Below are 72,089 nucleotides of genomic sequence, written 5' to 3'. Positions count from 1 at the left end.
ATCTTCCCCCAAGTATTTTGTCTGATAGTATTCATTTGGGAACCACAGATGTGCTAAGAAAAAATGAGAAAACAATGACCTGTAGACAAAACACTGGACTGTATGACATCTCATTGAGAGTACAAGGTATTATAAAACTCAGAAGTCTCAAAAAACAGCATCCTATTGAGTGTTTGGGCAAACTTCCCTATGGACATAGAGGAAAAAAAAGTAGTCTGAAGAAAGCAGTAGCCCTTACATACACCACTAATAAAACACATAGACCATGTCCTTTTCATCTTTTTGGCCTCCACAATCCATTCGTGCTGGAGATGTTTCAGCTCGGTAATAACACATGACATAAGTAATAGAAATAAATAATAGAAATAATAAATAATTAGAAATAGGATGTTTTGTAGCAGCATTCTTTGTTCTTACACTTTTATCTAGGGGATGTCTTACAACATAACACTGAAAGAAGGTTTTTATTTCCTTTTTCTTGATAGTAATCTGTACACATTCGACATTCAGGTATACATTTTGTCAGATCTCCTGACAAAGTAAATATCTTTTAACTGGTGGTGGAAGGGTGGTGTTTAATTTTTGCCAATTACTTTTAGGTAGTGTGTTTTAAAACTTCCTTTAAAAAATAAGCAAATAAGCCTACCTAGATAATATTCTATTATTACTGAGGGGAAACTGAATGAAAAACCACACTGACCTTCCACAAGCAATACGCCACATGCTCGAGAGTTCATCATTTAACCAAAACAAGGTCAGATCAAGATGAAAAGAACCCAGGTTCATAATCAGTGGCTCAGGCTCTATTTGGAGGCCTGCCCCTAGTGGTGCCTCCCACCCATAGTGGGCCCAGTCTTGTTTAATTTATCCATCAGTGACTTGGACGAAGGGGCAGAGGTCTCCTCAGCGATTTCACTGACACAAAGCTGGGAGGAGTGGCCGATAGCCCAGAGGGCTGTGCAGCCCTTCAGGAGGACCTCAGCAGCCTGGAGAGATGGGCACAGAGGAACCTTCTGAAATTCAGCAAAGGCAAGTGCAGGGTCCTGCAGCTGGGGAGGAACAACCCCAGGCACCAGCACAGCCAGGGGGTGACCTGCTGGGAAGCAGCTCTGCGGAGAAGGAGCTGGGGGTCCTGGTGGACAGCAAGCTCTCTTGGTGACCAAGGCCCATGGCATCATGGGCTACATTCAGAAGAGCATTGCCAGCAATCCGAGGAAGGTGATCCTGCCCCCAGATATGCCATTGTGAGGCATATCTGGAAGACAGACGAGGAGATCCTGGAGCAGGTCCAGTGGAAGGCAGTGGAGACAAAAAGACCAAAGAGAAGAAAAGCTAAGTATTTATAATGATGTCCTGAATATTAATATTTATTAATATGTCCTGAAAATATGATAAAAGATGAGATAGAAGCCAGACAGTCATAGTAAATAGCCGACAGAACATTTCAAATTTCAGGAGAGGAGAAAAAAGCCCCTGCTACACAATAGGTCTAATTCTGGTGATTTAATGCTTCACATGTCTAAATGGCTCTCATGGTCTCTTTACTGGTAAATTAAGTAAGAAACAACTGGGACATGGTGTTTATTATTATTGTTGTTCTATTTATAATCTATTGTAAAGGCAGCCTAAACAAATCAAAATTCTAACTAAGCTAAGAGGAAAAATAGTACAAGGATTGATATTCAGAAAAATATTGTATGCCTTCTGCGATGAAACTGCCCTGGAAATAAATTCATTCTAACTTAGATCAGTGGCAATGAATGAGGCAAATCTTACTTCAAGCTGTTAGGTTCTGTTGATATAAATATGGTGACTAGCAGGTTCTGGGACAAGTGAAGGAAGGAGAACCTGAAAAACCTGGCACTTGGTAGAAATAAGACAAATACTGTGACAGATATGTCAAGTGCAGATATTGTCACAATGAACTAAAGTACAATTAAATTAAAAATGGAAATGAGACACTATTTAAGTGAAATCGCAAGGAGAAAGAGAAAACCTGGTATGATGCCAAATGCAGCTTTCAGTTTTAGGAGAAACATTCATCAGATTCAGTAAGGACAAGGTCAAATATATACAAGCAGTTTCCACAACAATGAAAAAAAAATTTCATATAGTAGTAAGTGTCAACATGAGCTTCAACTGTATCACTAGCTCTGTGGATACATATAGTCTTATGGCAAGAGAGCAACATTACATTTAAGGTTGTACTGGAGTTTTCATTTTATCAGGTTAATGTATAATTATAGATTGAAATTATTTTACTATGTGCATACGTACAAACGTAAATTAAATTACAGCTCATACTCATATTCATACTGAAATTTTTTGAAGCATCTCTGTAAAATGCTTTTTATTTGCATGTGCCATTGCACAAAATGACATTAATTAATACATCTACAGCTAAAGTAGGGGGAGAGGGAGGGAAGATCAGAGAATGAAAAAGCAGAGAAAATACATCTGAATAAATGGAAGTTAGAACAGGGCTACCATAAGACTGGAAACATGGCAATGCAGCAACAGTCTGGGCAAACTGTGAGATTAAATTTCCTTCATTAAGAAGGCTTTGTTCCTTTTGCTCTGCTTACTCATCCATTCCAGACCGGATGAAGTACTCATCATAGAAGAAAACAGGAACATTTGGGCTGGCTGAAGCAGAAAAATATCTTCAGATACATGACGAGGTTTTCCTAGAGCAAATTTTACATCTTTTAAACGATCTAAAACATAACACAAAGTCCAGACAGCAGTCTCTTGAATCACATCATCAGGAAATAGTTGGTCCAGGAATTCTTCCAGTTTTCTATGCTTTGATTTGTAAGAAGACTGTTTGGGAGGTACATACATCAGGGACCTGCACAAGGGACAATCCTTAGTCCTCTCTCCCAAAACACTCAACCCCATACAACCCAACAAATACAAACAAAACCAAACAAAACCAAACAAAACAAAAACCAAACCAACAAGGAACAAAAACCAAACCATACACACACACACACATACGCACACTAAAAAAAACCCTGTCAAACTAACTCATTTGGAAAATATTTCAGCAAGTTTCTGCATTTTCCTCCATTCCAAGACTTCCTAGTGTTTCCCATGAGGGGTTGCCTGCACACATAATTTTTTTCCTTTGAAGGTAACAAATACAGTCTGAATTTTTCTAGTGTTTTAGTTTCAACCTGAACTCACACTTATAAAATACATTAAAAATACACACTTATCTGACTTCAAAAATAGAAACAGTGCATACTCTTTCTAGCAAATCAAAGGACAACCTTTGTAATTACACAATTAGAAACAAGATTACAGAGAGAAACAAGAAAAAACAAAATATGTCTTCAGATTATTCCTAAAATTTCAAAGTAATTTCTTGTGACATACTTGAAGAAGTAAAAATATATTAATTTTATAGAAGCCAATTAAATAAGATTCTGGTGTCCTCCTTACAGGCAAATCTGACAGGTATCGGACATCTGAGTTCATATCCTCTTCTCAGTTAGCACTTCAAGAACAAATCCTTCTCCTCTTTTAACCACTTTTAATTTTAAACTTTATTTCTGGTTCTTTCATCAGTGGACTAGTATTTAGTAAGCAGAAATGTGTCTGAACATATCTTCAACTCCCTCACTTCACTGTAAACAAATAGAATGCAGGAAAACCACAGCCCTTCCCAGAGCTTTTCAAGATGTCTGTCTTACTTTGGCTTTCTTTAATTGGGTTGTCTCTTCTATTTCAAATAGCTTTCTTGCTTGTCAAAACATTTATATTGCTGTCATAATATTTTTATAAGTGTTATGTGACAAAGAATATTGACTGAATGTACAACTTTATCAAAACTGCAGATTTTGATTTGGACAGATGCCCTGATTATTTAATCTATACCTTATGTTTTTAGAGTTAGATGCCATTTCAGTGGAGAGAATCCCTCACACAGCCCCCAGCCCAGATGTGCAAGCACAAACACACATATACTTATCGAATTTTATGGCCCTATATGGTCATGCTGTGGAATAAAAGAGCTCTATTTGCAGATACCCAAGGAAAAACTTTGACCAAACAACCTCTTTATCAAATATGGCAGAAAAGTGAAGGGAAAAAATTAGAGAAAAAGAGAGAAAGAAATTTGTGTTTGAAAGTTGTGAAGCTTCTGTAATACAAAAATATCAGAAGAGTAAAGAGATGTGATTGTTTTCTTTCCCATATGAGGGGAGCTATACAGCTTAGGGTGTTCACATGAGTCAGTAGGAATCTTCATATCTGTGTGTACATATAAATAGGCATGTAAATATATAACAACAGTAAATTAGAAATCAGGAAGTTAGACAAAATATAAAATCATTTTCTGTAGTTTAGGGTTCTGCAATTTTTTTTTGTCATGGTAAATTTCAAGAATTCATGGAGGCAAAATATGCTTTGCAGTTTTGTAAAAACTTATAGCTGTTACCTGTACTAGGAAACACAACATCTCCGTAGTATAAGAAAACATCATTATCTTAATTGCCTGAATGCTGGGGGAAAAGTACTGACAGCACAGATACCTTGAATACATGTGAACAACATTGCCCAATGAAGAATTTGTGGAGTGGCTTTTTTGCTTGAGCGGTGGGAATCTCAAAGGCATTGTTTGGCATAGAGCAACTTCATGCCACTTTTTCTGATCACTCGTTTATTGCAGGAAGAAACTAAACTGGGTAGCATGTGTACCCTTGATAAATGCAACATGGAAAGACATTTTATGTATCAAACCTACATGCAGAATGGAAAAATTAATTTGAAATTATATTCAGGGCCACAAGGAGAACTAAGACGGCAATTGGCAAAAAGGAGAACAATCTAAAATAAATTCTTTTTTATCCTTAAAGTTCTTTTTCCACTTTAAATGAAGTTATGTTTTCTTAATGAGATAAGAATGGCTGATAAGCCATTGCATCTAAACACTTATTTTTTACTGCAGTAATTAGTTTTCTAAAAAAAATCAATTCTCTCAGTGTAATTTTGACATTTGCCAGTAATTGTTCTTTCTGCTCATTGAAAAGAAAAAGGTACAGAACTATCAGTGGTCATTCTTCTGTGTATTGCAAAAAAACCAAACCATTTTTTCTGTAGATTAATACTCATTTTGGAAAGATGATTCATATGCCATGCTGAAAAAAATCCTATCTTCCTGTAGTATGATGACAACATGTGATAAAACCATTTCTCCATAGATCTCCAGGTGCTTCACAGAACGCCATGAGCAGGAGACAGACTGAAGATAACTACATTAGGTCATGAGGTCATAGTGAAAAATTCAGAAAGAAAAGTTGGATCTCCTGTGCTCCAAGTGCAAGGTCACTCTATGTGTTCACCTGCTCTTCACAAGTAACTGTAAACCAACTCTGTTCCCACCATTCAGCCAGGGTGTAAGAGAAGAAAAAACTTCTCTTGTTCATCTCTTCCATACAGCAGAAATAACCTGACATAAGCCAGGGAGTAACAATTTTTCATTAATTTTGTCATTGTAGTCACTCCAGTACAGGTTCTTCACAAAAATATAGTGCTATCAAAAGAGTCATAATAAAAGAATTAAGTTGGCAACACAGAGAAACTGAAAATGTGTCATAAACTATAAAACCATGCCTGAAAAAATAGTTATTATGACATTTACTTCACTGCAGGTAAGGAAGAGTTACCTAGCCCTTACACATCCAAGTAGGAATGAACAGAGCAGTAAAACTTAAGGTATAGGTATAATGGTTATGAGCTCATCCAGCTTCTTATTCCCAGGAATTGAGATATAGAAGAAACAACCAACCCTGTAGCAATTACCTTCTGAAAATTAAGGAGCAAATTTACTTTCTTGAACAAGTCTCCCAAATACCACTGCCAGGACAGAGAGACAGAGCTGGGGATGTCTCAGCACTGATCCCATTTGGGCAGAAGTGCTAAGTCAAAGGTGTTTTATAGAATTTAACTTTATTTACCAGTCTCAATATTCAATTACCATATGTTCAGAGAAAATATCATATTTTCAACTAGTAAATATTCTGTATTTGATAACCACATGCAAAATGATTCTGCAGTTTAATTTGGTGGACAAAAAGATTATATTCTGTTGCCTTTTTGTTGACAGAATTATGTGAGTAAAATTACACTCTATTGGCAATTTTTTACTAAACTTTTTTGCAGAATACTTTGCAAAATTAATATATAAATAAATATATTCACAGAAGAAGAGGAGTGGCAGTTACTGAAAGCATCTCTTGAAAGCAAGATACTTTAACTCATGGATGACTTCCACTAAGCTCACTAACTCCCTTGATTCAGAATATATTTTTGGTAAGAAAATTTAGTAGCAGTCTTTGTATTGGTTAAGGAGAAAGTAAATTTAAGCCTGGCCATGGCAATACAATTTTAGGCTTTGGCAATGAAATTTCAAAGTATAGTCAGGCTTCCATTCCTCAGTTCAAATATGTGTGAGGAGGATGGTGGAAATAGTAAATGGAAATATGGTGGAAATAATATCAGTTATTTCATACTTAAACAAAAGGAAAAGGTGAGTCTTTTGCTCTAGCTCCTTGCAAATGCCATTGTAGCACACATCAGGTACACAAGTAGCTGGACCCAGGCATCTGAAACTTCTGTCTTTAATTTATAAGGTTATTCAGTGACACTGGTAATGCACATATTAGCACCCTATTTTAAAGCCCTCCAGTTTAATGCACTGTGGCAGAATTAACTCTCTTTTATGCCAAATACATTTCCACTATTTCATTCAGTTCTGGTGCAAGTCTGTTCCACTTTGCTCACTTGGCAAGTTTTACACACTAAATTCAAGGTACAGAACAGATTAAAAATTAGAAATATTTCTTTGAAATGGAGCCTCAGTCCTGTAGCATACCCTTAGACTTCTGAAATAATAGATATTTTGCCTGAGTGAAAAGTGCCAAATAAAGGCCTTACAAAATGAATATAAATTGGGTAACCTCTCTAGGTTTGTTACGCAGGTGTTTTTGTAGACACAGGTATGGATGAGGTTCTCACTAAAGAGGATACAAGAAAACTGGGGGAGGGAAGGAAAATGAAACATCTCCTTAAAAGCCTCTGTATAAACAGAAGATGGTTGCAGCTTCTGGTAGAAAATCTGCAGCCAGGTAACATTTTTTATTATAAGCTGCTAAATTCATTGTGACCACTTGAGACACTGTGACACAACTATTGACAAAAGAAATTTGGGTCCGACTCCAGTGATCCACTCCTAGAAGCATCCCAGACTAACTCTGTTTGCCCTAAGCAGCCATGGGAGTTTGATAGCCACATGTTACACCCAGGAGAAGAGACAGGATTAAAAGATTTTAAAGATTTAATTTAAAAGATTAAATTTAGCCTTTTCCTCTGGTAAAAGCAACACAGTGTACCTATCTTGGTGCACTTTTAGGGGTTTGTTACTGGATAATTTAATAATATTCTTTGGAAATCATAATATATGCATATGTTTGGCCAATGGCTCACTGTGTATGAAACTTTGAATTTGAATTTGTATTTGAATAGAATAGACCCAGGAAACTGTTTAAATTAGATATGACAATTAGATATAATATTTACAAGAACAGACATGCTTTGCACATTTTCAACAACTACATGGCCAAAAAGAGAAATGTATATCTGTATGTATGTACATGTGGTTTTATATTCATACAGCATTATGTTGTCGAGTTAGAATTTAAAAGACTAAAAAATGAAATTAGTAATACCACATCTGAGATTTTTTGACATTTTTCTCTCACAGTGTAAAAATGTATATATACAGTGCAGGTAACTCATATTTTCATAGAAAAGAGTTACTCAGCCTTCATGAGTTAACCGAAACCTTTTCTTTGCACCTTTTCTCTCTTCCAGAGATATTGTACCTATTGTCTAAATTATTTCCTAGTCTCATCTGACTGTTATGAGGAATTATTTTCTGTCTTCAGTGATCTGCAGTGAAGCCCAGAGGGGTGTCTGCTGTTTAGGAGGGACAGACCAGGAGGGCACAGTGGTGGAGTTGTTCTCTGTGTGAGGCAACGCTTGATAAGTGTGAAGCTCTGTTGTGGAGTGGATTATGAGCAAGTCAACAGCTTATGGAGCAGGATAAAAGGGCAGACTAGTGAAGGGCGACTCCTGTCATGCTCCTGTCATGCTTCCTCCAGGAGGAGGAAGTGAACAAAATAATCTACAAGCTGCTTGAAGCAGTCTCAAAGTCACAGGCACCAGTTCTGTTGGGTGACTTTAACTAGCCAGACTTCTGGAGAGGCAATGCAGGGAAGCACAATCAGTCCAGGAAGTTCCTGGAAATCCTGGGTCACAACTTCCTAGTTCAGGTCGTAGAGGATCCCGCAACGAATGATGTGCTACTCGACCTCACACAGAACAATAGGGAAGGCCTCACTGCAGATTTGAAGGCTGGGAGCAGCTTTGCTGTAGCTACCATGACTTTGTAGAGTTCAGTTTTAGGTGATGACAAAGCAGGACAGAAATTAGGGTTGTAACAGGTATCTTCTTGGAAGAATCCCATGGAAACAGGCCTACTGAGAAGAGTAGTCCAAGGGTAGTACAAGAAAGCTGGCTTATATACAATGATCACTTCCTTCAGGCTCAAAAACAATGCATCCCAATGAGCAAAATATCAGGAAAAGAGGGCAAGAGAGCTGCACGGATTAATAAGGAACAGTCAAACATAAGAATGAAAAAGATGGGAGATGGAAAGAGAGTCAGGCCTTTGCATGACTCTAAAGAGGTTGTCAGATGAAGTAGAAAGTATTCCAGGCCATCTGGAATTAAATCTGGATACAGATGTCCAGAAGAACAAGATGAGCTTCTTAAATACACCAACTACAAAAGCAAAAGGAAGAATAATGTGGGCCCTTTAGCAAATGGAGACTGGACTGTGCTAACTGAAAATGCAGAAAGGCAGAGTTAGACAACACCACCTTTGCACTGGCCTTCACTGACAAGACTTTCTTTCAACTAGGTTCCAAAAAATTAAAGACAACACAGATACATTAAACAGTACTGATAAAATAATACTATTTTTGTGATAGCTGCAGACACCCTCGAGCTGACTGAATGACCTTTCAAATAAGTTTTACTTTATAGTATCCCTGATGTGTTTTGGTGACACAAAGGTTATGCTAAGCCTTACATTGTTTTGGGTTTTTTTGTGGAAATAAATACAAGGTTTGTGTAAATTACAAATTCATATGAAGCTTCTAAAAACAGTTGGGACTTTGTTACTGTCATAAGAAGTACAGATTAGAGATAATTTGACAAACTTCAATAAATAAGTGACCACTGTTGACAACTGGATAAACAGAGAGAAAAAATAAATGAAAGAGCAACAAGAATCAATGCTTCAAAGAGACTGCATAAAAGCTTAAAACGAGGGAATAAAAGAAAAGGATTGAGAATACTGTGATTAAAATGAATTAAAAATAAAACATAAGGTGAAATGATAAATAATAAATGATTTTGCAAACATAAAAATTAAGAAGTTGGCAACGGAAGCTGTGGATTCTTTGTAGGAAGGTGAAAAAATAAAACATCAGAAAGTGTAAATATTGCTGGAAAATGTAATGCTAGAATGAGAGAAAGATTGTCAAGGTGGAATAAAAAAACAACTAAAAATGGAGCTAAAGGGAGTACCAGAAAAAAAAAAACAACCATAAAATTAAGAAAGGTATTGTATTAAATTATGTAATATTTATAATGCACTAGAATAGAATAGAATAGAATAGAATAGAATAGAATAGAATTAGAATAAGAATATTTGGTAAAACTGAAAATGCAACCTGTCTCAGTAACCATGAGACAGATCATCCCAAAAATTCAAAGCAAAGACCAAGTAGGAAAAAAAATCTCCTCAAACTGCTCAAGACAGGAATTCCTGACTTTGTGCATATTTACTCCCATAAAAGGTAATGTCCTACTCCATAGGTATGAATGGATCAGCAGTGATTTAAATTAATACAATCATATTACATACATAATACAAATAATACAACACGTTAATACAATCATATTAAAGATGATTCAAAGGACGTAAAACAAGAAATGAGAAGATTGAATTTGATTGGTTTAAACTGGAGCAACTATGATCTGCTACTCTATTCTGATTTATTTGGAGTCTGAAGTCCTTCCTGCTATTTTAAGAATTTGGTTCTAAGAATCTGCATTGTCCCTCTGATTTCCTACATTCCGGAAACTTAATATTTCACCTTCATATTTTAAAAATGAAAACAAGAATAATAGAAATAATGACCAAAGGTTCTCAGTTGTTTCTAACATCACACAAAGCCTACTGCATGATGAGGATTTCTATTTTGATGAGAGTTGACAAGAAACACCAACCAAGCATTGTTTCAGACAGCTGATCTATGATTAGCTGAAGGAGTCTTACAAACTTTTTTCTACCATTTGGACTATATATTCTCTCCCTCAGATGTATGCAGACCTTGTTATAGTTCCTTCACCTGAGGCACCTTAATTAACTGTTCTGATGCTGTTAATCAAATTTGCATTACTACTGAGACCTTCTATTTCGGAGTCCTTAGTTTTGGCCCTTATAAGAGCCTTAGTGAACAGTAATTTCAGAATTAAGGTTTGTTCTATCACCAGAAACTTCAGTAGTGATGCACCCAATTGTGTCTTCTGTAGTTTTTGTTGAGGATTAAAACTACCTCTTACTTTGAAAAGGGGTTATGAAGTAATCTCAAGGACACCACATTATTTATTTTACTTTCACATACACCTAGGATTGTTGTAGTTAAAAAAAAAAACAACAAACTACAGCGATAGTAAACCACAATAGAGACAAATATTTTGCATTTTGGCAGCAAAATTGAACTACTATTTTGAAGCCAGTTGACCTAGTTCCTTATTAGTCTACATATTATTCTAGGAAATAAACAAAGAGAGGTGCCTGCCTAGAAGAAATTAATGTTGCACTATGTATTATATCACTTATCATGATAGAAGAGACATCAATTCTGTAATTCTCACAGGAGTATTATGAATTCTTTTGAGAGTTGTTTTCTTCCTTTCACCAACAGGAGAGTAATCGTAGGAAGTAATCATCTTACAAGGATGTCATAGCTTTTTAGCACTAATATATGAAAAGACAGGTTTTATAACAGTGCACATTTACATTTTGACTTCAAGCATAGAAAACTTCCACAAACCTGTAAATGACCTTCTTACACTCACCATCATCAATTATAGTTCCATGAAAAATGTGTGCAGATATTTAGCATTTTTCTCTTAAAATAATTGAATCTGGATGTAAAAACTACACTATTGCTGTCTATTGCATGGACTACCAGCAGTCTGAGCAGGTTGCAACTCTTTTTCATTTTATGCTATTACCTTTCAAATGCAAAACTTTAAGATAAGTATCTCACCTCACAGAATAATAAAGGAGATTTAAATCAATGAATGAATGAATCAACCAATCAAGCAACCTACCTACCTACCAAGTTAGAGTTACAGTACTTGAGCTAAATGCCTCTATCTCATTTTAAAAGTAAGATGGATGACATTTTCAGAAAATTCAAAGCAAGTTTGAAGGAAATTTTTCAATTATTTTTACTTTTTCTTAAATATTTAATTTCCAAGATTCAATTATAAATTCTACCCAGCTTTCAAAGTGGAAAAGTTTGAAGATTATAACAAAAGGAGAGAGGGAAATAAATATCTTTGCTATCCAAGAGTCTCAAGCAGTCTCTTAATACAATTAACTAATTAATCAAAATAATTAATTAGTTTGATTAGGAAGTGTAACAGTCCTCTGAATGTGTCCACTACTTTAGAGAGGTTCCTTTTTAAAAGCTAGGAAAACATTACATGAGCAGTATCCCAGTACATTATCCCATCCCCAAAGTTATGTAATGATAGATCTGTTCAATCAGAGAGCAGCTGAAAAATTAATATTTTTCAGAAGAAAATGAGACTTTTCACAAGGTTCATGTGACTTCACAGAAATCTAGGATTTTTTTAAAAACCTGAATTGTATGATTTCTTCAGCATGTTGGGGTATAAATAGCAGGGGTTGAAAAAGATTTTTAAAGTACTGGTACAACATATTGTTTTAAAATTATGGTCTACTAGAGGAACGGACTCAAATAACTACTCATACTGTGGAAAAAAACACATTTTAATTCATTATCTCAGTGCTGAAGATATGTGCTGTAGTACACAGCCTTCCTTTTTTGAGATTATAATGTATTAAGTTAATTTCAATGTAGAATTTAAAAGGTTTATTTTCTTAAAAAGAAATCCTTTCATTTTCAGATTATCTTATTAATATAATTAAAATTAGACTCTTGTGTCATGCCATACATTCTTTTTTTGGGTTTTTTTGGGGTTTTTTTTGTTAAAGTTGAATTTTAACCTAAATCAGGCCAGGATTTTAAAGTATTCACATTAATTCAGGTTCAATCATTGTTCGCAGTGGCAAAGGAATTTTACAGTACTCCATAGTGCCATTGTAGACAAGGTGGTGTAATAACTTAGTTTCCCATTTTTTGGAAGGCTGTAACACCCCTAGAAGGCTGGTTTTGGGGTTTTTTTTAATGCTTTGTGATTGGGAAAGCCCCATGTAAATGCCTTTCTCTCACTGTGTAGTCCATATATATTTTATGTCTTTAACCATGTTTTAATCTGGGATGATGAGTTAAAAACTCAGGTGTTTGAAGGGCAAGAGAAGGAGCACTTCTGCTGCAGAGGCAGTCAGCAATGTGGCAAACACAGAGCCTCCAAGGCTTATGGGCTCAAGAGCCTTCATACTTCACACATCCTCTTCTAGAGTTCTTAATATTTCAGAGCACAAAGAGTTCAAGAAAATTTGCATGTCCTTTTATGAGAACATAGGGCATTTTCACTGAGCTTTAAATTTGCCTCTTATAATACTGACTTTCACTACAGTTTTCTGTCATCGTGTTTCCCATGAAAATATCTTTCACTTCTCTTCCCTGCTCCTCTTCCAAGAGTGATACAGCGCTTAAGTCTTCATGTTTATTATAACATGAAGTACTTTAGCAAGGAGCTGGAATGCTCAGAAGTGCTACAATTGAAGATAACTGTGATTTTTACACTGGTCCTGGTCGTGAGACATTTCTTGCTGCATACTTTGGTGGAATTACTCAAAAATCAGCTTGAAAGGGCAATGATGTAACCTAGGAATTAAACTAGAGGGTTGCATTTATATCTGAGAGAAGTGATACATATGCTCAGTGAAATGCAGATAGTCAAAGACATTGTCTTCTAACGTTTTTAAGATTTGCCATACTAGACTCTTAGTAAAGACAGAGTAAGAAGATGCCCTGGCAAATGTTGGGTTTAGAAGCTTTTGCCTTTAAGTTATTCTGAGCTTAATGTAACACTGTGTGGTTTTTATCCTTTTTTTTTCTTTTTCTATGTGAATAGATACCAAAATACAGATGTAATCCAGGAAGCCAGGAACAGAAGACCTTGTCTCAGTCCATTCATAGGCTTCTTCCAGTTTCTGCTCACCTCTGCTCACCCTGAAATTTCTAATTTTTCTGGGACAAAGAAGAGCTGAACATCAACAATGAGTGCTACGTTTTTTATGTCTGACCTGTGCTATGGCCCTTGAGATAGCAACACTTCAAAATTATCAATTCCACCAGGTATGATTATTCAGTTTCTGATTTTAATACTAAATTTAAAGCCTGTCACATACATACTCTGGTATTTTTATTCTTCTGCTGAATGGATCTAAAGTTTATAATGAAAAAATAATTACTAATTTCATCAAAATCAAATCACAGTGTTCAGGAAGCTTATATATAAGCTTTTTCTAAAAGCTTATATATAATGTTGCATAACCAGATATATGCCAAATTGAGTTACTCCAAATTTTCATAGAAAACATAGAAAACAGAGCTTGAAGGAATCCAAAAAATACATACTTCTGTTCCGAGACAGAATTAGACATGACTAAAATAATCTTTCACAATCAGTTCTGCCATCTGAGTCATTTTCACTTTAAGAATGCCTCATATTTGCTTTTCCTTTCTGGTCTTTAAAAATAAATAAATAATTGAAGAGAGACAGAAACCATAGGAAGAAAATTATTTTCCATTTATGGTAGAGAATGGAGAGAAGATAATAGATATTTGATGTGAATATTCCCTGCCTATTTTCCTTTCCATAAAATAAAACAGACTTTGTGAAATCCAAATTACCTACATAAGGAGAATTCTCTAGAGAATCAATCAGCTATAAAAATCTTAGGTATTTAAAAGAAATACAGGTAGAATATCATAAATGGCTTACATAGCAAATGTACCATTTTCTCTTCCATGTAGTCATTAGTTCTTTTATCCAGATAATCAAATATAGTAGAATCCATTTTAAAGGCTTATTTGTGCAAGAGAGGTGAATATTTAAAGAAGGATAACTACAGGAGAATAAATCAAGATTATTTAATAATTTTTAAGGAATATTTGGCTAAAAAAGATATACCTTCAGAAGAAAAAATAATCAGAGATTACTTAAAATATAGCTACTATTCTTGAACAATGATGAAACACAAGGAAAAAAAAAGGCATAAATACAGGCCTTGCTTCAGAATACTGCAATACAAGTTAAGCTACATCTAGTGACATTATACAGAAGGAAAAAGAGAGGGAAGAAATCTATGAAACTGCTGAGATATGGGATGTTTAATTTGTATATATATACATATGTGTATAGGGATATATATACACATCTACATATGCACATGTGCATAAAAATAAAACATACAGATAACATAAAGACTGAAAAAGAATCCATCTATTTTAAAAGAGACAACTATACTGCAGAACATAGTAGAATTTACAGCTGGGGTAATTTCAAGCAAGAATTTACTTTCTTAAGTGCTCTTTAAAGAAACCCTGTCTGAAGTACTATTTTTGTTAGAGCCACTGCAAGTTGTGCAGAAGAGATGCATGCAGACTTTCTTTGTAATATAGAATTTTTTACTTGCTCTTGCTTCTATTTTCTCAGCCATTCAGTAGATTCTTGGTGTGAAAAAGCAAAGTCCACGGCCTTCATCTATCCCTACTCTTCACCTACAAATTCCCCACGGACACTGAAGGTAAGAGCAGCTTTCCAGCTCTCCTAGATGTCTGCTGGCACCCTCACCACAACTGGCAACAAACACAGATGCAAGGGCAATTCCAGGTCCTGGCCACATCAGAGAGGAACTGGGCTCTACAGGTGTTCCTAATTTCTCCAGTACCCCGGTGGAAATGCATATCCTAGTTTTCATTGCTGAAAATAAAGTGTGTTTCAAATTAAAGGTCAGTGAATTAGGTTAGCACAATGAGCAAAACAGTAATAAATGCTAAGTTATGTCAGAGTTGTCCAAGTCACTGGCTAATTACTGGACATTCTGCTCTTCTGAACTCCACATTTAACAAATTTACAGAGGTTTAGTACCTCACTGCGGACAAAACTAATTACAAAAGACAATTCCCTGCATGATGTTACCCTCCCCACACAGAATTTAAATAGGAATTGCCATTTTTCTCAGCCTTCTCAAATGCAGGGCTTACCTTCACTTTACAGGAATTGTGTCCTTTTGTGGCTTTTTCTTCAAGGATAATACAGAGAGGTAATCACAGAATGGCTAACCAAGTACTGTAAAACTATGGTGATGCTTAACTATTGGATTACAAAATTATTAGGAAAGAATACAATTGCCAAAAAAGGTAAACAAAGAAGTAACACATTTCACTTTAGTAAAACAACATTAAAGTACAGTGCAAATCTTTACATTTCAGTGAGAACATCTTCTGTGTCTCAGATGCTGCAAAGAATAAAATCTTTCCACAAACATGCTTAATGAAGTAACCAAAGCATAAAACATTGTAATAATCATAATGGAAGTATTAGCAAGCCATAACAATGAAGATGCTACATTTCTTTTTTTCCTCCTTCTTAAAAAAAAGTGTTAGATACTATCATCTTTATTTCCATTATCCAGCTGTTGTATAAATGGAGGGAGAAGCTGAAGGGCAAAGATGCATACGTAGGTATTTTAATCTTTACCAGAAATTCGAATTTGGATCAGAGGGTTGGGTTGGTTTGTTATATGCACAAAAATCTAATCTAAAATTAAGATATATCAACACCCATACAGAAACTGAGCAAAACAGTTTTGCTTCTACCCCATTTATCAATAAAAAGGTAAGGTCTTACATTATATACAGACCATCTATGTATGTGCTATATGGTGTGTGGCTGTAAATGCTGATGAATACAGTGTTCTGCTTCTTTGATGCTGAAAGAGTATACGTATACCATTAATCTCAATTTAAACAATCAGCATCACATTCAAAGATTAGAACGGATGTAATTATTTAAATTGATGACTCAGGTAAGAATTAAAACCACAACTAAAATGGCCACCAAAATTTGTTTAAACACAGTCAAGAATCCAAAGCATAAGTTAAATAATATCCCACTTATACTTTGCAACATCTTGGAGCCTTAGCACACACATAGTCTCAAAAGATAATGCTAATGTTTAAGAATTTTAGAATAATTTTTGAAAGAGGCTGAACAAAACGTGAGAGCAAAGATGCCACTGCGCATCATGTCCCACCAATGATGACTTTCTCTGTGAATCAACACTATTTAAGTGCTTTATATCTCCAAGCATCATCTCAAACTCTTACCAGATATCTGCCAGTAGATAATACAATAGAGCAAATGGGCTGCCATCCTTACAGATGCATCCTTACAGATACACTAAAGAAACTGAGTCATGTGTTTACCACCAGCTTTCACTTCTGTATGAACTTGGGGCTCTGGCTCAGAGAGCATGTTTAGGGTAATTTACTTTTGAGTAAGAAAATGTTGTACTTACTACTCAGGCAGAGACAGCCAAACAATTGACCTTACTGATAAAATAATACAGTAATGTAAATGGCAGAGATGACCTCAAGCTACTCCTAAATTCTAGACTGAGCAACTATGTAAGTCGTTTGAACACTTTCATCCTCATACAGCTGTGTTCTGCAGACAACAGGTAAACTCTAAGTCAGTACCAAAAGAGCATTTGGTTCCATTCATCACTTAAGGCTTTTGCTTATAACATTTGACATACATAAGGCAGCCTTGAATTTGGGTATAATTTACATGCTGGACATATTCTACTGTCTTGAACTTATTCAGTTGCAACAGGAAGGGCAACATGATGCAATGTTGTGATGTCAGGCCTTTTCAAGGCTGCTGGGAGTAGCAGCAAAACAGTATTTGGATGAGCCAGTTATGCTGTACTGCTGAAAGCGTAAAAGGCAGTCTTGCCTGCATGAACCAAGAACTTAATGGACACTGGATACCAAACAATTATTCATTACCTTCAAAGTGATCCTGCCACAAGTATTTTGGCATGACTTATTTACATTTTCATTGCCTCAGATAAGCTTGATTTTGTATTTATGGGAATTCAGTTCCAAGAGAATCAAACAAAGGATAAGGTTTTATGATACTAAAATAAACAAGCAATAAAATGTTCAATTCACTCAAACCAGCCTCTTAATTGTAAAACAATGAAATCTAAATGAGATTAAGTCTACAAACTTGTCCCTTTCCCTATGGTTGCTAAGAGATTCCTGTTCTCAAACAGTAACGAAAGGTGAGTTCTCTAAAATTGCCAATCATTCGTGGAGATGTATAAACTCATATATAAACTCAAATATTCAGGGTACTCAAGCTAGCTACTGAGCAGAATGATGCATGTGAAGAATTAAGTGTTGTTGTGCTCTGCAGGTGCCAACCCTCTAAGACTAGGGTATGTAAATGAAATCTTCAAAACACTTCAGGTGCACACAGGAACCAGTACAGTGCTCTCAAAGGGTGGGAAGCTAGCAATGTGATTTCAAACTTTCTTTTTTTTTACTTCTAAGAGTCATAACCAGATAAAGAAACTAACAGATCAATGTACAGTGAGGTTGATAAAACCCAGATTGCATATGGTGACTGCCTAGACTAACTTAATTTTTCTTATCGTTATTAGAGAAAACTTGAAGGTTATCTAGCTATCTATACATACTATCTGTGTGGAATTCTAAGGCAAGTGTTTTGGTACTTCAAGCACCAAAACAAGAAAATAGCTCCACACAATTCCATTTGATTATGCCAAGCCCTTCCTCCACAAAACACACAGATCTCACCACCTGTATTGTTTAAGAAGCCCAGCAGATTTCATTAAATCAGCTGTCAAACATTAATGTATTATCAAATGACTAAAGGTTATATAAAGCTGCTGTTTACCAGCTGAGTAGCTCAGAGAAGCCCTCCTGCTGACTGCTGTTGGCAGAAATCCATGCTAACAGAGCATTGCCTGCTAAAGACTATTGTTGCCTTAGTTTTTGGCTGCCATGAAGGCATAGATTGCACAAGCAAAAGACAGGATCATAAAAGAATTTCTGGAAGAAGGAAGATAGGCCATGCAAAGAATTTGACTGAAGTGTGATGTTTCAATTTTGCTCTTCCTCTAGCCTTGGCCATTTTCTTCTCTCCTTCTCTGTCTCCTCCACCAAGCTACATCTTGCCTTCCTGTGGGTATCTTTTCATTGAAACAGAGGACAAAGTATGCAGGATTCACCAGAAGGGAAACTTATCAGTAAATTCCAACACTAGCACATAAGCACCTTCTTGCTTGGAAAACAAATAATCTCAAAGGTTTCAGTGAAACCCAGGTGGTTTCCAAAAGGAAAGACATCCAGTCTTTATTCTGACATAGCACAATCACCTGGGCTTCCAGGAAGCTGTTTTCATCCTACAACTTGTCCCAGAGACCTCGTGTACCTACCCATGACACAGCTGGCAGGGCAAAATGGTCACAGGCATCTGTGTCCTTATCATTACATCATCTAATTTACTGATAATAGTAATCTAAAATCTGAGGCAAATCTAGAGATCCTTGGGCAGTTTCAATCTGATCCAACATTCATAGAGACCAGTGGTATATGTCAGAAGTTCAAAAGCTGCATTTCCTTGTATATAATTAAAACCTAACAACCTCAATCACAAAATGCTTTTACAGTTATCATATTTTGTTTCAGCATGCAACCCTTGTCAGTGACAGTAGCACTCATAATTATTCAGCTGACTACCAGCAAAATCCTGAGCATAATGTAATGATGTAATTTGCACTCAAGTCAGGTGAAGAGAGACAAACACACTCAAATAAGATGAAGTCCATTCCACTAATTTGGTACCTGGAGTAAGGAAATTTCAAAGAAAGCAATAAAGGCTTTGGAATAAAAGATAAGGAATGCATGTAGTGGATCAAACAAGTAATATCAGGAAAGTAAATTGTGACTGTTTAACAGGACACATTTAAAACTGTAAACCATGGTGTTCTGCAATTCAGGCCAATTCACAGTTCTCCCCTGACAGATTACATATATACAAAGCTGTCCAGTTAATAGATTTCACCAGTTAATCTATTTCACCAATAGATTACCACTAGAGCACTGTCTTATCATTTAATCTGGATACAGGGATGCAGATGAATCTTTCCAATTCTCTGATACTTATTGATTGGGATTTCTGATTCAGACCTAAACATGATGCTCCAGTAAACATCACAGGAATCACAGTTTGATTAGTTAAATAATTTGCCTGATTAATCTGCAGCCTGGCTTCACATTTTCTATGATTCACAATGCATATTACAAATCATAAGATTTGTCTCTAGTTACTTTAAACAGATATTACAAATGCTGCTTCTCTGTCTGCCTTGTCAAATGGTTTTCAGCAGACAGGAAGCTTTAGACAAGAGAAATTAGAGAGGTGTTGGGTGCAGAATTTCAGTGACTGCATGTCTGCAAATAGCAAAAGGGGGAAGGCTTTCACTTCAATTTTTTCTGTTCCAGAGAATTCTCTGGAGTCCCATTTACTCCTGATAATTTTGAAATGGCTCAAAACCAGTAGTTAATAGTTTTCTTCCATTCTTATTTTGAAAAGAGATTCAATTTTTTCTTTAGTGCAGAAGTTTGTGTAATGCCATGTAAATAGATCCATTAGAAAGGATCTGAAGGAGAAATAACATGCAATTTTTACACCACATTTATATTTCTGCATTTGCTGGGATTTTCACCAGGGGCTACTGGAGAGTACATAGAAGATGTCAGACAATTGAGTGGCAACAATGTGTGTCCGTCTATGAGGCATCATGGTAATATATGCCTGGATGGGAGGGTACTGGTGACTGCTGAAGGAGGACTACAATAGGATAGAAGCAGAGATCTGAAGGGCTGCTTTGGCGGACCTGCATATTTATAGAGCTTCAAGAATTTTTTTTAATAACACAGCAGAGACTGTGTCCTAGGGTGACGTTATGATGCTTGTATCCCCATTTGTGTGTTCTGTTTATGCTGGATATTATGTTCTGTGCCTTCAAGACTGGCTCTGAAGAGTGAATGTTTTGTTTTGGGTTTTGTTATCTGCCCGCTCCCCCACGGCTGGCGGGACACAGAGACAGGGAGTACATAGTGTGGCTTTTGCTTTTTGCTGGGCTTTTTGCTTTGCTCTTGCTCTGGCTTCTGCTTGCTCCTGCTTTGCTCTTGCTTTTGCTTTTGCTTCTGCTCATTAGCTAGTTTAGCTAAGCAGTCCAATTTTTTTCCTCTGGACTGTTTTTTTTCTCTTTTTTTTTTTCCTTTTTTTTTCCTCCCCTTTTTGGAACTACTCGAACCTGCTCTGGACTGGGACCTGGAAACACCGAGAGCTTGCACCTCGTGGCTTGTAGCAGCCATCTCCAGCGCCGGAGGGACTGACAACAGAGCAACCACCCCCAAGAGAGACTTTCTGAATTTGTCATCCTTTTCAGAGTGGTGAAGGTGTTATCATCTGGTATTGTTCATTCTGTGTGCTGGGGGTGCTGTGCCTGTTAAATAAACAGGTTCTTTCCACTTCTCTCTGAGGAATCCTTCCCGAACCGGTTGGAGGGAGGGGCTGTGTGGGTTTGCTTTCTGGAGGGGCCTCCTTTTGCAGGTTTTCTCCCAAATTTGCCCTAAACTAGGACAGACTGGTAAAGTATTTAAGGACCCGATTCAACAAGCTAGCTAAACTAGACCAGGTGTCACATCCTACACTCTGGTCACAAAAATCCCATGCAGCAACACAGGTTTGACAAAGAGTGGCTGCAAAGCTGTCCAGCAGAAAAAGACCTGGGACTGCTTGTTGGCAGCAGCTGAACATGAGCTAGGAATCTGCCCAGGTGGCCAAGAAGACCAATGGCATCCTGGCCTGTATCAGCAATAGTGTGGCCAGCAGGACCAGGGCAGTGACTGTCCCCTTCTACTCTGCCTTGATGAGGTCACCCCTCAAATCATGCACCCAGTTCTGGGCCCCTCCATTCAAGAAAGACATTGAGTTGCTGGAGAGTGTCCAGAGAAATGCAGTGAAGCTGGGGAAGGGCAACAGAAGCTGATGAAAAGCCACTGAAGAAGCTGGGGATGTTAGCCTGCAGAAGAGGAGGTTTAATGGAGACCTTATAACTTTCTACAAACACCTGAAAGGAGGTTTTAGCCAGATAGAGGTCAGACTCTTTCCCAGATAACAAGTGAGAGGAACAGGAAATTGCCTCAATCTGCACCCGTGGGTGCTCAGGTTAAACATCAGGAGGAATTTCTTCCCTGCAAGGGTTGTCAAGTGCTGGAATAGGCTGTCTAGGAAGGTATGGAGGCACCATCCCCTGGGGTTGCTCAGGAGGTGACTGTGTATGATGTTTAGCTCCATGGTGTACTTGACAAAGTGCTGATGACTCAAAGTTTGGACTCAACTTGGGGGTCTTTTCTAACTAAATATTTCTATGATTCATTTCTTCCTTACCATTTTTCACAGACTTAATGCTATGCTCCTAAGACTGCTTTCTCTGAGTTCTAGACTACTGATAGACAGATAGTATTGGTACTTCCTGACATGACATCTTTTGATTATACCTACTAGAAAACTTTGTTTTCAGACAAGATCAGATTTAACTTCAAAATAACAGAAGATGAAGTTGTAAAGGTTGCAATACCCAAAATATAATTCCATATGCACCTCTGCAAAAAGCAGGTCTTCATTTATATAATGTAAAAAAAAAAAAAAAAAGAAAGATAAAACTGCATGTATTTTTATTGCAAATAGGTAATTTAACTGTGACTTTGACTACTACCTGATGGCTACAATATGAACAGAAGGAAAATTCAGCTGCAGAAACACTTTAAATCTTATTTTCATTTCAGAGATCAGATCATCAAATCTTCTGCCAACAATATCTGGTAGAGTTTCAGAAGTGTGTGCAAGGTTTTAGATAGACAAGTCCCTTTATTTGTTGTGAAGGGAGCTCTGTATATAAATGTCTATGCACCAGGCAGAAAATAGATCCCTTCTGTTTCACAAACCATATCACTTACTTCTAACAGAAGTCACTGCCCCAAATAATAATATACTCTGTAAATCTCTCAATCAGTTAGTCACAACATCTGACTATATGCCTTTTCAAATGTTAATTTTAGCTATTCACCTGTATGTAAAAAGTTGTCTTGAAGGTCTGTAAAACATTAATAAAGGAAAACACAGAAAGGCTGGAAGAGTTTGTGTTCAGAGATGCGTGAATTATTGCAACCAGTTTTCTCAAAGACTGCACCATTTAACTCAAAGGTGAAGATTTTAGCCGTCTTTAAACATAAGGATTCATTAAGAATACAGATTCAGAGGTCCTTGCAGAGTGGTTCTCCCAATCCTTCCATTAGACGTACCAGAGAATGGCAAATGATCTTCTAACTGAATCAGTGGCAATTAGATTTGACATTTTCCATTTTCCTAAAGTTAAAATGCATGCAGTAAAGTACTCTATGGACACAAACAAACAAACAAACAAATAAAAATAAACATGTTTTCTTCATGTATTTGTTATAGAAGGAAAAAAATATAAGACTCTGGCTATGAGACCATCTTTAGAAAATTTACTGAAAATTTAATGAGAATTTTTTATTTTTACTAATATCTAGCATGGCAAATGTTATCAATTGGCAAACTTATTTGAAAGACAAAAGAGTTCTAACAATAGTTACCTGTTTCTTCTGTAGCAAACATTTCATCTTCATCTCTTGCCCTTAAGCACTTATTAAATGGTTCCCTCTGGCTTTAAATGTAATTTTCTCTCACTACACTGAAGAGGAATATTTGTCAATCACAGCAGAAGAAAACCTTTCATAAAGTGTACTACTTCTCCAAAGGCTGGAAAACGTAAATTCTTGTTTAGTCTCTGCACTGATTCTTGACATTTTGATTAATAATTTAAATGTGCCCATTTTTCCTTCTCCCAGTTAACCCGTATACCTTATTATGAGCCTTATCAGGGCTGGCCTACATAAACCCAGAAAAAAAAAACCTATTATTTCCACCATTTAGCTAAAAGATTTCCCTTAGCCCTAAGACAAGAAGCATAGCCTTTTTTCAAAGAAGAAATGCACTGACTCATTCTAGCCGCCTATGCAGTGTGCTTGAGACAGAACCAAGTGTTTATGCCAAGATAGGCTCCTTACCAATGAATAATTTATTTACATGGCAAACATCCACCTTACATCCTGTCTGAACCTCCAAAAATTGCAAGAGCTGCTTATTGGGACCTTAATCAAAATTAGCTTTAGCAATATTTTTTTTACCAATTTCTGTATCATTTTTGGATGCCGTTTAAAATTTAGTTTTTGAAAGATTCCTGGTCTGTTCTAGCATATCCTTCACATCTCTTTTTTTGTCCTCTTTGGTCTGTTTTTGTACTGTAAATGTTGGAGCATTGCTCTCCCTTTACAAACCCCTTTACCAAATACTCAGAGTATTTTTTTCCACTCAGAGTCTCATTTTAAATGTTAAAAGGGAACAGACTTCCTCTATTCATTCACCCTCACTTATTTTGTTAAAAAGTGAAAGAAGATAAATGTATTTATTGTTTAACTCTTGCCAAAGAGTTTAATCCTGAAAAATACACACAGACACGCAAGCACGGCTTTCTGTAAGCCGTAAGAAAATTACTTTTTTTTTTACTATTGTGAATGCAATTTAAAAAATCCAGAAGTACTTCCAACTCAAGTACTTTTCAAGGTGAAAATGAAGCAAAGGACTTGGAAGAGTGCTATAGTATTTTTTCTTCCTATGTCATTGACATATCATGTGACTGTGGGTAAATCATCTTTTCTGTATTCTTGGAGTATGGCATTTCCCTCCCTGCACATGTCTAACAAAATAATATAGTTCAAAAGAGTTCATTGTTAAATACTTGGGTTTGTTTCTAAAATGAAGGAATATTACCTCCAGTTACAATTAGTTACAAAAACTGTAATCACACTGACCTTGTATGACCTTTTCATTAAAAAGGTCAAAGTAAATCCAGGAATATTTTAGGTTAAGAGAAATACTTTTTACTGAAAAAAATGTATTTGGAGGTTGTTATGTTTATGTTCCATAGAAATCATTAAAAACTCTGAAACCACTACAAGTGCAGATGAACATGTTATCCAAACAATATATATGAAGATAAAAATGTTGTATGTAATGATCTTATTATTTCCAATCAGAAAAGGGAATTTCATGCAATTTTACAGAAGTATGTTTTGTAACTTAGCTCTACTTTTTTTCGAAAGTGTAGTCCATATTTACAACACTTGAATACTTTCTATTATTGAAATAATTGCATAATTTCCCAGATTTTGAGTGAAAATAAGAGAAAATGTCATGCATTTTGTACTTCAGAATGGATTACTATTGTCCAGGAAATAGTTTTGTGACAAGCATTAAAGTTCTGAGATTCCCGCGCTCAGAGGTTATATTCCTAAAAGTACAAGTAAAATCTGTTCTATAAGAGAGTTAATTTTAAATCCTACCTTTTTTTTTTCTGAAACATTGCCTCACTCATTAGAAAGCTATAAAATTGAATGACAGGTATAGTATGGCCTTAGACCAAACCATAAACAAAATTAGTTCACCAGCATGAGGAAATCTTGTCCTCTTTGGTCTTTAATCTAAATTTCATTTATCAGATTTGAAGTTGAAATTTTGTTTGTCTGTGTGTGGATGGTCAAAAAATCAGCAATAAAGATGGCACCGAGCAGATTTTTGAGCTGAAAACTATGGAGTCATTATATGGAGTCGCCCTAATAACAATGTCTTTAATGAATTCTGGTTTTCTGCAGGAAACTAAGAATGATATAATGTTATAATCTTACTAAAAATATGGTGAGTATAAATGGGCACTGCTTCTTCTAGCAAATACTGGTAAAGCAAAATCTCAGAGTGTAGGAAGTTTTATGTTTTCATTTTTCTGACACAGTTTAAAAAGTAAAATTATGCAGCAACCCAGTAAATTGGTATAAAAAGCATTTATGTTAACACAGTTTCATAATTTTGAGACTGCCATAATATCCTTACATGATTTTTTTTTACTACTCTAGTAGTAAACTGTAATTTTTGTAGTTACAGTGCAATATCAATATTAGGTCATGTGTCCATATTCTGTAACAGTAACAAATGGTGCACTCAACCCTCATATTTTTACAGAATGTATTTTTATTCATTTTATGCAAAATACATAAAAGAGTTAATGATATTTTGCACAAATCCAAGCTCTTAAAATTCAGTCAAACTAGATTCATTCAGGGTGAGTAAACACACCACATAATATTGTCAGACACCTTTATTATTAACAATGCGTAAAATGGTAAGGAGTGCAGAAAGACTAACTTCCTGACATCATCTTTTTTGTAACAATGAGATAAGGACAATAATGATTTTGCGCTGTAAAGTGCTGTAAAACAGCCACTGAATGTAACAGATATTCTTTATCAAAGGAGTAATTAAACAGAGATGGTAATGGCTAAGTTAACTCAAAGTGCATTTTTAACCTACAAGAGACTGCAAAAAATAACATCAGCATTTTCATGTTTACAGATTTCCAGATTTAGCTTGCCTTTGTGAATTCCCTTGTAAAGGGTTTTTTTTTTTCTGCTGTTGCATTCTCCTGCTACCAGTTCATAGCATGCAAAAATTTAATCAGAAAATTTTGTTAGCTTTTTCAGCTTTGGTTTTGTTTCTCTGGGTGGGATTTTTGGGGGTGTTTTATGGTTGGTTGGTTGGTTGGTTTTCTTTGTTTTGTTTTGGGGGTTTTTTTTGTTTTGGTTTTTTGTTTGTTTGTTTTGGGGTTTTTTTGGGGTTGTTTTGTTTTGTTTTGTTTTGTTTTGTTTTGTTTTGTTTTGTTTTGTTTTCAGAGGTTGTTTCCAAGACCTTAGCATTGGATCTTAGCATCTTAGCATTGGCATCTGGGGATCAAGCTACATTCTCAAGAGTTTCATATAAGTGTTAATCTGCCTGTAAAAACCGCAGCAAGGTAAAAGAATGCAACAAATCCAACTCACATGATCTTATAAACACAGAGCAACATATGTGTATACAGCTATCTTGTCCACATACTCTCTGAGCTTAATGCTCCTCACAACTAAATACAAGGCCCTAAGATGTGGCTGTAACATAGCAGAGAGGTTTCTGAGAAAGCAGACAAATGTCATTGTGCTTTTCAGTTCAGCAGGGTGCCAGGACAGTGACTGACAAAAAAGATGTAAGTTCCTCTCCCTACTTTAACAGCTTTTTCTTTCCATTGGCCGGTACTACAAATTTTGAAAGGCTCATCTGGTCCTTTTGCTATCTTGAACATAAGTGCCAGGCACTGAATAACTGTTGATCAACAAGTGTGCTGCTCTTGTGTTAATCTCTCAAAATAAGCTGAAGTCTTAGATTTCTACAGCCAATAGCTTTCTATTCTGTCCTCTAACATTGCCTTCTCTGATCCTTACTTATATTTTTCTTAATTTACAAGGAAGGTGAATTGCTTATTTCACTCTGTATCACATTCTGAGGTCAAGAATATGGTTAAAGAATGCCTGGGCACGTGAATCTGAGAAAAAAGACTGCTGAAAACTGGAATTTTTGAAAATCAGCATAACTAAGTAAAACAGCATCTTGCCTTTCTCATCCCTATGAGCAGAAAGCATAAATGCCACTTTTTTTTCTGCCTTGCAACTCTGCCCTTTAATTTTCAGCTTAGACAGGTAGGGAGGCTATATGGACGGCTGTCACTGTCACTAGTGTGATTCCATGTTAGGCTTAATTACCCAAGGTTTTACTACATAGGTGTCTAGATTCATGAGCCTAACAAACCACAGCTAATTTGTAAGTGAAGTAAAAAGAAAAATCACCAATACCTGAAGGCATTAATTTCTCTGTGGACAATTTGATAATAATAAATTTCTAAAAAAGTAATTTGTGATTAAAGTAACCATGGACATGCCACCAGGTAAAAACTGGAAGCTAATGGAAACAGTAATGAGATTTAGAGAAATGAAATAATTACTTGTTTCATTCCCTCCTGTGGTCCTGTATAAAGTGGACTTCTTCATGGTTATTACTGCTGTGATGCAGAACAGTCTTGCTTGTGGTAAGAGAAGGCAACTGAGGAAGGAATGAGATATTTTTGGCCTTGGTGTTACTGGAAGATGTAGTGCACTTGAGAAATCCAGGTTGCAGAGGTAAAAATACTAAACAATACAGCTGCTCCTAGTAGAGCATGGAAGAAAACAAATAAAATTAAATCATTTTAGTTTTCAATGTCATTAATTAGGATATTTAAATCCTGACATTGAGAAGTCATGCTTTCTTTTATAGTAGGAATATTCAAATTCATAGGAACCACTTTCTGCACACTAGGCAAGCCATTTTATTTTATTTCTTAATGTTCAAAAGAATTACTGTGTAGTCCTGACACCTGTTACCAAAGAAAAGCTCTATTTTATGATCTCTGAAAAGGCTATGAGATACATATTTTTTGCAAAACTATGTGATAATCAAGGCACCAATTCAGCAGGTACTAGATTTGACCACATGTATAATCTTGCTTTCTTTTAAGGGACTTCACAGTGAATGTGTAATTTAGGAACACTACCTAAGAAATAGAAGTTTTCTTTTGAAATGTTTCTGCAGTTCAGATGTACAATTATAGATTCGATCTTATTTTCATAAAAAAGTGCATTAAAAATGGCCCTTTGAATTTGATTAGTGTTTGTATATTAGAACAAAGTTTGTGGAAATCTTAATCCTTGGCCAGTACCTTATACCAGGACCATTTCAGCACCTTGATCTAAAAAGTTGTTTCCATGATGCTGAAGCACATCTCTAAGTTTATGCATTCTGTATTCAGAGGGCTACACAAAAGCATCAAGTTGAAAATCCAAATTGTGAAATCTGAAGGAAGGAAAAACCTTGAAGCAAGACAATTGATTTAAATATAGATCTCTGAATTATTGTCTGAATATGCCTCCATGGAATCTCTGTTCATGTAGATCATTTGATCATCAGATCAAAAAGTGTCACTTTAAGTTTGCCTGTAGAATAACTGAAGGAGCACCAAAGAAAGATGTCAGAAAGGTGTCTTGTATCTGGATCACATCTTTCACTGCACAGTTAGATCACTCACTGTCTGTAGATGTAGCAATACCACTGTCTAGTCACTGAGTAGAATCCACTTCCATTAGTGCCAGAAAATGGTAGCATTTCCTCAGAAACCCCCAGAAATCCAAAGCTGCATGGTGATGCAATACTTTAGGAATCTCTTCATAATATATGTCAATGACTTTAAGTAAGTTAATTTCTCAATAAGAGAGAAAAAAAAAAAAACCAATAGCAATTATCATATACTTCTTCAGTCTCTTCAGAATTTTCCAGCCAATCCGTAGAAGAAAATTGTATTCATAGTACAGGATTTTACAGGCAAGCAAAAAATAAATTATGAATTATTCTGTATAAAACTATTTAGAATTGCACAGAAATTGCTTTAAAACTCACTATGTTTCTCTAAAACCTTTCTTTTTATTTCCCATTCAATTCCACAGAATCTTACAGAAAGGAGTACTGGTTTTGGCAATACAGGCAATGGAAAAACCTCCTGAGAAAGAGATCCTTTGGGGCCAGAGACAGAAAAAAACATATTCATTTGAATACAAAGAATCAGAACACTGTTATAAATGTTCAAGATTACTTTTCCCTTTTCTCCACTGCTAGAATGGAAAAGTGAGCTAAGTCCATATACTTGCCAGCATCTTTATTTTCCAAAAAGTTATTTTTTAATTTATTTCGCACATAAGAAAACCTACATCTTCCAATCTAAATTTAGACTGTGAGACTCTTATCCTGCAGCCAATCATGTAAGGTAGGTACTCAAATAAAAATGAAAAATCGGAGAATCCTAAAAGCAGTAGAACTAGGTCACAGTTAGCCTTGCATATGATTAAGAGAAAGTTTCAGTAACAAAGGTATTCTTGTTAATGAGCTGTAATTTAATCAGCTTTCTCATGAGGAAAAATTGTCTCCGCATAGGGTGTAAATTGCCCCATACAGAGCCAATTAATGAAGATAGAAGGTTTTTTATGTGCCCTATCCAATGTACTTAAAGGAAAAATCCTTGCAGTGGAGCAGTTCTCAGGTGCACATTAGATAGTTACATATTGCTGGTTCTACTTAGTTGCATTAGATTTAAAGCAAGGGGCTCCACTTTCATGAGATTTGCAGAGAAACAATTGCCCACTGAATGACCCACTTCTGTCGTTTAGAAAAAGAAAACAATCAGTAACTGGCGTCTTATTTGCACAAATTTCGTTTCTAAAAATCTGAGCCTGGATACTGTGGCAGCCCTGCATCTGTTCCCTTTTAATTATTTAATTGTTTTTAAATGGTAATATGATGTCTATTTTAAAGTTAAAATAATCAGCTGCAAAGATGTGGAGAACGACCTGTTGGTTTGCAGTAACAGCACAAAAGAGTGTAATATCTTTGCATGTTTGGTGTCTTCTAGGTTTGAAGAAACAAAAGCTGCTTGCAGGAACTGAAGAAGGAACTATTGCACACCCTTGGTCTCCTCAGCTGTATTTCTACATTCAAGGGTCAATCTGGAGCTCATGTCTAACAGTATCTGTCAGGATCTCAGGTGCATTTGCAAGGACCTTGGTGGTATTTCATTAGCTGGTTGTCAATAGCAAGAGATGACATCTGATTATATTTAGACTAAAAGTCATGCAGGAATTACGATGTGCTTTTGCACAGTAGTTAAGAGTTTTGGAGGAATGATGAGCTACAGACATCCTTTCTAAGACATGTACAACTAAATAAAGGAAGTGCTTATTTAAAAAAAATAACATTTCCTGAAATTTTATAGATACAATTGAGGCATTAATTTTCTTTAGGAATTCTAAACCACTTAGCTAAACCATTCCATTAAACTTCTGTGTTCTTTGGTGTATTTAGTAATATTGCTTTCAACCTAATTTATAATTAATTATTCTTTTTCAATCTATATTAACTCCCAATTTAGATATTTAGTGTGCCTGTGTCTAATTTGTTATGCATTTTGACATATTATTCAAAAAACAACACCTATATGATCTATAAGAGGCTTCTTATATAGTGATTTGTTAATTTAATTATCACATTTTTAAAAGACATTTCTTGTAGTTTCTATTTAGCACTTGGGCTAGAGAAACAAAGAACTTAGTGCAACTCTTAGTGCAATTTCTATGCATCCAGAAAAGACCAATATGTGTCCAGCATTCAATTGTACTTGCATATGATTTAAAATTTTTGGTTGGATACCCATATGCGTAAAGGAGAAACAGTATGATTAAATGGGAGTGTTGATATTTCTCATAGGATACTTAGGTATGCAAGGGAAATTCTAGCTATTTTTAAGGCTAATAACATACTTGTATTTTCAGTTTCAGGAACAACTAAGTAAATTTGTGATTTCCAACTGCCCTTGTCTCTTACATTTCCCTTATAAAAACATTTATTTATTTCTCTTCTAATTCCTGTTACTTCTACACAGGGGAAACATTGAGCTGCATAGTTCCCTTTCATTTAAAATTTATTGGCTAATAATAGCACTTTTAATATGTAGATGTGATTACTAGGCCTTTATATACCATTATTATATCAACTCAGAATAAGTAACTCTGTTCACCTTTCACTCTTGGACATAATTGTATTTGGAAAATCCCCATACACCAATTCTTTAGTCATTTCAGGATGTTTTTAATGGCCATTTTCAACTAAAAATATACAAGAAATAAAATATTACTATTTCTTGAGAGTCTTAAATACTGAATTTCAGAAGCAAATTTCAGAAACACATCTCCTGTAGCTAATCTCTAGGATACCTCACATGAGAATAAATATGGTCAACACACTACTGCAACAATCATAATAATATTAATAAAATATTACTACTATTATAACATATTAAGATACTAATGGGGTCAACAATTTAGGCATTTTCTTTTAGGAAATATTGCAACTATATATATTTTATAAATAAGTAAGAGCAGTTCTCAAAGCTTCATATATCAGCACTGATAATTTAGATCTTCTGTTGCATAATCTTTGAGAAGGAGAACATAAGGAGAGCGTTTATCATTTTTGCAACTGTCTAGAAAAAAAAGCCCATAGAAATGCAAAAGGACAGAGGACAGTATTTCCACCTCAGGCTAAGAACTTTTAAGATTCTACAACAACCCTGTCTGCTTGAGGTTCTAATCTTATTGCCACATTTCAGTTCCAAAAATTTTACAACATTTTTTCTTGATCCTTTGTAATTTCTATTAAATTTCAAATATTTTTGGAAGATTTTTTTCCCCATCAATCTCCTTTACCTCTTCAAATGCTCCTCCATTAAAGTTGATTACCTGATGAAAACATATGTATGTTTTCATATATAGAAGTGAGTATATAGACTCACTCCAGTGTTTGCTTTGTTCACTTTTTAAATAACAACTGAGTTTCTCCTCTTCCCATCAACTAGAAAAATGGAAAATTTGCTTACAGAGGTACATGTCTCATACTTGACACTGAACTTTGGATTGTGGAAGAAATGGTGCAACACATATCTGTCCAGAACATTTTTGGTTTTGCTTTTTTTGCAGCATTTATGGAGCTATTGGATTTTTGTGTCTTCATTGTTTTTTGTGGCTTTATCTTCAAAAGCATAATGCACTGATCTTCAGAGAAGGAGCTTAACTATTGGGACTGTCAAACAAATATTCTGTGAATAGTTAATTCTCTAAATGTATCTATAGATACTAGATGACACAAGGAAAAAATAATCAACATTTCATTCTTCAAAGATAAAGGTTTATCTGTTTGTTACTTCAGTATGTTTATATTCACTTACAGCCAACACAATTCAAACTATTTTGAAGTTAAATCTTACAGAAATGAAAAAAAAAAAAAAAACCAAAAAAAACCCCAGGTGGGTATATAATATATAATGAAGAATTCCTCTTAAGAGAAACAGAACATTCCCTCTACATTATATGTGTAGCACTTACAGCTATTTTGTAGGGGTAAGAACCATGAGAAAAATTGCACAATCAGGTGATAAATTACGTTGTGACAAATTAATTTTATGTGTGCCTTACCTGCCCTCTACTCATTAATCCATCACTTGGGACTCTCTTTAGCCTCCAAAGCTTGAACAGCCCGAGATATATGCCATCCTAACTCTAAGCATCAGCTAGACAGTAAAAAAAATTGTCTTGTTATGTCTATCCAGAAAAATTAAATAAATCAACCATGACTCACTGAGTATGATGTTATCTTCTGTGCTGCAACATTTTGAAAGAAAAACATAGGTATGAGTGTCCAGGTATACATATATACGTGAAACTAATTTCCCAATTTTAAAAACTTCTAAAATTGTTTGTTCAAATAGGCTTTTTGTGATATACAGAGGGTCCTTATTGGTATGTAATCAGTGTAACAACTTTCAGAAGCAGTGACCGGCAAGTGATGAGCACAGTACAGCCCTAATAGGTCATTCATTCATCTATTGCATAGGCCCGTGTGCCTGGTCTCAAGCTCACAATATTTCAAGGAGGAACAGCTGCTGTTGAAATTGCCCTGCACCCAGGAGAAATGCTGCTGGAAAACAACTACTTCTGCGTTCATTGAGATCTCTGTGATCAGCTGCCAGACTTTGCAAATGAGCAGTCAGGCTTTAAAAGATAAGATCTCATCTGGAACATTCCCAGGTAAATATGTAGCCCCCCCCCAAACACTGTGATTAATTCAAATCAAATTCTGTTCATCTCCTGTCTTTGCAGCACTCAGTAAAAGCCCTAATGAAGAGCAATGCTGAGGTTTTCATTAGTGACTCTGGAGAGGAACTTTCACAAAAACACGACTGCCATAAGGGTTCTTTTACCACAGATATCTTATCATGTGCATATGCCACAAGAAGAATAAAATATCCTCTAGAGTCCTCTGAGGTCAGATTTCCTTCTCCTACATAATAGATCCATTAACAAATGCTACTGGATTTTTCTGACTAGAAGGCTGAGCCGGCAGTAACAGCTACCCACACACCTAGCTGGGATTGAACATCTCCCAGCACCTCTGTTCATTTCCAGCATTGCCTTTCCTACAAAACCTTTTATGGAAAAATAGATATGCATAATTTTCAGCTCAGCAGTATAAATTCTGTGGTGCTGTTGCACCACACAATTCCTGAGGGCCTTGCTTTTGGCACCTTCACAGTCAGTTCAACAGTAATAGCTGGCTGAATTGGCTAACGAACACTAGCAAAATGTTTCAACAGTGGCAGGGGAATGGCCAGAATGCAAGACCTCTGACATTTAATTCAGCTTTTGCTACATTGCAGAAAGAATGAAATGCAGGAAAACAACCCATGACACTGAGATTTTGTATGAAATGTTATTTGCTGATATCACTTGCCTTGTGGGGTAAGTTTTCTAGACTGGAAAAATGCTGAAAATAAGAAATTAAAACCCAGAAGTGAAAGTTTACCCCCAAAAAATTTAGAAGTGTTGCATCAACTGCTGCTAGCCTTCATTATCTGGCCTTGCTTTAAGATTGCTGCTTAAATGTCAGTTACATATCAATAACTGGTCATGAATAATAATTCTCTCTTTAACCCAGATTTGGCATTTAGGAAGACGCAGTTCACTGAAAAATGCAGTAGTGTAACAGCAACTAGTTTTCTAGGTTTTTTAATTAAGATGTTTTCTAAGTTTTCTTTGCCAAATTGCAGAGGAGACAGTTTAGTTGAGGAACATGCAGTAAATATCCTTACATTCCTTACAAGGAATCTCTATTAGAGCCTCCAGCTGATGACATTGAAACACTTTTTAGATGGTTTATAAAAATCTGGCAAATTTAGCCTTCCTGAACCACTTCCTATTAGGCATTTCTACCATAGTTATATGGAAGTAAAGGAAGAGCACCTTAAGGCTTTCCTAAAGATCACAATAAAAGTCTCTAATATGAACCATTGATGCTAAATCTCTTAAATTCCATTCATATTTTGGTTTTGTGAATTTGTGGATTGTTTTTGTTCTGTTTTGGTTTTTTGAAAATTATATGACAACCAAACCAGCAGGTAATGTGTTTAATGACAACATTATTTCAGTAATCCTTTTTTTCAGCCTTCTGACAAGCCAAAGAACAAGTAAGCATTTCCTCTAATTTAAGGACTTAGAAACAAAGTATTTGGCTTAATTTCCAGGGTATAAGTAGGGTTATGCACCAATCAAGTCTATATTATGGAATGCAGGCTACATTCTGAAAGAGTCTGGACTCTTTCAGAAAAATATTAAACAATTATGTTATTTCTTAAACCTTAAAAAATAATGACTAATATTAAGTAATAACTAATCGGAGAAACATTGACAGTGTATTGGCTCATCTCACCTTTTGCTTGGGTATGAGGAGGAAACCAGAAATTTTGCTTGGGTATGAGGAGGAAACCAGAAATTTTGATGGAAAAATAAGTATCATTTGTGTCTGTGAAGTGTTTCTTAGTTGACAGAGGCAAAATAAAATCCACAGGCAAATTACTTGGGATGACAACCAAGCTATCTAAACTTATGTTACAGAGAGAAGGGCAATTTTGAGAACTTATTCTGCCCTATTCTAGTCTGCTACTTTTTTCCTAACCCCACAGTGCTAGCATGTTGAATTGGTTTTCAAATCACAGGAAGATTTTTCAACATTTGCAATAGCAACAAGGTAAAGGGCCTCAAAATCACATTCCCAAATATGTTTTCAAATATAAAATTCTTTATCAGTTTGTTAAGAAGCTAATTGTGAGGATCCTGTCAAAAAAAATAAAGTCTATTTAGTCAGTCACCTGCTTCCCTGTATGCATTCTGTCATCATTCTTGATGGCAACCTGCTACATCCCCTAGCTTCAGTAGTTATCACAGGAGCTATTTTCAAAGGGACACAAGTTTTTAAAATAATAAAATTTACTACAAGAAAAAGAATACTTTCTATTCCTAATCTCCAGTGGCACCTTCATTCTGTCAATATGTAGCATTATTTATATGTGCATAATGTCTAAAAACCAAATCGACTGGCAAAAAAACCCACAACTGATTTACTTGCCAAAGCATCTGATTCTTTTTTCATTTGCATGTATTTGTGTACATAGAATACAATAAGCAAGTCAAAGTTTATGCTTCAAAATATAATTGATTTTGTTTAAAGTGAATTTAAAGACAATTTATGATGAGTCAAAAAATAATGACAGACAAATTAGGAAAAACAACTTTTTGGCAAAGCTGAGTAGGCTCAAAATAAATAAAGTACTTAGTGAAGTGAGTGGGAAAATTACACTAAATGATTAAGTGTTGAATCACTATCCTATTTATCTCACACTGCCATTTTTAAAAATAGCTTTCATCATGCATGTTTGCCATTTTTCCTACTGCAGGAACACTGTCATATATTTTTTGAAACACCTTCTTTCTATTCAGCAGACAAGAAATGTCACTGTTGATCATAGCTTTGATCCATCTCTGAGATTGCAGTTCCCTTCCACACAAGGGCTAATAATTGGTATAGTCTCACAATAACTGAAATACTTCAGAGGCTTCCTAGCCAAGTAGTGTGAACTCTTGTATTATCTGTGCTGTGCATATTGTAAGATATGGACCAGAAAGGGTTCCCTTGACCACCTGTATTCTAAAACAAATACAAACCAATGAATCACCTCACATACTACAAAAATATTTTTTTAGAAACAGTAATCTTCTTTTTTATATGTTTTAACCTGACAGCTTGTCCTATATGTCACCATCATTTATAGAAATAATGTAGTGTGATACCTACCACTGACCCTAAAAGGAATTTGCAAATGCAAAATTATCTTCACTTTGTTCTTTTCAACACACCTACAGTAGTAATACTTTGTGCTGGTATTTTTGTAGACTGAAGTGCTCGTATTTTTGTAGACTGAAGTCTATAGATAAATATAGTTAATTTACTGATATTTTCCCTAGCCCCTAAATGGATGCAATGATCCATATATCCTGCATGCAAGTTCCTGAGGCCAGTTAGTTCACTTCAGACATAATCCATCCAGAAAGATCTACCACTGTGGATCATGTCCTGTTCACACTAGTGCTTCTCACTTCATGCATTTCACATCCACTCCCATAAGAATTTTTGGAAGGGAAATGTTGCAGTCTTACCTAAGAAGAATTTATCATTCCTTACCTCAGGAGAATGGACTACAGAGAAATTGCAAACTAGAATAAAGTCCTCTGTGGATAGTTCTTGAATTTCTTGTGTCTGTTATGACTCTATCAGGATTATAGAACATGCTACTGTTTGATAAGAAAAAAGTTGTGTGTTGAATGAACTAGACAGTTTTTAATCTGTAAAGAAAAATTACTTCAAATCACACATTCAAAGAAAGTAATTAAGAGAGTGGGTTTAGTGAAAAATTTTCCATTTTAGCCAGGCACTTAAAATTTTTTAATGGTAAGCAATAGGAATGCAGAGCTCTATAAGAATTATAGAGGTTAGCAAGAAGTCAACAAAATCTGAGCTATGTTTATGCTATACAAAACAAGGATAGTGTACTATCACAGATGCTGACATTAGTTGTGAAAAGGATCATCTCCGCTGCTACTGCTTCCAAGGAAAGGAATTTATAAGAAGCTGTTTGTGTGCAAAGATGAATGTCTGCCAAGAAACACAAATGATTATGCGTAGTACATCAGAAAAAAAAGTTTGGTCTGAATTTATCCTGGGGGTAATTCTACCACATACTAAAGACTCTTACCAATAATGTATAAAACCTACCATTGTGAATATCTTTAATGTATGCACTATTTTTCATACAAATTATTTGTTCTTTGTGCAAATATTTGTACTTAACAGCTGACCATGAAATTTCGTGTTGCAAAAGACTGCAAATTAGTTACATTAACCTCACACCTTCACCAGCCTAAGCTTGGTCTTACATGAACCTGCAGTTTCAGGATTTTCTTTTGCATAAACTACTCCTTGACACTATCTGAAAACAAATGTAAAACAGCCTTTAAAATTTTGCAAAAGTACAAGAAAGAACAAAGTGTTGTCCTTATGAAGTGATCGGTCATTACAGTTTCCACTATCTAGGCATTTTTCCGTTTCATTTAATTTCGAGAAATCTTGTATAATTATACATCCACGTTTGCTTAGGTGTTAACAAAAAAAAAAACCAACTAAACAGTACAAAGTATTTCACAGAGTGTAATGGGCTACAAAGCACACCAAAGGCATCTTTTCTGGTATAATATAGTGCTTTGTTCCCTTTACAATTGTAGATTTTGCCTTCTTTTATGTTAAGCACATATAGCTTCTTTTATGCATAGCCATAAAAACTTGTGAAAGAAATTGAAAATAGAAAATAGAAAATAATAGAAAATAGAAAATTTTCATGCTCAGGAATTATTTAATTTAGAGTAAATGCTGTCTATATACTGCAGTGACCCAGATTTGAATCTGTAAAGACTAGCATGGGGCTTTGACTTAGCAGCATGGATTGCACGGGGATAATTTTGAAAAAGGTACTGAGAGGCCTGTGTGCATTCTGCTGGATAGAATAGTAATGTCAGCTTTTACATTATCTCTAAAAGATTTCTTAATTAAAATCATTCTATCTCAAAAGCACATAATGCTTCCAATTTACTATCTGGTGCCTGATGTATGAAATAGAGCCATGATCTCACAGAACTGAAGGAACATTGTTACTCAGTGGGAAGGGCGGGGGAAACCAGCTAATTTAAATATAATAATTTAATAATTAATGAGAACAGCTCATTTCACACTCCTAGGGGGGAAAAAGAAGGAGGAACCAAGCAGAGTTTTGAGCTTCTGTAACATTACTTCCTAGAAAATTAAATTTTTATTTTTCAATGGAAAATTAAATCAGCATTTTTCTAGACATTGAAAAAGAAAATAAAAATATGGTAAGCCTGTTTCTGTTTAAATCTCCCTTTGAGTAAGAGAAACATTAGGATACATACCCTGGCTCAGTCTAGGATTCAGTTACCAGGAGCGCTTGATCAGATGCTCAGTAGTGAGTCCCTGAATGGCCCACTGAACCAAATACAAGTATTCACAAGCTTTAGGATATTTACATACTTCAGTACTTTGTAGGTAGAAGTCTTAAGTCCTGCTTCTCTGTTAGACACTCGGTAGGAATGGAGTGCTGAGGGACAAATTTTGGATTATGAAACCACTCTTGTGGTACTTGATGACCTTGACTGATGGGCATATTCTATTGACTCTACTGAGGACAGTATGGTTTCCCCTCCCAAAAAAATTGATTGTTGCCTAAACACTCCCCAAATGTCAGTGTCATTTTTATGCTAAGGTAATGTTCTGTTTTCCAAAAAGCAGAACTAAATAAATTTAAGTATAGAAGTAGAATAAAGGTTATAAAATCAATTAAAATCAACTAGAAAAACAGATTAAAGGCTTTTTACCTAGAAAATATATATGCAAAACTGAGTTCAAATCTCAGGTATTGCCATCTGCATTCAAACCCCACAATAAATTATTTATAGCAGCTTCTAGAGTTCAGAGTTTCTCCAATTTCATATATATTTAAAGTGTCATATAACTAGAAAAAGATACCTTGATCTGTAATTGTTGTGTGTGAAGATAGATCTATGGGATGAGGGTATTATGTATCCCACATTTTCTGTTGAATAAATGAGAAAAGCGATGGTATGTTCCCACCAAAGCAGCCAAAAATTCTGAAAGTGTTAGTGGAAGAGCCTAATGAATTAGTGTTCACAAAGGCAAAAGATGAAGCCTGGGAAGGTTACCCCAAGGGATTTTATATTTTCATGCAAGACTTCTGGCAGAGTGACTGCAGAGGGGTGGGCAGTGGTCATGGAAACAATCACTCTGCCATTTCTCATTTTCATAGAAATACAAAAGTCTTTCTGCTTTATGCTCTGCCTGTCCATCCTCCTCCAAAAGGAGATCTGAGACCTGAGCTGAGAGACAGGAAGGTTATGCTGTTGTGTTTCTCTATGTGTCTCATTTCTTTAACAGGTTAATAATCTCATACACTCCCCTTTTCTTCATGGAATGTCTCAAGCCCTATTGATGTGTGTTCATTTTTTTTTCCTGATATTATCATGTCTAACTCCCAAAGCAATGCTGTTATTCCTTCAAAGCTGCAATACTGAGCTGTAATTAAAAGCAAAAGTGTATTTTTTACATGTGTCAAAAAATATTCATCAAGTCAGCATAGACAGCGCCAGGCACAGTATTCTACTTGCAGCTTAACCTACTACACACCACAAATACAAAGAACTGCTGACAGAAAATCTATGACTTAAAATACAACATAGAATACATTAATGTAAACAGCTAGTACTCAAACAATCTGGAATTTATTATACTTTATACTGGAAGCATAAGTTTGGTATACCAAAGACCACTGTGGAGGGATTACCTTTTCTCTCATGTTCATGTAAAAGCTTATCATACCTCAAATAAGCAATTTTAAAAATAGAAAAATCTTAATTTATAGGAAAATAACAATCTGCCACTTTCTTTTTTAATGCACCCTTCCATTGTGTATCACAACTACCTGAAGTTAAGAATAAACTAAAAACCAATGCCAGTCTTTTTGTAAGGTCTAAAATGCAAAATTGTTAACCACAGCAAAGATGCTGCAACTATTTTATTTTTATGAGGATACCTATTTCCTATTAGCTGCAAGTTATAACATTTTCTCTCAGGAACTCTGCAATTAATGCTGCTTTCAGGTCACGAATGTGACATTTGCTGCCCACAGAAAACTGTTAAGTGTCTGAAACATATGGCCAGAAACAGTGTCCAATAGTTAGGACTTCTGGTATCCATATCTGTCACTGTCCTTGCTCTCCCCTGCTCCCATGTTACCTAGTTATAATAAAAATACAGCACGTGGGTGTACCAGTTAATGTCCTCAAAGTGTCAATATACAGTGTCCTAGAATTAAAGGTCTCTAGTAGAGTAAGATGTAACACATATTCTTCTGACAAATAGCACTACTTCACTTGCTTAGACATAAATCAATCATTTAAATCATTGATAGTAACGAAACTCAGCACAGTTAATGTTTAATCTACTGTAAAAGACTAGATGCAAGAATTCCATATTCAGAGAAAATGTGAACTCAGAATAGGAGAGCATGTAGGCTCCAATTATTGCCTAGTTACCATTTTCATTTTCTGCAGAATTATTTTGTGAGTCCCTAGGAATTATTTAATAACCAGTTGTGAATGATGTCACTCCATTTATGCGTCATCTCCTGTATCAGTACCAGGTCACCTGTGCTGAAGATGTACAACATCTCCCATAGGGTCAGATGAAAAGAAAAAAAAATTTATTATGCCTTTGAATGATGTGAAGCAGGTCATTTTCTTTAAAGATGTCTTCTCTATAATTCAAAGCATAAAGGAAGAGTTCAAATTGGATTTTTGACAGAAACTTCTTTTTAAAAAGCCCCCTTGTCTGAAAAGAGGTATTCACAAGACTTTCCAACATATTTTGATGTTATCTCACATCAGTATTGACAGTATTTTGACTGCTGCAGGAAAAAAGAGAACAATTCACAGTACTTTAGCTAGATTTTATTGACATATTTCACTGTGCGTGGAGTATTAACAAGAAAGAAATGTTCTGAAGACCTATAAGCCTTTCCTGTATACACCCTGCTGACCAACAGCCTTTCTTGTCGTAGCATAATTTTTTTTAAAAAAGAGGCGATATTGACAATGGGAATCAGAGTGGCTGCAGCACAGATAATTGTGGAACAGTACAAAAGGAGACTTAGATTAAAAATTTGGTTTACAGCTTCTGATTTCTTCTGGTCTTTGGGTTCTTAGTAAAGTGATGTGGAAGTCAGTGGTCACCCCCTCTATGGAAGGAACTCAGCTCTGGTATCCCCTCAGCACAGTGCTCTTACCAGAAAGGACGTGGTGATACAGACAAAGATGTCACAAAAGCATGCAGCTGTCCAGGTGTCAGGCTGCAGAGAGGGCCAGAGCTTGGCACTGGTATCAGAGGGCAGTGGAGAAAACATCTGTGTGAGGTGCAACAAGACCAGGTGGATGATCTGCTCAGCCTAGTGGCAGAGCTAAGAGAGGGAATAGAACAGTTAAGAACTGTCAGGGACTCAGAGCAAAAGACTGAATGGTGGAGCCATTCCCTACCATCCCAGAGAGTACGCATCAGAAAGCTGCATCACTAGAAGGGAAGACTCCCCTGCCATCTTTACCACCAGCCTGGAGGAGGGGGCCAAAAAGAGCAGGTCAGTAAGGGGAGTTTAGGAGTGACAAAAATACAGTGAATCAGATTTCTGTTAGGGGTAGCAGGTGAATTCCCTCTCAGCCACTAAGGTGCCCTCAATATATATGAGGCTCTGGAACTTGAGGGCCAGACACACAGCAATGGGGATGAAGGTGCATCCAAGCTGTAGGCCTAGGGCCAGTCAGTCTACCCCCATCTCAATCAAGATAAAAAGGAGGATATTTGTCATTGGTGGCTCTCTCCTGTGGAGAACAAAAGATCCAGCCGAACAGGCCAATGGGACCTAGCCCATAGGGAAGTCTGCTGCCTCCCTAGTTCCCAGTGTAAAAGATGTTTACCCCTGTTTCCAGGCTGGTATGGCACTTTGATTATTATCTATTTGTGGTTTTTTTCAGATGGGTGATGAAGTTCTAACAAGAAGTCTGAGGACTATCAAGAGGGACCTCAGCTGTCTGAAGATGACTGACCGAGAGATCTGGAGCACAAGGGGTCTTATCCTCTATTCTGCCAGTTATGAGGAATGATAGGGTTAGAACAAAGAAAATTGTACATATACCTGACTCTGAGCTTGGTGTCACCAGCAGAATTTGGGAAGTTTTGATCATGGGTTGGTTTTGATCATGGATGGGTTTACATGGCACCTGGCCTGTTAGCAACAGATTGGGCACACCTGACTTGAAGAAGAAGAAGGTTGTAGGGTTCATTGAGAGAGCTTTAAGCTCGAATTGAAGGGGAAAGAGGATAAAATCAGGGTCATTGGAGATAAGACTAGGGATGGCATTTCACTTTTTGAAGGACAGCATGTTAAAGAGGTCCTTCGGTCTGCTGTTTTTGTAGAAGTAGGAGATGGAGATCCATGTGGCAGCAAGAAATTAAGGGTTAATGATGTGTTGAAAACTGTGAAAGCATCTGAGAATGGTCATGCAAGAATCAGAGTTTTTCCAGTGAAAAACAACAGGATCAATAACCCACCTAAGTTCATCTACATCAATGCATGTAGCATGGGCAACAAACAGAAGAAACTGTGAGCCATGGTGCAACTGAAAAACTGAGACATAGTTTTCATGACAGAGCCTTGATGTGGTAAGTCACACAACTGGAGTGCTGCATTGGATGTCTATAAACTGTTTAGGAGGGAAAAAAGGCAGCAGAGTAGTTGTGTGTTATAAGCAGTATTTCAATTGTCTAGATGATGATAATGACAGGCTTGAGTGTTTGTGGGTAAGAATCAGGAGACAGTCAACAAGACAGACATCCTGGGGGGATTTTGTTATAGACCAGCCAACCAGGATGAAGAGGCAGAAGAAATCTTCTGTAAACAGCTGGGAGAAGTCTCATTGTCATTAACCCTTGTTGTCACTGGGGACTTCAACTTTATCACATGTTTGCTAGAAACACAACACAGTGGAGAGGAAGCAGTATAGAAAGTTCATGGAGTGTGTGGTAGAGAACTTACTGACACAACTCATAAGAGACCCACCTGGGGGAGGCATCTGCTGAACTTTTGCTTGTGATCTGAGAAGGACAGGTGGGTGATGGGATAGTTGGAGGTCATATTGTGCCCAGGGAACATGAAATGATGCAGTTTCTGTTTTTTGAGGAAGTAAGGTCAGCAAAACTGCCACCTTGGACATACAGAGGGCAGATTTTTTTCTGTTTGGAAGATTGAAAGGCCATCCTGAAGAGCAACAGAGTCTAGGAATTTTAGAAATGTTTTAAAAGGAAGTCTTAAAGATGCAGAAGCAGGCTGTCCACATGTGATGAGAGAGCAAGGAAGAAGACTGGCCTGAATATAGAGAGCTTTGGCTGAAAATCCAGGGGAAAATAAGAGTGTATCACCTTTGGAAGAAGGAACAGGCATATAGAAATGAATACAGAGGTGTTGTGAGGTTAGGCAGGGTGAAAGTTAGAAAGGTGAGAACACAAACTTCATCTGGCTACTGCAGTAAAAGGCAATGAAAAATATTTTTACCAATACATCAGCAGCAAGAGGTCCAAGGAGAATCTCTGTCCTTTACTGATGTGGAAGGAAACATACTAACAAAGGACAATCAAAAGGCTGAGGTACTGGAATGCCTAGTTTTCCCCAGTCTTTAATAGCAAGACCAGTTGTCTTCAGGGTATGCAGCAGCTCCAGATGGAAGAAGGAGATGGAGAGCAGAATTAAGACTTCATAACACAGTAGGAAGGCTCTGCAGAAGGTTCTGGACAGGCTGGATTGATGGGCACCTCAGTTGTTTGAGCTGCAAAAAGATCAAATGTTGGGCCCTGCCCTTGGATCAAAACAACCTCCTGGAGTGCTACAGTCTGGGGGCAGAGTGGCTGAAAAGTGGCCCAGTGAAAAGAACCTGGGGAAGCTGGTCAGCATCCAGCTGAGCAAGAGCCACAGGCGTTCCCAGGCGGCCAAGACAGCCAATGGCATCCTGGGCTGTATCAGAAATGGTGTGACCAGTGGGACAGAGATTCTATGGTCTGCCCCATACTCAGCACTTCTGAGGCCACACCTTGAATTCTGTTTTCATTTCTGAGACCCTCACTGCAAAGAAGACATTGAGGGGCTGGAGTGTGTCCAGAGAAGGGCAACAGGGCTGGGGAAGGGTCTGGAGCACAAGTCTTGTGTGGAGCAGCTAAAGCAGGTGGGAGTGTTCATCCTGGAGAAAAGGAAGATGCAGAGAGACCTCATCACCCTCTGCATCAACCTGAAATGAGGTTTTAGTGAAGCGGGGTTCAGCCTCTCTTCCCAAGTAACAAGTGACAGGAGGATATGAAATCACTTCAAGTTGTGCCAGAGGAGCTTTAAAGCTGGATATCAGGAGAAAAAAATCTTCACTGAAAGTGTGGTCAGGCACTGCAATAGGGTGCCCAGGGAAGTGGTGAAATCCCCACCCCTGGAAGTGTTTAAAAGGAGCAGGAATGTAGCACTTGGCAACATGCTTTAGTTGTGAACATAGTGGAGCTATATTAGTGACTTAACAGAATAACCTCAAAAGTCATTTCCAGCCTTAATGATTCTATCATTCTAATTCTGCAGCGCTGAGTAAAGAATGTTCTCTGTTTCATGCTGGCACTTTCATTTTTCACTCAGAATGAACAATAGGTAGGTACTGTTTGAAAGCAGTGTTTGATACAATATCACACAGAGACTGCCTTGATCTGAAGTTGTGTCAATCAGATAAGAACGCTTGAGAAAATATAAAACAGAATTACACTGTCTTCAAAAGCAGGATACCTTTATGAATAAATGGTAGAAAAAAATACATAAATTGGAATATATCTTTTCTGAACACTTGTTTCTAAAATTCCCAAGTTTAACCATAGAATTTTTCACCTTATCTGACTTAGCCTGTACAGTCAATGCTGCAGATACTGCATGGTCTGAAAACGTCTCTGCAGAAATCAGGACGCTTGGAGATACCAGCAGTCATCAAAACCATAAAAATGTATGGATTTCATATGTATCTGTATGTATGCATGCAGACATACATACAAACTGAAAAACATAAATATATATGTTCATGTACACATAGACACACAGCATTTTATGCACACTAGTTACTGAAATTGATACATGCTCAAGAACACTATTTTGCTGTTTCCTGCGGAAAGTCATCAAATGTGGTCAAGTAATAAATGCTGATATAGTACAGCTATCTAAAAGAAGCCAGTGCCAGCTAACCTCTGGTAACCAAAAAATATATTACAGAGAGTTTTTAAAGTATTGATCCAGTTTTAAATGTGAGAACTTTTCTAACGTTTAATAACAAGTCCCAATTATATGGACAGATGTGCATTTTCTATCAGTTTATGAGAAAACAGACATGCAGAGGGTTTTTATTTTTAAACATGGATAAAATTCAATGAAAACAATTGACATAGACTAGGCATTCAACCACTAAATTAGCAGCCCAATAAAAATTGGCACCAGAATAAAATGTAGAAACAACTGTTGCTTTGATTGTGGCGAAGAAGAAAATTTGTGTGTACTCAAAGCCATTAGGAGTAAACACTGTTATTACACTTTACCTAAGGAAAATTTTACAGAGGAATTCTTGCAGTAATATTTATCATGCCAAAAACCACTTCTTAATTTTGCACGTCTCTCAAAACTTCAATTTCACATAAGACCTGTTCTGTGGGCTCAACATCTGGTCCAATAGCAGCCCATAGCACCACATGCTGTAGGAAAAGATGCCATAGCCCTGCAGTAGGCAGATGTAGGATAATCTGTTTTCCCAGCTACACAGTTATAGATTCAGAAGGGTGAAAACTACAGCAATGTCTTATATGAATAATCAACATAAAATTCAGAAGTTGGAAGACTGGATGCTTGCCATTTGAATTCTTGATCTCTGCTTTACTTCTTGTAAGATTGCTAGAAAGGATATTGCCTAATTTTGCAATATTGCTAAATGTCATTGGATAAAGCATAGCAAGGCAACTATGTCACATTTTTTTTGCTGGCTTGCCTTGACAATCCCTGAAGACCATAGAGAGCAATACTTTAAGGTGATGTGTACACTGACATTTACTGTGAGTGTTTAGCCCATTCCCCTTGTTCCATTACTAACATCAGCTTTAAAATGCAAAAGCATTTTAAACAAGTGAAAACAGTAATCTAAAGCTACATAATTTGATACCTTGCAAATTTCTTCATATGAAGACTCAATAGCATTATGTAATGCTAGGCTGCAAAAGAGCAAATGTAAGACTCAGATTCAAGTGAAAACGAATATTTTTATTGATTTTTGTTGGAATAAAAATAACCCAATTAAATAAACCCCAAGCCAAAATTTTTCCAATGAAAAATCTCATTAATTCAAGCTATTCTAAAAATGAATTCTCTGTCATTGTTAAAAGATTTTGATGATGTCATTGAGAGTATGCTTGACCAAATTTAATAAGACCAAAGCAAGTTAAAATTAAACCCTCTGCTCTCGCAATAATCATAGCAAACTCCGGGGTGGTAGCTGCATCCCTTACATAAATTTCAAAAATAACATGCATCATCTGGTGACTTAGAGTGGTTGTGGCAAGAAGTGACAGGGTAGTCTGGGACCACTTACTTCTCAGCCTCACTGTCAAAGTTTGCTGGGAAAAGGGATCCCCATTTTTGTGGCCGAGGCATGTATCTTTGACCAAATTTAGAGAAGGAAACAGGTTATAAGCCCTGTTCAACCAACCCCAAAAAAACCCAAAAAACCACCAAACCAATGATCAGGAGATTCTAGTAGATCTTGACCAGAAAGGACATTAAAAGAGAGGTAAGGAAAAGCAAGTGGCATTGCATAGTCAGACAACTTATGCTCCTGTTAGGTGACACACATGGCTGTAGTCATGCTATCAAGAGATTATTGAATATTATTAAACCTCTGTAGATGATTATCAATTTATAACCCTGTGATTTCAAAGTGAACTTGGAAAAAGACATGAAATAATCCTTCAAGAACATTGAAGATGGCATGTTATTATCTTTTTTCACAAAATTTGCCTTGTGGGTTCCATGAAAAAATCACTTGCAGAATTCAATGAAAACTGAGAAAATAGTAGTATCAACAAAGCAAAAGAAACAAATAGTATGATATCACAGACATTTTGTATAAAAGAGACAAATATAAGAATATTATAGTACAAACTGCTGTATTGCTTATCCTAGAGAAAAAATATTTCAGCAAAATGGGTGACCTCTGAGTAGGCAGAAAAATAAAATGTTATCATTAAAAGTGAATTTGTGTAAAAGAATGAGTCATGAAAAATCTCCCATGAAAATGAAAATCCACCATGCAGAATTTGCCCAATACACTCTATGATTTTCACAGGAAATTGAACAACTCTACCTGACAATTGTGTTTTGTACTTACTAGTGCAATTAGGAGTGAGGATTCTGGCCTTATGTTAAGAGTTGTACTGTGTTGTATTATGAATAAAGCTTGTACGGAGTTTGTAAAGAATTTTGCTAGTTCTCAGGAAAGCTTCAGGAATAGAATAGACAAAAACTAAGAGAAATTTTGTGAAAAATTGTAGAAAAGGAAAGTGCCTTTTCCACTAAGCAAGTACATTTTCTCCTTTTCATCCTTCTTCCCACTCATATTTGACCACTTAAGTTTATCAGGGTTATTAAAATATTTGCTCATCTTTACCCCTTGCCCAGACTCTAGGCACCTTTTACTTCTTGTTTCTTGCTTAGAAGGAATAAGATGGGAAGGAAAGGAATTAGTTTCTCAAGTCATGTGATTCTGTAACAGAAGAAATATTACACTGCTAAGTTATAAAATGTCAAAATTAATAATGCAAATTCGGAAAATACAGTGTTGCAATAAGAAACACTTGCATTGGATTGAAGTTACAGATATAGATATAGATAGATAAATATGGATAGATGATATAGATATGGATGATAGATATAGATATGTATTATATAGGTATAGATAGATGTAGATAGCTATTGATACATAGATTTTCACTGATATATATTAAATATATAGATAGATGTAGATATAGACATAGACTAGATATAGATATAGATACAGATATAGATATAGATCTAAATTAGATATAGATAGATATAGATAAATATAGATGCATATGTCAGCTGCTGGCATTTCTTGAATTTGGGCTATTATAAAGGATTAAGACCTACAAAAAATTATTTTCTTTTTGTACTTTAATTTCAGGGCAAGTTAGGCAAATATTTTCCAAGAAGAAAGAAAACAAGAGACATATTTATTTGTTTTCTTCCAACACAAGAACATATTGCTCTTCCAGGAAAACCAAGGTTACAATAATTGGGAAGGTTCCTTAACATACACTGGGATTTTTTTTAATTATATAATTGCAGAATATCTGGAAGTGTAAGTGACCCATGCAAATCATAAAATCTAACTCTCATGGTTTAGGAAAGGTTTTCCCCAATTTAATGTTCACACCGAAACACTCCAAAACAGGCAGCTCACTCACCTCCCCTTTACCCTCCCCCTCCCCACCAGCAGGATAGAGAGGAGATTTAGAAGCACAAGAGGTAAAGATTATGGACTGGGATAATAACTGTTTACACACACAGGCATCTGTTACACAAGGGAAGTGAAGATGGGATACCGCTCACTCCTGCAGTGGAAAAGTTTTGGAGTTTCCCTGTGGCTGACTGGTACTGAGTCTGAAGAGTGGCTCTGCTGGCAGACCCTCTGCTCTGTCCCTGATATATAAGAGAGACAAACTGAGCTGCTTTTTGTACAGCAGAAACTGAAAATCCATGGTTCAGAGGTAAAGGGTGTGGGTTTGTAGGAAGGTTTACCGTTGCATGCAGATCTAGTTTGTTATATGAAATAATTTGCTTCTGGGAAGTAAAAAAAACCCCACTTACACAGCCTTCATCACAGCACAAGGTAGAATTTAGTACATTCTCTCATGCAGAGAAACTCCATTGCCCTTTTGCACCTAATATAGAATCATTTTAATTTCAGCTGGTGAGAAGGATAAATTGCCTTATATAGAAACATGTCACTGGACCAGGTTACTCAGAGCTCCAAACAGCTTGGTCTTGAACAGCTCCAGGAAAGGGAGACCACAATCTCTCTGGGCCACCTGTTGCAGTACCTTACTGCCCTCACAGGAAAGAATTTTTTTCCTAAGAACTAGTCTAAATCTGCTCTTTTTTAACTTAAGGCCATTTCCCCTTGTCCTATCCCTACACACCCTTGTGAAAGGTCCCTCTGCAGCCTTCTTGCCCTTTTAGGTACTGGAGGGACTTCTCTGGAGATTCCTTTCCCCCACACTGAACAGTCCCAACTCTCAGCCTGTCTTCACAGGGGAGGTGCTCAAGCCCTGGGAAAAACTTAGGGGCTCTTCTCCTGATTTGGTCCAACAGGTCCACATCTTTCCTGTGCTGGGTGCAATGCTCCAGGTAGGGCATCTCAAGAGCAGATATTTATAAAACAAAAAAAATTGTGTCCACAAATGAGAAAAGAAAATACAATCAAGTAATGAGAGAAGGTTTAGAGAAGTAGTTCTGTAGAACTAAGCATGATTATTCTTAGGCATAACTTGAAGACCGTTGTCTTGCATTAATTCTGACACAGCAGTGCATTGAAAATACTCCATCTCCTTACCATTCATAGATTCTGTTCTGGTTCTCAAAGTTAATAAATTAAAGGGGACAGGCAATCAAAAATGGGAAGAAAATGTAAACTTCCCAAATTCTAATAAAAAATTTTCTGTGGCTTTTGTATCTGTTTGTTACATTCTATGGAGTGATCATTCCAGCTTAAAATTATTCACTCCTGATAATAATTTGGCCTTAGGCCCTAAAATAAATAAAACACCTGTGTATAGGAATCCTGAGACCAAGAAAAAATTACAAGCATGTGGTTTTACAAGCACGCTGTTCCATCTATGAGCTTCAGAAAAATTATCCTATTACAGTCAGTGTAATGGCCATTTACAATGAGCATTAATAACCAGAAATGCATTGGTCATTTACAGTATACTCAATAATCTCTGCAAAAACTCTGGCTCTAAAAAATTCTAAATATTAACTCAGCTTTAAGCTGACACTCTTTTTTTTTACTTCAGAGAAAGATTTGGACTTTCAGAAATCATGGCCAACCCACCATTTGGACTGAATTACCTATGATGAAAAAGCATTCTGGTATTAAACATTAGAGACACATTATTTTCTTTTATTCTTATTAAAGTTAATATATATCTAATCATAATATAATTAGTAACACAAATCACAGCCAGAGGATCAGTGATTTAAGAAAAATCACTACAAGAAGATTAAGGTATAATGCATGTATTTTGGGGATGGGGTTTTGAGGTAACATGCTGGGTTAATGGTTAGACTTGATGACCTTAGAGTTCTTTTCCTATCTTAATAATTCCATGATTCTATGAATTCTTAATGAGAGGATACATTACTCAGAAAGCCAAGACCTAAATATACTGAGAGGTTTTAGTGATGACATAAACAAGTTGGAAGACTTTGAGAATATTACCAGCAGATCAGCATTCATAAACTTTTTCTCTTGATGAATTTATCTTATAACTTCATTGAAGTCATTATTAGTGTCTTTCAAAGCGTAGTTTTGTTTTATAGTTTAGCTATTATAATTTTCCTGTCAGTATCAAGTCCAGTGACAAAGCATAAAGGAATGGCACACACAAACAATATGTCAGGCAAAGTTTAAATAGATTAAGCTTACAAATTTTCTGGTCCCAGTGAAAAAAAATATTTTCAGATTAATTAGTAATTTAGTAATTATAAAGAACCCATGGAGGACAAGACTTCAAAGAATTGGAAAAGGGCAAATAAAATGCTTATCATTACTAATAGGCATAAGAGAAAAACAAGCCAGGGAATTTCAGTTTTACTTGCCTTCTTGAAAAATTTTTGAAAAAAATAATCAAACATGAATTTAACTTCAAAAAAGCAGCTAGAGGGAAACAAAAGTATGAGTAACATTCAGTGTGCATTGTTGAAAACAGATTTTCTTTTTTATTATTGTAGAGGAGTACCCCTCAGAGATAGACAAGAAAATACAGGTGTTTGTTATTACCTTCATATCCTGGTTTCAACAAAAATGGAGTTAATTTCTTCTCAGTAGCTGTACAGAGCTGTGTTTTAGATTCCGAATGAGAATGGTGTTGACATACTTATGGTTTATTTTTGCAGTTGTGTTTATTGTAAGTCAAGGACTTGCTGAAAGTTTTTTTGTCTTGTGCTCTGCCAGTGAGGAGGTGTGCAAAACAAACTGTATCTGGGTCAGGTGAATGAAACTGACCAAAGAGATGTTCCACATCACAGAATGTCATGCCCAGTATATAAACTAAGGGGAATTATTCAGAAGCACAGACAGTCTTGGTTTGGGAAGGGGAGTCTAGATTCACTAAGCCGTTTTATTGTACATTACTTCCTTCTTTTTCATCTTTCCATTTTAATTATCATTGTTTTTATAATTTACCATTATTAATATATTTTCCTTTGGTTTTGAAAATCAAACCATTCTTATCCCAACCTACGATTTTAACTTTTGATTCTCCTCCCCATCCCAGTGAGGGGGGAAGAGGAGGAGGACTAAGTGAGCAGCTGCATGGTGCTTAATTTCCATCTGTTCTTTAACCTCAACTCTTCAAGAACATGAGACATTTCTAGGAAACTCTATTAATAGGAAATCTTTCTAGGAACATGTAAGAAAATCATGGTTATTATGAAACAGGACCAAGTAAAACATTCAGACAGACTGGAGTTGTGTGGTTATCAATGGTAGACTATAAAATGTGAAGGAATAATTGAATACCCTGTGGGGTGTGTGTGATATTTTTCAATTTTTTACTTAATAATGTACTTATTGAATTTAAGGATCTCAGAAGAACTACACATGTATTCAACAGCACAGAAATGAAGTAAAAAATATGAAAAATTGGAAAACAGATCTGAGGGACTAAGACTGATGTGAGGTTTACAACTGGACAACAATAATCAATCCTGCAGCTGACAGGTAGGGAAGATCTGATTAAACAGATTTGCTGAAGAAGATACGGAAGTTATAGTAAATCACAAATTGAAAGCAGGTTAGCAATGACATGCTGCTTCAAAAAAAAGAGGAAATATCAAAGAAAGATATATAGAAAGATGAAGAAATTGGTAGTAAAATGTTTAAAGCAATCTTTCCACTCTACTAAGAAATGGCGGTGTCTCAACAAGAACACATTTATCAAATGGAGAGGATCCAGAGGAAAACAAATGGCAGTTCTAGAAACTTGAGAGAGGGAGGGAGGAAGGAAGGAAGTGGCGGAAGGAAGGAAGTGGCGGAAGGAAGGAAGGAAGTGGCGGAAGGAAGGAAGTGGCGGAAGGAAGTGGCGGAAGGAAGGAAGGAAGTGTCGGAAGGAAGGAAGTGTCGGAAGGAAGGAAGGAAGTGTCGGAAGGAAGGAAGTGTCGGAAGGAAGTGTCGGAAGGAAGTGTCGGAGGGAAGTGTCGGAAGGAAGTGTCGGAAGGAAGTGTCGGAAGGAAGGAAGGAAGTGGCGGAAGGAAGGAAGGAAGGAAGGAAGTGGCGGAAGGAAGTGGCGGAAGGAAGTGGCGGAAGGAAGTGGCGGAAGGAAGTGGCGGAAGGAAGGAAGGAAGTGGCGGAAGGAAGGAAGTGGCGGAAGGAAGGAAGTGGCGGAAGGAAGGAAGTGGCGGAAGGAAGTGGCGGAAGGAAGGAAGGAAGTGGCGGAAGGAAGGAAGTGGCGGAAGTGGCGGAAGTGGCGGAAGGAAGGAAGTGGCGGAAGGAAGTGGCGGAAGGAAGTGGCGAAAGGAAGTGGCGGAAGGAAGTGGCGGAAGGAAGTGGCGGAAGGAAGTGGCGGAAGGAAGTGGCGGAAGTGGCGGAAGGAAGTGGCGGAAGGAAGTGGCGGAAGGAAGTGGCGAAAGGAAGTGGCGGAAGGAAGTGGCGGAAGGAAGTGGCGGAAGGAAGTGGCGGAAGGAAGTGGCGGAAGGAAGGAAGGAAGTGGCGGAAGGAAGTGGCGGAAGGAAGTGGCGGAAGGAAGGAAGGAAGTGGCGGAAGGAAGGAAGTGGCGGAAGGAAGGAAGTGGCGGAAGGAAGGAAGGAAGTGGCGGAAGGAAGTGGCGGAAGGAAGTGGCGGAAGGAAGGAAGGAAGGAAGTGGCGGAAGGAAGGAAGTGGCGGAAGGAAGTGGCGGAAGGAAGTGGCGGAAGGAAGGAAGGAAGGAAGTGGCGGAAGGAAGGAAGTGGCGGAAGGAAGGAAGTGGCGGAAGGAAGTGGCGGAAGGAAGTGGCGGAAGGAAGGAAGTGGCGGAAGGAAGTGGCGGAAGGAAGTGGCGGAAGGAAGTGGCGGAAGGAAGTGGCGGAAGGAAGTGGCGGAAGGAAGTGGCGGAAGGAAGGAAGGAAGGAAGGAAGGAAGGAAGGAAGGAAGGAAGGAAGGAAGGAAGGAAGGAAGGAAGGAAGGAAGGAAGGAAGGAAGGAAGGAAGGAAGGAAGGAAGGAAGGAAGGAAGGAAGGAAGGAAGGAAGGAAGGAAGGAAGGAAGGAAGGAAGGAAGGAAGGAAGGAAGGAAGGAAGGAAGGAAGGAAGGAAGTGGCGGAAGGAAGTGGCGGAAGGAAGTGGCGGAAGGAAGGAAGGAAGGAAGGAAGTGGCGGAAGGAAGTGGCGGAAGGAAGGAAGTGGCGGAAGGAAGGAAGTGGCGGAAGGAAGGAAGTGGCGGAAGGAAGGAAGTGGCGGAAGGAAGGAAGTGGCGGAAGGAAGGAAGTGGCGGAAGGAAGGAAGGAAGGAAGTGGCGGAAGGAAGTAAGGAAGGAAGGAAGGAAGTGGCGGAAGGAAGTGGCGGAAGGAAGTGGCGGAAGGAAGTGGCGGAAGGAAGTGGCGGAAGGAAGTGGCGGAAGGAAGTGGCGGAAGGAAGTGGCGGAAGGAAGTGGCGGAAGGAAGTGGCGGAAGGAAGTGGCGGAAGGAAGTGGCGGAAGGAAGGAAGGAAGGAAGGAAGGAAGGAAGGAAGGAAGGAAGGAAGGAAGGAAGGAAGGAAGGAAGGAAGGAAGGAAGGAAGGAAGGAAGGAAGGAAGGAAGGAAGGAAGGAAGGAAGGAAGGAAGGAAGGAAGGAAGGAAGGAAGGAAGGAAGGAAGGAAGGAAGGAAGGAAGGAAGGAAGGAAGGAAGGAAGGAAGGAAGGAAGGAAGGAAGGAAGGAAGGAAGGAAGGAAGGAAGGAAGGAAGGAAGGAAGGAAGGAAGGAAGGAAGGAAGGAAGGAAGGAAGGAAGGAAGGAAGGAAGGGGTATTTGGTTTAAAGAAGTAAAAAGAGAGATATATATTCCTAAATGAAAATATACAAAAGAAACGTAAGAGGAGAAAGGGAGACACATCTCTCCTCTATTGTAGAGACATGAAGTAACAAGTTTGTACTGTAGTAGACAGAAGCTTGGCACCAGGAAAACACTTAATGATAAGAAGTACTAAAGCACATGACTATGTGGTCTGGCACATCTGCAATCTTTATCAGTAGCATTGCAGAATTCTGCCTTGGATGTATCTTGCAGAAAGAGATGAACCACAGCACCTTTAAAGATTCTTTCCAACAGTGCTTTTTCTGATTCTATAACAAACTACACTTGACAGCTGCATTAGAATATATATCTTCTAAACAAATGTGTCACTGAAGTTCATCCACTGAAAAGGTATGATGTGCTTTTGTGCATGTGGAGAAAATGGTGATTTGGGGAACCACTGATGAATTTTGGCTGTGAGCCAAAATACATATATTAAAGCCATATTCTTTTCCATGACAAAAAGGGTGGTAAGGACTTGATAACCATTCTTACTAAGATGGTGAAACATGCCTCAAACCATCCATAAAAAAGCTTATAGTGCACAAAAAAATGGACATATCTTACTCACTCTGATTGCCTTCATCTGTATTTGTCTGTACATGTTCCTGGGGGAATAATAAATAGACAGGGATGAAATGTCTATCTTCATGCTGCTGGATCTATCAGCCGCCTTAAATGCTATTACTTTTGACATAGCATTGACTTAGTTGAAAACCCTGCTACAGGTTGACATAATTGTTTTTCAGTAACTTTCGTCTTGTCTCTGCACAGTCTTTTGTCCAACTTTTTTTAACTGTGAGTTCTATATAATTTATGTGAATATATAATTATATAATTTATGTGTATAATTTAAATATTTTCAATATTTAAAAAAATCCCACCAAAAAAAAAACAAGACAAACAACCCAAATAACCAAAAATGAAGTGAGAAGAAACAGAGAATCATGGAAATACCCATTTGTCTGGGACACTGCAGGGTTCCGATTGTCTTGCATATTCTTTGTTGTCTCCTATTAGCCTAAGCAGAAGATGCTTAACAAGGATCTTCTTAAAGGAAGAAACTTTTTTCTTGTAACTAAGTTGCTGTAATATAACAGCAATTTAAATATCACTACTTAAATGGCATAGTGCCTTAAGAGCACCAGTGCCTGCATCAGGACCCAATCTATTAAGCACATAGAAAAAATTCCCTAGTTTCATTAGTCTGTACATCCTTTTAACACTTTCTACTCAATGAAATATGAAGTGATCATGCAATTGTAAAATAAAGCTGGAATTAAAAGAAAAGAAATAATCTATACACTCTATGAAGAGAAGAATAAGGAATATAATTTCCCTAAGTCTCTGACTTCCATATTTGTGAAAGAAAATCTGAAAACAAGCAGTTAGTCCAGATTTCACCAGGACTTGGACAGCATTAAAACACATCCCAGCCTCTTCTTTTACTTTAAAGTTCATGATTTGTGCCGGTTGTAGTGTCAAAAGAAAGTCAGATGGGAAACATAAAGCACAGATTAGGAGCATTTGCAGAAATAAAAGCCATCATTGAACACAGTCAAGCTTGGGACAGCACCAAAATGTGAATTCTCCATCTTCTCTTTCTTCCCTAGCAATTTGTAGTCCCCTGATCTCCCCAGTGAGTAAAAGTGAAGCAGATTGTTCCCTCCTCTCTTCTCTTCTTCCAACCAAAACAGCAACAGTAGTGCACCATGTAGAGCTATACTGATCAATTTTGTACTTCTAAAGATGATATGCTGGAAAAGTACAAAAAAAGATTTATTAATTCTGCTCAGACATGACCAGTATACAAAAGGCATGTGCACTGTGCAAATGCTGCCTGCTGCTAGCAACCTATATTGTTGGCAGTGCATAAAGAAGACATGTCTCTGATCCCATCTCTTCCCTCTCTGCATTTCAGAGAGGTCAATAAGAACAAGGAAATAAAATGGCCTTAGCTGTGCTCTTCATTTCTATTATATGGTTGGTTATATATAAAGTACAAGGAATAAAATTGCAATTTCTAAACATTCCACAGTTGTTGACCCAGCGTTTTCAGGGAGATATCACGACTTTGCAAGTGTTGAGCTATCATGCATCAAACAACCATCTAGAGGGTCAAAGGCCCAAAATATTAACTTTATGGTAAATGAACAGTACCTTGAAAAACCTATGTTAATAATATGGGCAGATCAAATAGCAATTTCCAGTCCTGCAAGATCAGTCCTGCAACTTTCAGATTACTAGAAGAACCATGGGGTACCATTATTTAAAATACTGCTTTGCAAATTTTAAGAACCAGAATTTATTCAAACTCTGATAGGAGAAAAAAAATGCAGATAGGTCATTTGTGGATATTATTTTACTAGCTCTACTTCTAAGCAACTTTTCATTATTGAAATGTCTGTAGAGCATAAAGCTTCTATTAATTGTTCATAAATAGACATTGAACTGAAGTCACAAATTCTGCAAATAAATTTTATCCAAATATAGCTCAAAATACAGTAGAAAAGGGATTTATTTATTATATTTGGCTGCTTAGAAGTACTGAGACACACAGAAGTCATGTTTCTATTTAGCTAACAACCATTGTGCTCTAGCAGCATTGAGCATTCCCTAGTCACAGCCATTCATGTCAATTTCATCCAAATGTTTTAAGATGCAGAGCTACTATGGCGTATCAAATATTAATATTATTATGAGAATCTCATCATTAATTTTGGTATGAGGATTGGCAGAGTAATTTGGACACCTCTCCCATGAGGAAAACATTTGATTTTCCAAGCACCTTATTTTAACTTGATTAGTGTTTTCTGCAATATTGTAAAATACCCATGATGGTTCTATTTTTATCAGGATTTTTATTTCCAAATGTATTTGGTTTCATTTATTCTTATGAGATTCACTTCTCCTAGGAGAGGATGATAGTGTCTAGTCCAGGGATAATAATATCAATGCTGCAACAGCAATTTTAGTTTTATTGCAATATTTGACGAAAATCATATACCTGATCCCCCCAATCAATTGAACACAACATCCTCTGTCCTCCCTTTAAATCTTGCTACCCACATACACTCTATCCCTCACTGCTGCTCAGATCTCCCATTCCCACACCTTCCAACATCTCACAGAGAAAAGCTCAGAGGTCCTGCCCTGCTAAGCAAGATTGTCTCAATTGTTTCAGATTTCTTGCCTGGAGAACTGGATTCTCATCATATTTGTTAGGCACGTGTCTGTGCACAGACCAGCACACTGTTCTGCCAGCACAGGTGCCCTTAAAATATGTAAGGAGAGGTACAGTTCATCCAGCAGCAGTCCCCTGAAGATACCCTCAGTGCAGATACCCTGAAGAATTCCCTCATCTCATCCTAACCTGCACCACTCAGATACCCCTTTTAAATGACTCAGAACCACTGGCCAGCCACTATTGAGTTCCATTTCTCCATATCCATCTAAGAACTAAAAGGAAATGGAGATTCATCAGCAAGCCACTTACATTTCAAGAGGAAATGCACACTAGAATGTTTTGTACAATGATGCTTAGATCTGTTGTAGCTAATGGAGCAATAAATTCCCAATAATATATTTGGACTAGGGGCTGAGTAACAAGAAATACTGTTTAGCAAAGGCTAAATGAGAATTTTCATATCCAATAAAACAAAAAGTTGTGTAGTAATGTGCATGTTCCTTTGCTTACAAAAAGAATATTAAAAAAATGCAGCGCAAAGACTTTCTTAGAAAGGGTAGATGTAAATATGCAACAGGCAAAACTTTCATCCATTACAGTAAAACACTAATGCTGGAAGACCTTTTCTTTAACATCATTATTCCACACACTGCCAAAAGGTCATTTCCTCACATTCCCTTTAGTTTCTCTCAAGTCGGATGGCACAGTGAGGGTTGGTCACTGCTGTCTGACTGCAGTAACTTACATGTCTTTCTGTCTCCAGAAAAAATCATGGCTGGCTTGCCATGAAGGATTAATGAATCTGGAGTCCCTGGCCTGGAGTCAGGGCTATGACGTGGCCCCAGTATGCCAGCAGGTTATGCTGTTCTAGTTCTTATATGAGGTTCCGCGTGCCAGAGTACTGGTAGTGTTACATTTGTATTTCAAGTCCCATGATACCTGATGCTGTTAGGTTTTTGGTTTTTTTCAAAAAGGCAAGCGACTAACCTTTCTAATTGAGAGGAAAACTTGAAAGTATATTTCAAGTGCATCTTAAAAGTCCAGAAGCAGGAAGGCTGTATTATGCAATCAATTAAGAAAAGACGCTGACTGCAGTTTCAGGGCTTCAGTACAGAACATGGAGCAGAAACCACTCTTCCAAATACACTTCCATGTTCTTTTAACAGAGCTAAACCAAGGAAATGCCAACATATGGAGGGTGTTTAGTGCATATGGGAAGTTTGAAGACATTACTGTGGGTGGTCTTTTGTGTACTTTTTCAATCTTGCCAGTGAAGTAATTTTTTTTAATGATATGTTTGTGGCCCAGATCCTCAGGAGTGTTTAATGACCTTGATTCAGAGAAAAGAGATTAACTACAATTAGGTAGATAGATTAGCTATAGGACAAGGTACTCCGATCTTGGCACGTTCACAGCTGCCTCTGGGACAAAGACAGCTGGTAAAAGTGAGACAGTTTAAATTACTGAACAAGGCATCAGGAAAAAATATGGGAGCAGAAGGGCCTAAGACGAGCTGTGCATGAACCGGGGTAGTAGTCTATGGCCAGTTATGTGGAAGGCAGTCTGCCCCCGTCTCTCTTCCCCTTCCTTCCTGGGAATTTTCAGGACAGGCATTTAGGAGCCAAGAAGATGAGGTGCTGAAAGGTTTGTGGTTTGGCCTTGGGAATGCTGTTCCTCTCTGCACACTGCTGCCTCTCTGCCTGCAAAGAAAAAGAAAAAAAAATGACATCTTATCTGTGTACTGTCAAGTTCCTTGGGGCTCACGAGAAAAAACTGTTCCAGAAAAATAGGTATAAAGGCTGCATTCAAACCATGTCTCGAGCTTCATTCATGGGTCAGTCTGTCCAGAGTATTTCAAACAGGAAGATGCTGCAGCAAGATGTATTTTAAGGCGGCTGTTTCTACATCTAGGTAACCTAAATCATCACTTGGAGCTTGAAGGAGTGCTCCCATGTCCCAGTCTGAATGTAGCATTGGTCATCCAAATGGTGATAAACACCCAGGATTTGAAATTAAGCTGCAAACAAGAAGCAGTCTGGAGAGATAATTCAGCCTCCCCTTTGGGATAAAACTGAAAAGTTTAACAAACTGAACACACCTTGCCCACCAAACCACAGCAAGAACAAAGCTGCTGGATTGACAGCTAATGGATGTCAGGGAAGCCTTTTCTGTTGGTAGAAGTAATATCTCATGCTAGGGCTGCTTTCTAGCCGGGGCTGGAGGGTGCATGATAAAATGTGTTGGCCACCTCCTGCCATGTCATATAGGCTAATAGGAGGTGGCTCTCATTCCTTGAACTTTGCTCCTCTTGTTCTGTGCATGATTCTTTTCTGTGGTGCCTATGCCTGTGACATGATCACTTGTAGTAGACAATGGCCCCAACATAGGTGTCCCCTGATTTCAACTTTTAACTTCTGTGCAAGGAAGAGCGACAGGCTCAGTAGCAAGAGCACCAACTGTCTTTGACAGTGCCCCTGTGGAGGGAGAGTGATCTGGGAAATATTGCAGGGGTCACTGAAAGATTTAAGCACCAGATTTTAATGCTCATTTCCAAATACAAGCCCGCCTCCGCCTCTCTGCCTTAAAACTCATTCCATCTGTCTGTCTTTCCTAATGATCACTCATATTTTTATTTGTTTTTTCTACTAATGTAACTGGTGGTACAGGAAACAAAATATGTAACAGGAGAGTTGGGTTGGGGATTTTTTGCTATTTGTATTCTCCTTCTTCCTTTTACTCTAGCTGTGAACTTGCTCTAAGGCATTTCTTGAAATTGTTGCTTTTACATCTGGTTTGTGAAGAAGGATTTAATGATTCTTGGCCCCCCGAGAATTGTTCTTTACCCTACTACTTTTCTCTGCCATCTGGCATATTTACTTGAGTAAACATGTAGGGTCAGAGGCCAACATGGACATGTGGAGGGACAGCTTTGTCATAAAGCTGTAAGGAATGAGTGGGTGCCTCTGAATATAGCAGTGTGCATTTTGCTCAGCTGATGAACACAAAGAGGTGAGGTTAGTCACACTTTTGAAAGAAAATAAAGGAAACCAAATAGATAAGGGGAATGGCAGATTGTACAACACAGGTCACTCAGTCCATTTTATTTGGTTGTTTGGGATTTTTTTTTAATCTAAGTCTTTCTGGACATATTTCTAAAAAGTATATCAGAGAGGACATAAAATCTCTCTCTCTCCTCACTCTTTCAGAGACTTGGTTTATACAAGTTCAGTAATGACCTGGAGGCCTCAAACGTAGCAATAAGCCAATACCTATGCTCCAGCTATAAAGCCATCCATAAAAGTGCCAAATTCTGATTTTGGTACTTAAGGACAGGAATTTATTTGATGCAACTTAGAGGAAGGAAGGAACAAAGTAAGTTGGTCATATGAATGCATTCATTTAAACAAGGGTGACCTTGCACCACATGAAGGCTTCTAGGTAGGAGGGATCAGGCCTGAGTAAGCCAGTGACACCTTTGCTTTTCCATTGCTAGCTTTGTTCAGAGTAGACCAAGTCTGTTATTCCCATGTGACTACTACCACAATAACCTCAAAGTTCACTCCTTCACAGATTTTCTGCTTTCATGCTCACTTTCACCCTGTGTGGGCCATTCACTTAAGAGTTGGATTCCATGATGCTTCTGGGTCTCTTCCAACTCAGAGTAATCTGTGATTCTGTAATTCCCTTTCAAAGCTCACTGCATCTCTACTACACAATTCAGAGCTTCTTTTTTGTTGCCTAGAGAGTGCCAGTATCCCCAAGAAAAACAACTGGTTCAGTTTGGGGTATTTTTGTGGGGTATTTAATCAGCAGCCCTAAGAGAAAAAGGTCTACTGATAAGTGGCTCCTGCTAAGAGGTGAACTCTTCTATGTGGCTTCAAAGTGGGTTGGTGGCACAGATGGGATGCCCCAAACCCCCCGTGGGAGAATGGCATTGGGGTTGGATCACAAAACTTGCCCCTTATAATCCATCCTTCACAGCAGAGGATAAGCCTGCCACAAGATCTGGTATCTTTCATCATGGGACAGATGCCAGACAAAAGGACCAAAGACCCACAGGATGGTTTATTCCCTTCTATTAACAAGGAGAGCAGAGACTGACTGTGGTGACCTCTCTGCACAGAGCCTGTCCGCTACAAAAAGAGATGAGACAATTTGCACCATGGAAAGAATGGCAAAAATTATTGCTGTCTGAGAGCAAAGGGGAGCAGGAAAGGACACTGCTCAATAGTGCAGCCATAAGCCCTGCCCTTTCTTGATAATACTGGGTGAAGAAAATATCATCCTACAGAATTCATTGCACAGCATTACTATGTGTCACAAATGGCCTTCAAAAGAGCAAAACTGTCTGTATAAAATTACTCCAACCCATTTCAGATGATATCTAAATCTGACCATATAGCAAATAACGCACAGGTTAGTACTGACATCTTATTAATGGATCCTTTTTTGAAGCTATACATGTAATAATGTATATATGAAAAATAGTGTAATCACTGAATCAACTGTAGTGCATGAAGTTCTTTTCATCCACATTTAATACATAAACTCTAATAGAAGTTTATTAAGACCAGACAATGAAAAATGGAAAATTCCATCTCATATCCTATCAAATTATCCTTGGAAGCAGAACAACCAAACAAATAACAAATGCAAAAAAGCCTAAGCACTATATATTTCATATTTATCTGCCTGAATTTTGATTTCACTGATGAAGTACTAGCTTTTTCTTTTGGCTCATGCTCAAAACGCACCACAGGCTCCAGGCCACTCGTCTCATTGTAATATCAACATGGACTGGTAACCATAAAAAAAACCCCTAGTATTTTTTTCTTTGAGGCATGATGGAATTAGAAAGCCTGAGTGATTATTATGAAACAGAAAAACAGACTTGATGTTCAGACAATCAGAAGCATGCTTCTCACTCTACATCTTCAAAGATTGACTACAATTTTCTCCAGAGACAGGTCTATCGCTACCAGTATAATGATACTAAAATAAAAAAACAACCCCTCCCCCAAAAAAACAAACAAAAAAAAAACCCCAAAAAAACCCAAAAAAACTCTAAAAAATCCCCAAAGATATCAATACAATAATACAATTATATTGAGGTGTCACTATACTAAGAAAGTACTAAAGACCTGCTCTATTTATGACTAAAAATAAAAAACTGGTCACAGAAAAATTGCTTTAAAAACCCAAATTACCAACAATTTTATTTCTTTGAGTACTCTCATAAGAGTAATTGTTATTGAACCAAGGTAAGCAGAAAAAAATGGAAATATTAGTATTTTTCATAAATAAATAAATTTCATTAAAAAATAAAATAATTAAATAAATAAATCTTTTTAATGATTAAATCATCTCAAATAAATTGCAGGAATCACCTGAACTCCTTCAAGGATGTGTCCTCCTGTTTTCAGGTGGTATAGAGTTAATTTTCTAGTCAGTAGCAGGTACAGTGTCGTGTTTCGGATTCAGTGTGAGAATGTTGATAACTCACTGATGGTTTGGTTGTTGCTGAGCTCTGCTTACCCTGAGTCAAGACTGCTCAGTGGCTTATGCTGTGCCAGTGAGGAGGTGCACAAGGATCTGGGGGGCTGCGTGGCCAGGAGAGAGACCTGAACTGGCCAAAGGGATACTCCACACCATAGAATGTATTGGAAGAGGTCAATTGTTTTTTGGGGATTGGTTGAGCACTGGTCACCAGATGGTCAACAATTGTATTGTGCATCACTTCTTGGAGCTTTTTTCTCTCTCTCTCCTTTTTTCACTATTATTATTATTGCAGTTGGTGTTGTTAGTATTACCACATTTTATTTTGTTTCTCTTATTAAGCTGTTCTTATCTCAGTCCATGGGTTTTTCCTGATACTCCTCCCCACTGGGCATAGGTGGACTATGTGGTACTGTGAGTTGCTGGCTAGGGTTAAATGAGAACTGAATTTGAGTTCACTGACTCTTCCTACACAGGAATTGCATAATAGGCCCACCCAATTCTGATGCAAACAATTAGGCATACTAGGACAAAGTGAAACCTGCCAGCCTTATACACTTGTATTTGGGAATTTGAAGGACAGTCCTAAAGCAGAAGAACAGTTCACAGCTTTTGCAGCAGGGACTTAGGGAGAAGTTGGTACATCAAATCTTGCCTTACTGTCTCATTTTTTTATCCTGGCATTCCTTCTATAACCTTTTTCAAAGACTATTAGCAAATATCTTAAAAGTTGATGTTGAGAAATCAGCCAACATTTCCATGCTTGACTAGCTCTAGCCTTGCTTAACAGGGGTACTCTTAGTACATGAGCACAAGATACAAAAAAACACCTTATAAAGAAGGAATATCCTATAGAAGCTTTGGATCCTATAAAAGCTTTGACCTCTGTCACTATGTCAGTGGCAGAAATGATTCAGTACCATATGCAACTTCAGACAAGTGTATTACTCTTGAAACATTTATTCCATTTGCTACTCTGTGATGAATGGAAAGCAGGTGCTTCCTAATTCTACTTAGAATTCCAATTGGGCTGCATTGGCCAGGGATTTCAGTGACCAAACTTGCACATGCGGGGGAAGAAAAAAGCAGAAGGAATCAAGTTTACTCCTCTGAAAGAGTCTCAAGAACAAGATTGTCACAATAGCATTCTATATTGACACTGAATGTTTCTGAAATTAATTTTGCCAGAACAAATGTTCAACATGTGTAATTACTATAAGAACTTTCTCAGGATATCCACAGAAATCAAATATACTTTCCACAAGCATTCATATCAACAATCTCATTTTAAGATTTTAGCATTTGCAGTCAATGGTGGAAACAGTAACACAAAATCATTTTTCCTTAGTGTTTTGAATTTTCTTACCAACCGACTGTTAGAAATATGTGCAATTTGTTTATAAACATGAACTCAAAAAATCCACTTAGCTCTCTGCAGAAATTTATTGCAAATTGTTTGCTTAGGTCTATAAAAATGCTCATGTACACACAAAACATAAACAGTGTCTCACATACATACTTCTACAGAAGCAAACAGAAACTTGCCCAGCAATTTGTATCAATATTCCAAAAATTGAAATATGTAACTTAGTTACTTAGTTCTGGGTTTGAAATGTTCCCTTTATTATTATTAGACAGCAACAATATTTTAATTACAGTAATTTTATGTCTTGCTTTCTCTTCCATGTCTATTGTAATTTGTGGAGAAATGGGGCTGTCACAGTGTTTACATGTGGTATGAAAGAAAAGATAGATCAGGAAACTGTGATAATGAAGATTATATCACTGTGATAGACAAAATGTTGGATCTGAACACATGAAGCTAGTTCATCCTATTATGCTGATGCTTTGCATGATGCATGAGAGTCAAGATCTTCCTAACCTGAATTTCATGAAATACAACATCTCTGTGATTACAAAATAAATATGTAAAATGAATGGCCTTGGTCCATTGTCATAATTAACACACACCAAAAGTTATCTGTATTATGATCAGGTGGAAATCCAGGTGGCAGGCAAAAGGTCCAGGACTAAATTTCTGCTGACAATAGTGTTTGCTTATAGTCTTCATATGTATTTATGAATTAAGCCTTACATTGTAATATTAATTTTATACTGCCTGGGATAGAAAGTATAAAAGCTGTGAAGGATATAGGTATCACAGGCTGGAGAGTTTCCACTAGAGATTTCTTATTTGTTTGTTTTTTTACTTTAGTTGAGGTAGTTGGACAATTCTCATCAATCATCCTCCTTGAGATTTGCTAACACTCTGAACCACTGACTGAACCACTTTAATGTTGGCTATTTTTCTTACAAAATTAAATAAATAGAGACTAGATTGTTAGCAAAATTTAATGAATGGACACAAGCTTGTTGGTAAACATCCATAAAAAGTAGGACTACATCCATTTAACTTAATCATAACATATTTCTATTAAAAAAATAATAAGCTTGATTTCAGCCAGGTAATTCAGCTCTATTTATTAATTAAGAACATTGTATAGCTATCTGAACAATGATACATTAGAGGTTCAGAGGTTTTCTAAAAATAATAAATACCCAGAGCAAAGAGAAATTGCCACAATGCATACCAAAGAAGTAGTTTACATTCTTTGGAATCAACAGAAGTGTTTGACAAAGACAAGTAAAGGTTATCAAAGACAGAATTTTAAAGCAAAAATGAAAGGCAGGCTTACATGGAACAGAAGAATATAAATCACTACAAAGCCATACATGTAAATTATTATTACTGATCCTCCCTTTCTCCACTGCAATTTTATGTTCAATCCGCTAAATGCATCACAAAATAACATAATTTTGAGGCTAAAAGACACAACTAGATCCTTTATGTCCAGCTTCCTCATACCTTTAAATGCCAAATATCACAAGGTAGCACATGGAACCTCAGGTCTTTACAAGTGCATTTACAACTAGCAGCGCATGTGCATGAGGTCAATATGACCATATAAGAGTGGTTTGAGGTAGATTTGATCCTTAAAGAGCTTGATCATAAAAGTACTGTGCATGCTACTTTTCCATGAATACTGAGGCAGAGAATCACAGTTGCTGAACCAAAACACGACATCGCAAAGCTGATAGATGGCTTTTGTCAGTACCTATTATTGTGATGAATGTTACTGACTTGAACCACTAAAGTAACTCGTTGCTGTTATATTTACATGAGCAACATACTTCTCAGTAAATACTCCTCCCTAAACATTTTCACGACATTTACACATTTCTATGAAGAGCTTTTTCATAGAAGGAAAGAAGAGGAAAGATTCAGCAAAAAAATGTGCCTTTCAAAAATACATTGGGCCTCTTCCAGTTAAAAGAATAAAAATAAGGTTTCTTTAAGAGTTATTACCAAGCAACAGAAGGGCACAATCTGTTTGTAGGGAAATTACTAAAATGACTGGACTTTGCAATGCACTGCACTTTTCTTAGAGAAAAAAATCAATTTTCCAGTAATAAAACCAGAAATAGACAAGAAACAAGAATCTTCAACATCAATTTCTAATAAAAATGGTGACATATTTATCTTTATTTCTTCACATTTCCAGTTATAGCATATTCCCATTTGCTAATTCTTGGGAACCTGAGCAACAGATATGCTACTTGTGGATTACCAAATATAATTTGGTTTACCAAATAAAAACCAATAAAACACCTCCTATGTCAAAACTTGCTCTTCAGCTTTTCTCGTATAACCATCAATCACAAGTCTGAAAAGCTTATTATGTGACATCTGACATGGTTACCTAAATATCATATTTTAATAGTCCTATCTCTAGGAAAAAGAGACATTCTTCACTTTCCCAATGATGCCATATGACTTGCATCCTTGTTTAATCAGAATAGAAAAAACTGTACTTTTTCTGTTGCCTTGCTCTGCAAGCAGCTCAAGACTAAACAGGATCCCTGTGTCTGGAAGTAAACAAAAAGAAGGGAGAAAAGCTCTTAAATTCAAACAGTAGCCATCAGGTCTAATCACAAGTTAAAATGCTGCTCCACTCACTAGCATAATTTCTATTTTATTAGGATCCTATTTTAATTCTCTGACTTTCAGATCAAAAGCAGTTGGCATGGTCCAGACACTGGAAAAGTAAACCAAAACCTTATTAAAGTTCAAAATAATAGAGAACCAAATATTTTGAAAGTGCCACAGTTTAAAACAACTCAGTTTTTTCCTCACCTCAATACATGTGTTGAGTACATATGTCATCAGAACCCTGACACAACTAGATAAGAGAGTACTTCAGAAAGCTATCTATCACTGTATGTGGTGATCTTCCATGTTAAAAAGCTGAGCATCACAAGAATAATTCCATCTCCTTTTGTACAGACATTAAGGTTCCAAAAGATATTAAAAGAATTGTGCCCTGCAGAATTAGTCATATGGCCAGATCCATCCGGATGGACTCTGTTCTCATCCAGATTCAATAGCACAGGTTTGGGCTTAAAAGCATGATTGCCATGTTTTGTGCACAGTCACATCTAATTAAGTCCGTCATGTGTCATACCCATTTCTAGCTTAAAATTGATAAATATATTCATAGAGGTGTCTTTCAAATCTAGCTTGTAAATGTTTTTGCATTTCCCAAAGATCATAACATTGTATTATAATTTGAAAAGACCTTTAAGATGATCATGCTAAATCATTAATTTCTAGCTGCAAAGACCATCACTAAATCATGTCTCTGAACTCCACATCTACATATCTTTTGAATCAGTGGATGGTGAACCCCTTCCCTAGGCAGCCTGTTTCAACATCTGAGAACCTTACTGGTGAAGAAATTTTTTCTAATATTCCCCTTAAAACTCCCCTGGCTCAACTCAAGGCCATTTCCTCTCATTCTGTGGCTTGCTACGCTAGCTGGCTACAACCTCCTTTCAGGCAGTTGTAGAGAGTGATAAGGTCTCCCCTGAGGCTCCTTTTCTTCAAGCTAAACATCCCCAGCTCCCTCAGTCACTCCTCATCAGACCCTTCACCATCTCCATTGCCCTTCTCTGGACACTCTCCAGCATCCCAAGGTCCTTCCTGAACTGAGGCACCCACAACTGGACACAAGATTAAACATGTGGCCTCACCCATGTGGCCAGTGCCCAGTACAAGGGGACAATCACTGCCCTGGTCCTGCTGGCCACACTATTGCTGGTACAGGCCAGGAGGACACCATTGGCCTTCTTGGCTACCATGGACACATGGCTGGCTCATGTTCAGCCGCTGTCCACCAGCACTCCCAGGTCCTTCACCTCTGGGCTGATTTCCAGCCCCTCCCTCCCCAGCCTGAGGCTCTGCACAGGGTTGTTGTGACCCAAGTGCAGGACCTGGCACTTGGCCTTGTTTAATCTCACACAACTGGCCTTGGCCTGCCACAACAGACTGTCCAGATCCCTCTGCAGACCCTTCCTGCCCTCCAGCAGATCCACAATCCCACCTAACATAGTGTCATCTGTGAACTGACTGAGGGTGCACTTGAGCTCCTTGCCCACACCATCAGTGAAGATATTAAATAGGACTTGATCTAGCACTGATCCCAGGGGAACACCATTAGTGACTGAGCATCAATTGGATTTAACTTCATTCCCCATCACTCTCTGTGTTCAGCCATCCAGCGAGATCTTAACCCAGCAAAGAATGCTCCTGTCCAAGCCAGGGGGAGCCAGTTTCTCCAGGAGAATACCACGGAAAATTATGTCAAATGGCTTTACTGAGGGCTAGGTAGACAATACCCATAGCCTTTCCTTCATCCAGCAAGTTGGTCACCTGTGTCATGGAAGAAGGTCACGTTGGTAAAGCAGGACCTACCTTTCCCAAGGTCACGTTGGTCAAGCAGGACCTACCTTTCCCAAACCCTTGCTAGCTGGGCCTGATCCCTTGGTTGTGCCACCTGATGTCACCCATAACCTTTTCCTTCTTGCAGATGGGTGTCCCATTCACCAAGGTCCAGCTGGGACCTCCTTGGTTAGCCAGGACTTGTGTTAAATTATTGAAAGAGGCACAGTGAGCACTTCTGCCAGCTCAACCAATACCTTTCAGTGGTTGTTATCAGGCCCCATAAACTTATCTGGGTCTAAGTGGTGTAGCAGGTCACTGATCATTTCCTACTGGATTATGGGAGCTTCATATTCCTCACCACATCAGTCTTCCACTTCTGGTACCCCTGAATAACTAGCCTTGCTATCAAAGACAGGCAATGAAGGCATTAAGTACCTCAGCATTTTCCTCGTCCTTTGCTGTTTCCCTGGGTATCCAGTAAAGGGTGGGGATTTTCCTTGGCCCTTCTTTTGCTGATCATGCATTCATATAAACCTTTTTTTAATTTTCATTTATGGCAGAATCAAGATGAAGTTCTGTTAAACTTTGGACCTTTTGCTTTTGTCCTTGCATGACCTCAAAACATCCTTGTAGACCTCTTGAGTTGCTTGCTCCTTAAGACCTTATCCAGAAACTACAGGCATTATAAACTAGGATTTTATTTTTTTTAACTTTAATGGCACCTAACTGTATTGTATGTAAAAATTCACTGTCTACTAAAGAATCAATCTCAAACTAACATTGATCCTCTCTGAAGACTGAACTGGAATTTTCAATGTTCTTAGGCAATACAATAGTGAGAGATTTAAGTAACTTAGTGTTTTATTTAGTTGTGAGATTTTATTAACAGCTATTTAAAAAGTAAGATGATACTTAAAATGAGCATCATAAATATGTTATAAAGGTTGATCCTTCATGTTCCTACAGCTTCACCCTTCAATAATTCCTTCTTTCCAGTATTAGGATAAGCACACACAATTTCCTCTCCCCCTTCCCCTTATAATTTACTTTATAACATCGGGGTATACATCAGAGACCTGTATTGCTGTTTTGATTCCCCTGCCACACAGGTAAACATTGTACTTTTTATTCAATATGTCATTAAAGTCAGTAAACAGCAAAAATGAATAAAACAGCAACTTACGTATTTTTAACACCTTTGAGTTAAAAACACTTTGCAATAGGGAAGAACAGATGCTCATTTCTAAATGCTAAAGCCAACTGGGAATATGCCAGTTGTAACTGCTGCCATCTGTTTTCAACTGTTCTTTTTACCTACCTCTCTGAGATTCATATCCAAATTCATGGCTGTACGTTTCCACTAGGAGAGGAGCAGTGGGAATAGTATAAGTAGGATTTTTCCCACATGCTCTCACCTTCATTAAAAAAGAACATTCAGTAATTACTGGTCTGCTCTGTGAGAGGAACTCTGTGAAATGATAACGCAAAGGCAGTTTTTTCAAGGATTACATGGTGACAGCAGTTGTTTATTGACCACTTTTTGTCGCTACTTTCTCACAATTCTTTTTACATGTTTTCTCTGACACTGCTGCTCTTCATCTTTCTATCCTCTCCATAGTCAGGTCGAAGTTGACTATATAGCTCTATGCTTCTGCAGGGATAACTCAGCTTGTGATGGAAACAAAGCACCTTGTGCATAACCAAGTGTCTCTTACAGAACTGAGTTACATTGTGCAGTTAATGCCTACTTTTGTGTAAACACATTCAGATATCCCTTGTATGCATGTATTCATAGTTTTTGCAGTGTCTAAGACAGAGTGTAGTCTGTGCTGGACTGACATAAGTGCAACTTATGTAATTAAAACATATGTAATTAAAACCAAAATGTAACATATGTAATTAAAAAAACAAAACCTTCTCATTTTCACCAGCAAAACCCCTTTGAATTTCCCAAATCCGCTTTTGTTAGTTTAGAAATAAACTCATATTTAAATCTTTACTGACTTCCACAGACCTACAATAAAAAGCAAAAGAAAAATTCTTCATCCCCTCCACCCTCAATATCGTTACTGGATGATTATTTGAAATATTTTACATTACTATCTGGGTTCTTTATTGCTGACCCAGAGTATCACTACTGGATATTTTGTATACGATGGCTCACAACAAGTCTACAAGAGATGTGTGTCTGCAACAGCTCCAGACTGGCTTTTGATTTTCAGGCAGATGCTCTCTTAGCCATCATAGGTACTGAACTGGGCTTCCAAAGAATAAAGCAGAGGAGATACTAATATTTGAGCCAAAAGGCAAGACCTGTAGCTGTCCTCTGGTACAGATCATACCCCATACTTCAGACAACATTCCTGGAATTTTCTGAGACAAGTTGGCCTGGTAGCATCCTCACTTCTCAATTAAGAATGCTGTTATAAAACTTTATCAATGTCTACTGGCCTATGTGTCATTAAAAGGTGGGGATCTCATCTTTTAGAGACATGTGAGCAGTTTTTAGCAATATTGTTGGCATAAGCAATACTGAATACTTAGCTGCAAATGATCTGATCATTGTCCTCTGTTTTCTCTGCTCATCACCAACTTATTGCAGTGTTGCTGATCACTTTTATGAGTAAGCATGAAACTATAACAAAAACAGAATATCATCCTAAGATCTGTAATCCCATTTCTCTTTTTCCAGTGAAGAGAGAGAAATAAAGAGGAGCAAAACTATGTAAAATCAACGTGTCAAAGTAAGGCATTATGCTATGAAGAATGCCATCCCATTTTGTCTTTGGTTCTCACCATCATTTTTCCCCCTCATTGTTAAAGACAAACAATTGAGAAAACTACACATTTTCCTCTTATTAGTAGTATTATCAGCTAAGATAAATAAAATTTAACATTATCAGAAGAACAACAGAGCTCTTGAGTTCTGTTGTTATATTTAGTGTTTCTGACAGAAGTTAGTTCTTCATTAATCAGTGCCTTGCACTGGTAATGGTGTAAAAAGAGAAGGTAACATCAAAAGAAAATGTAAAATTTTCCACTCTACCTTCTTATTTTTAAAATATCACAGTGACCAGCTAAAGAGGCAAGCGTAACTTTTATTGACCTAAATTAGA

The sequence above is a fragment of the Motacilla alba genome, chromosome Z (assembly GCF_015832195.1).
Source record: "Motacilla alba alba isolate MOTALB_02 chromosome Z, Motacilla_alba_V1.0_pri, whole genome shotgun sequence".
Lineage (NCBI taxonomy): Eukaryota > Metazoa > Chordata > Aves > Passeriformes > Motacillidae > Motacilla > Motacilla alba.
The sequence above is the reverse complement of the archived record's forward strand: the minus strand, read 5'-3'. Positions refer to the sequence as shown.